The sequence below is a fragment of the Mercurialis annua genome, linkage group LG6 (genome assembly GCF_937616625.2).
Source record: "Mercurialis annua linkage group LG6, ddMerAnnu1.2, whole genome shotgun sequence".
NCBI lineage: Eukaryota > Viridiplantae > Streptophyta > Magnoliopsida > Malpighiales > Euphorbiaceae > Mercurialis > Mercurialis annua.
The window spans coordinates 47514131-47586219 of record NC_065575.1 but is presented as its reverse complement, the minus strand read 5'-3'; the positions used below and the strand labels follow the sequence as shown (position 1 = coordinate 47586219).

The following is a 72089-nucleotide window of genomic DNA, read 5'->3' as shown; positions in this document are numbered from 1 at the left end:
ATAACGTGACGAAATTACTTGTCATTATAATTAGTTAGCTGTGACAAAAATAATTTATCACAACAAGTAATTTATCATAATGTGACGAAATTAATTGTCATTATAGTTTGTCATCGGTGACAAATTTAATTTATCACAACAAATAATATATCATAACGTGACGAAATTAATTGTCATTATAAGTTGTTAACGGTGACAAATTTAATTTATCACAAGAAGTAATTTATCATTACGTAACGAAATTAATTGTCATTATTATTAGTTAGCTGTAACAAAATTAATTTGTCATAACAAATTATTATTTCCATTTTTATCGATACTAAAATAATTGAATACGGTAATTTGTTGCTAAAATCAATGAATAAAAAACAAAATCAATTCAAATATTACATAAAATTATCAATGATTAAGTCTTTAATAACACTAAAATAACCGATCGTATGCAAACATGTAAACTATTTGCTATAAAGAAAAGAAACTAAATTAAGCCTAACTTTTGATATAGGAGACGTCCATCTTCTTTCATTCAATTCCAATCTGCAAGAAAAAAAATACGTTTATTATATACACTTTTATTTTCAAACTGACATAATTAAGTGAATAATTTTCAAATTATAAAAAAAAAAATTAAAAGCGTAACGAATTAAAAAATATATTTAAGAAAGCCGTCACATACCAATCATTAGATGGTTCGTCATCAAGAGATTTTTCGCAGCCATCGATACATGTTTCGTCGCCATCAATAGATATTTCCTCATCATCTTTTGCATTCAACATTTGTTGAACAAGATGCTTGAGTTTCCTATATGATTGAGAAATGTTGTCAATTTTCACCTGTTGATTTTGAATTTGGTCATTTAGTTCTTTAACTTGCTTTTCAGTCTCAAACTTCTCAGCTTGTAAACGAGCTTCAAACTCTGATTCTTTAGCTGTTATCCGTTTGGCTCCATATCCGAGTCCACGAGCATAACCAGACTTCGGTATATCCAAAACCTTTTGTAGAATTTTCCTCCCATCAATTGCAACGCCTTCCTCGAGTGCTTTTGAGCGAATAGCTTCCATTTGTTCCTAAGAATAGAAATATGCTTTAATAACACTTTATAAAATTGTGTTTAGATAACTATATATATAAAAAATAACTTAAGTATTTATCTCCAGCTTGTGGGTCAATCCATGAGTCGTCTTTTTTACGGTGTGCTTAACTGTAGAGCCTCATTTCAGGTGGCTCTTCATCAATGACTTCAGATGTTTCCTATAACGTTCATACAATTGATTAAAAACTAAATGATAAAGAATTTAAATACAAAATCAAAAACAGATTACATATAAACTCATATTTACCATTTCATACAAACGTTGGCAATAAGACTTTGATCCCGAAGTGTGAGAAAAGGTCACTTTCTTGCGATTATTAATATTTACAGTGCTTCGACCCTATTATAATAAAGCCAACACATAAAGGTTTTAAAGGTACATATCATACTATCAATAATAAAAGTTTTATATAATTAGAAATAAACTATTTTAACCAAAATAGTAGAGATATTCGTATCTCAGAAGCATAACTCGTAAACATGCCAAATACTCGGCGAAGTTCAAGCATTTTCTCGAGTTACGTTAACTATGTAGACATTTGAACTCGAGGTAAGGCATAAAACTCGAAGAGTTTCAAGCCTTACATCGAGTTTGAGCTTCTCAGATATGAACTAACTCGAGGAAGGAAGAAATACTCTACGAGATCATTCATTCCTCGAGTTTTTCATTTCTGGAGAAGCTCATTTTCGTGGAGAGGCTTTAAACTCGAAGTGTTTCAAGGCTAACCTCGAGTTTAAGCTTCTTCAGAGTTAAAATAAATCATGAAAAGGCTAAAAATCGTTTAATATTGAAATCCTTTGAACAAACCTCGTATTTTCGTTCAGAACACAATATGTGAAGCTAATTTAGATATAATTGGAATCATACTAGCAACTAATTAGATAATAAAGTACTCATTTTTTGCAAATGATAATAGACAATTGTATATAAAATTAAAATGTTACCTTAAAGTGTGCATGTTCATCAAAAAGTTCACAAAGGTTCTTCCAATCGTTAATTTTTACATCCTTGGGTGGATGTTTTTCAGCTTCCTCACGAGTAGGGAACGTCTTATAGTGTAAGTGACACTGATACTTGATGTTTCTAAATCGTCTAGCCATCATTTCATATACTACTTCTCTTGCATGTGGATCACTTAAATCAATCTCAAATTCACCCTATCAATAAAAAAACATATGAATAGTCACATATTATAAGAATATAATTAATTGAAATAACAAGTATGCTATAAAATAGTTATTAATTTTACCTGAATAGTTGTAAGTAAAGCTTTCTTTTGTTCAGCGCTTATTTGAGACCAATAAAGTTTACCTAGCGGTGCCATTAATCGAGTGACAATACCAAATTTGAATATCTTTTCTGAAGGACCAATTGGTAATCTATTTGTTTTTGCAATCAAAATTCCACCAATTTTTGAACCATCTTTAGTCATTTTTTTAACTTCAAATCCTCTAACTTTCCCTCTACCATTCTTTTTTGGAAGAGGACCTAAGAAGTACAACAGTTTACCTCATTTTAGTTTGCTTTTTGTTTCCAAATTGATATGTACCTTTTTAAAAAAATTATTTATATGCAGTTTTTAAAAGTGATAGTGGCTGAATATAAACTACATGTCAACCTCAGAAAATAAAAAACAAACACAGTATAGAGAAATACGTAAGAAATACAAAACTTTACCTCATACTAGTTTGTTGCTCTATTAAACATTATATGTAATTGTAATACCCCAAATATTTTAGAATAATTAAATCGTGCCACGTGTCGTGAATTTTGATAAATTAAGTTAAGATGGATTTAATTTAATGATACCGGGAATTTAAAGTAATAAATATTGAGTGGATTAGAGGGAATTCAGAAAATAACTTCGGAAATTAATATAAAATAAATTATAAATCCCGAGATAAGAATTATTTCGCCAAGATCCGCGAAATATTTTATAGTAGTCGTGATAAAAGTTTCGGGTCAATTGGAGACCTTTTAAAATTTGGACGCGGATGCGTTTTGGGTTAATTTGCAACTTTTGAAAAAGTTTAAGGGCTAAAATGTAAATTAGCCAATTGAGCCTCAAGAATAGAAATTAGAGAATTATTGACGGGAAATAATAATTTTAGAATCGTATTATTTATTTGGATATAAATAATACGTACGTAATTGAGTTAAAGTAATGGTTAAGTTAAAATAGAAAGTTAATAGAGAATTGGTTTAAGTTAAAGAGTTCAAGGACCAAAAGTGACATTTAGCCAAATATATAAGAAATGAAATGAAGAGAAGAAGGAACCAGAGCCTTCTTCATCTTCATCAATTCCTTTTTCATTTCCTTCGACGATCATCGCCGTTTCCGTCGCACGATTCCGTTTCTCGTCCGTTTCCGACGTTTAATAGCTCGAATTGATCGTATTCCAGAGGCGAATCACGGTAAACTTGACGTTTTCTCGTTTAAACGGATATATTTTGAGTTATATCGATTCAAAGTTTTAGGCCACGAAACGATTATATCGTTTTAATCGATATTAGAATTGAATTAAAGTGTTTTGGAGTTAGATTATATGTTATATGTGTGTTAAGAGCGTTTTTGGATCGAAAGCACGTCGGAAAATCGTCCGGGAGGGTGTGTGCGGCACGCCCGCGAAGCGGGGCGTGCGCCCGCGTATGGCGGCGGCGCGCCCGCATAGGCGGGCGACGCGTCCGCATATGCGGGGCGTGCGCCCGCATAGGCGGGCGTGCGTCCGCAGCCCGCCTGAGTCGGCGACTCGCCCACACTGTAATTTTGCCGATTGACTCGTGTTAAGAAAAATTTATTATACACGCATATCGAGACTTGAGATCAATTAGTACTCGATTAAATTATCGACTAATTTGAGACGTTAACCTAAAAAGAGGTTAAACGGGAATTGATCTAGAGATGATATTTAATCAGTAAACGAGTTAGATACCGTTTATCGGAATATACGTGGGAAGCACGACGATTAATAAAAGTAGTGTGTCGTGTCTCGAGTCTAGAGTCAATCTTAGAATAGGATTCTGACGTGAGTCAATTATTTTAAAATAGTTTTAGATCCGGCGAGGCAAGAAGCCGCTGGACCAGGAGCTCGAGGAGCTAGATGTTTCTGAGCACCGGAGTATTTTTGGATAAGCGGTCACTGTGAGTTTATACGATTTGCTTTTAAAGTATTTATTTAAGAAAATATTTTATATTGCTTTATGTTTGTTTTGCATGATTGCGATGCGAATTCTTTTTATGAATTGCATATGCTTGATTTGAAACCAGTATTGATCCGATGGAACGTGCTAACTATTGGGCGACAATAGGACTGCGTGATCACCAGTTTTGATGTGACTCAGCTGGGAGCTGATGATGATTATGAAATTTACGATTGGGTATATGATTTGATACGAGTGAGCACTCGGCTACGGTGTAGTTTGGAGTCCCCGTATCTAGTGGCTGGGCCACCAGCGAGTTGGACTCGCAATTGATATTTATGATTGGGTTGCTTGATTGATTATTAATATGTTTGAGGATTAAGGTTTCATTCGGATCCTGTACTTGGCTGCACGAGGTTTGAACGTTATTGCATTGCTTTACGATTTATGTTTTATATGGATACTTATTAGTAAATGTATAAACTCACTCAGTATATCCCCATATACTGACCCCTCACAGTCTTTCTTTCAGGTCGAAGCGATTTAAAAGACGGACTTCCTTTCCTTCTTCCGGAAGTCTATGATAGTGAAAGAGTATGTCAAAGGATGTTTTCCTCATAGAGCTGCAGTAGTCGGTAGATGTCTGTATGTAATGTCAGGTTTAAATTCAAACGGTATATTTAAATGGGCAACTCTGATTTGATATAAAAGTATACGTATATAACTATTTATTAATGAAGATCGTATTTTAACCGTTTGATTTCCTTAACCAATTGCCATGAGTGGAATTGGTCTAGAATATAATTAGAGACAGGGCAGAGCTGGACAAGAGGTGTCGCTCGGTAAGACCCTAGTCTATAATAATGGTTCGCGATGGTTTTCGAGAAGTAATTCAAATATGTTGATACGTATAATGAAAATGTTTAAAAGGATTTTCTGAAAACGTTTTATATAGAATAATATATTTAATTCGCGAAAAATTTATAGTGGTTTTAGGCTTGCTACGGGTTCGGGAGCTACCACTCCCGTTCCCTAGCGCCGGTCTCGGCTCAATAAATTGGGTCGTGACAATTGTGGTATCAGAGCAGTTGGTCCAGTTACCTCTGCTAATATGTGATTTCAAACAGTTGGTTCAGGATACCACTGTTTTATGTGTGAGTCTACCTAGGAACTACTGCAGCACATAGGGATTCGAGTCATGTCTTGATCAGTTTTCGTTTGATCTTAAGATTTTAACTCTCCTCCCTACGATCTGAGTTTGTTAGTATGATAGATAGGATTGTTATACGATACACGTAAGCGAAAGTATTCTGCTTACGTAAGGATGATCGATATATTATATGATCGCGTACGAGGTGGACAGTCGACATTATGCAATGCGATGACGAGGCTAGCGTGCTAAGTATCATATGGTATTGTGATACCATCAAAGTTATGCGATATAAGCGCTAATAGATGATCGATAATAAAACGTGGATTCAGAGGAATGGAAGAATTTCCCAAGCTACAGAGTTTTAGGTTTAGAGAACTTACAAGGTGAAAGATTTGTGATTTACAAAGATTAATTGTTTTAATGATTTGAAAGTATAATTGTGCCTAGATTTGACATAGAAATATATTATTGCCATGACAGGAATAGAATTGCATCACTACATACACATTAAATGAAAAGAATAGAACTGAATTCATACATTAGTAGGACATGCATCATATGCATTATGTTCAGATGAAGGGTAAGTTATGGCAACTCTTTGGGGATGAGAGACGTCATCGCCCTAGTGCACAATTATACTAATGCTTAAAGAATTTGAACATGAATTTTATAAAAGAGTTAATTTCTTTGGATTTCAAAGATTTTGAAATGGTTGCAACCATAATTATTTTAATGTGAGTAGACCTGGACTAGAACTCTGTAACGAAGGGGAAATGATCGAGATCTACCTACAAGCAATTCTCGAAGGTACAAAGAACGTGTGCGAGAACACGAACAAGAAGTTATGTTTTAGGAAGATACGAAGATAGTCGTAGATCTAAGACCTATTATAACATAGAAAGACAAGATACGCTTGAATGATGAATTGAAATTCATTGACTAGTGAACTAAGATGTCATTATCTTTGAACTAATTACTAAATGATAAGAATTTTATGTTATAAGACGATAGAAGTGTGAGAAGTGATTATTAGCTTAGACCCTAAAGGTGTAAAGGTAATATCCACGAATGGAAAATGTGAGCTTTACACTATATTGGAAGATTATCAAGTCTAGTAAAACTGAGATATCTTGTGATCTAACCGTTGGATCGGTTTAATATCGGAGTATAATATTCCTAAGAAGGTTGACTAGGAGTTGACCGTTGTGATCGTCGAACGGAGAACTAAGCTACAGCTTCATAAGTCTATTTATAGGAGATTTGTATGGCTAAAAATAACCAATCTAGCCAATATACTATGAAAGTATAAAAAGTAAAGACGTAAGATATGTAACAAATGAAAATGGGGTGACATATAAGATGAATAAAGTCAAAGGATGGATTGTGATTGTGTGAACTATGTTAAGGAGTTAGAAATCCGTGTAAAGAGCTGTGCGGTTGGGCATTCTGACCAACAAATTGAAGGATAAAGACATGTACACGAAGTATAAGGTCACGAGATGAGGATAAGAAGGATGACGCGCAAAGAGTATAATACGATAGCTATGCGATGTTGATAATGACGACTTGCAAAGGAAGATATGAATGCTGCATATGGAAGAATGGCATACGTTTCATGACGAAGATTGTACCAGACATATACGAATTAAGAGTTCCATATCTTAGGACTGGTGAATAAGTCAAAGTAAGTTAATATTTAGGATACATAATGTATTACGAGCGAAGATGCTCAGATAAGGATGTTACGAAAAACGAGGAAAGCGGGACAGCGATGTATAAAAAGAAATTAAGCTATGAAAGGAGTAAAAGAGAAAGAAAGCTATATAGTCAATACAGAAAAACAGATCCTGAAGTTTGATACGAGAAATGACGACGAATGAGGAATGTTACGATGGATTAAGTACACGGTTATAGGAATACCTCCCATTGGATATAAACGAGCAAATGGATAGAAAGATATATATAATGAAAAAGTTAAAAGAAGAAGAACATGAACAGTTAAGATCAGAATGTCGAGAGTGATGTCGTAATTCAAGAACGTTGATCGAAGTTCAAGGTATACTAGTTTGAAGATAAAAGGAGAGCAACGTATCAACAGGCGAAATGATGAGTTTGACATCATGTAGTTTCAAGATTAAGCGTTACATTAACTGTATCTAGATTAGAATGGCTAATAATGATATAGATCATTTTGGAGTATAATCAAAGGATTATTAACGATTTATAAGTATTTAGAACGAAAAGAAACGATACGTGGAACGTTAATGATTGGTATTTCAACTTTCAAGAGACATCTGGGACAAATCAAGACGATTAAATAGACAAGTGACTAGTATGAGGAAAAGATACAAAAAGTGTTACGAAGGTCAAGTATAAAATTTAACATGGATTTTGCACGAAGAATCAAGAAGTCATAAAGAAATGCGATAATAGAAGATTTAAATTAGTCTCACTGACAAGACAAGCGTCAGCAATGAATGTATCCAATGAGTATGACTGAATATTGAAGCATTGGATCTTAATGTAATCTAGAGGAAGTAACGTCTAAGATTTTTATTAATAATTGGAAATGTAATAGCAAAGAGCGGAATGCGAGAACAATGATAAAGGAGTATGTGGAAGGAATTACGAAAATTACACGAGAGATAGTACTAATGGATGAAATTAAGAGATATGAAAAGAAGTAATGGGTTGCAATAAGAATGAATTGTAAGTATAAGTATTTATATAGATTGTGAGTACAAGAAAAAGTACGAGAAGGAAACGAAAGGTTATTATAAAAATTTATAAACGTCATTTTTACGATTTCAAGCATAAAGCTATCTACGGATTCATAAACCAACGTGAAGCGAATGGTTTTAACAAAAGATGTATAATAGAAACGAGGCAAAGTACCTATCAAGAGTAATAGAGAGATATATAGTCAGATTGACTAATTAAGTCTTATACCTTCTTGGGACAAAAAGGTTAATGAAGGATCGAACCGGGAATGTTCAAGAATTTACAAAATCAGTAACAACATAAGAGTATAACATGTGAAGATTAGGATCGGATTAACGTTAAGTTTCATTAGATAAGGAATGTTTAATGAAAACAATAAGTTATAAAGATAAAAAGCGGTTGAAAGAGTATGAAAGAATAACGATACCTGGAAAGATAGATCAAAGAAGCATGAAGAATATTTATAGCTATTGACAAGGATGGGCTACAGAACTAATTTACGAATTTGGAAATTTGAAATAGAACCTCAAATAAAGAGAGAGTAATACTAACCAGAGAAGTGAATGGAATCGAAAGATCGAGAAATAAGATACGTCAGAGAAGGCAGATGCTAAATATATCAAGTGATACTAAGAGTGCATTTAACTTCATGCAAGTTTAGGAAAACGTATAAGGATAATATAACAAAGACGAACGTTCTGAAGAGGTTTTCCCTAGCCCAAGTAAAACCACTTCCATAAGGACGTGGATAAGGTTGCAGGTATTTAAACGAGTTTTAATATACACACCATGAAGTAACTCGAGAGTAATTCGATTCGTGGTACAGGACCACGAAGATTAGCAAGTCAACAGAGCGGAGAATTGATAGAAATAAGGACAAAGAATCTTTTCACTCTACGATCAACTAGAGTTAAATGATACGTCATAAGAAGATAAATAACTACAAGATAATGAATACAAGAGTAAGATTAGTAGAACTAGATGTGAGATAATTACTTTGGACAAGTAATTTAAGTAATGCAAGCAAGGAATCTTGCTACATGCAAGTAGATAGTAAGCCGTTAAGAAACAACAAAACACAGAAGTTCAAAGAACATGAGAGATTATGAGGACGACAATTTGTAGTATCCATAAGAGATTAATTGCCGGAACCTGCAAGCAAAGTAATAAGAGGATAAAGAACAAGATTCTTAGTAATTCCAGTAAAAGAACGACCGCGGTATGCCAAAAAGATTAGTGATAGTCATATTCAAACGACGTCAAATATATGGAAAAGGAGGTAAGCGTGCAATGCAGCGGATGGCAATGACGTTTGAACACGACCCCGCTATCAAAAGATTTATCGAGAAAGGTCAAGCGGTGGAGATAATTCTCGAACAATTCAACTGCAAGCGGTAGAGATGACTGAAGAATTATCGTACGAAGAAAAACCCGTAAAGAGCATCAATATACAAGTATGAAAGTTGCGGATAAAGAAGGAACCTATGGTAATAGTTCCATGAACAAGTTAGTCCATAAGAAGAGTACACGTGAGCAACAGAAGGAGATATGAGGTAGAATTACTCGTATTAGTTTATCTTAGATACGTGGCAAAAGTTTTAAATTCGAGGACGAATTTATTTTAAGTGGGGGTGAATGTAATACCCCAAATATTTTAGAATAATTAAGTCGTGCCACGTGTAGTGAATTTCGATAAATTAAGTTTAGATGGATTTAATTTAATGATATCGGGAATTTAAAGTAATAAATATTGAGTGGATTAGAGGGAATTCAGAAAATAACTTCGGAAATTAATATAAAATAAATTATAAATCCCGAGATAAGAATTATTTCGCCAAGATCCGCGAAATATTTTATAGTAGTCGTGATAAAAGTTTCGGGTCAATTGGAGACCTTTTAAAATTTGGACGCGGATGCGTTTGTGGTTAATTTGCAACTTTTGAAAAAGTTTAAGGGCTAAAATGTAAATTATCCAATTGAGCCTCAAGAATAGAAATTAGAGGATTATTGACGGGAAATAATAATTTTAGAATCGTATTATTTATTTGGATATAAATAATACGTACGTAATTGAGTTAAAGTAATGGTTAAGTTAAAATAGAAAATTAATAGAGAATTGGTTTAAGTTAAAGAGTTCAAGGACCAAAAGTGACATTTAGCCAAATATATAAGAAATGAAATGAAGAGAAGAAGGAACCAGAGCCTTCTTCATCTTCATCAATTCCTTTTTCATTTCCTTCGACGATCATCGCCGTTTCCGTCGCACGATTCCGTTTCTCGTCCGTTTCCGACGTTTAATAGCTCGAATTGATCGTATTCCAGAGGCGAATCACGGTATGCTTGACGTTTTCTCGTTTAAACGGATATATTTTGAGTTATATCGATTCAAAGTTTTAGGCCACGAAACGATTATATCGTTTTAATCGATATTAGAATTGAATTAAAGTGTTTTGGAGTTAGATTATATGTTATACGTGTGTTAAGAGCGTTTTTGGATCGAAAGCATTTCGGAAAATCGTCCGGGATGGTGTGTGCGGCACGCCCGCGTATGGCGGCGGCGCGCCCGCATAGCGGGGCGTGCGCCCGCATAGGCGGGCGATGCGCCCGCATACTACGCGGGCGATGCGCCCGCATATTACGCGGGCGATGCGCCCGCATAGGCGGGCGATGCGCCCGCATAGGCGGGCGACGCGCCCGCATATGTGGGGCGTGCGTCCGCAGACCGCCCGAGTCGGCGACTCGCCCACACTGTAATTTTGCCGATTGACTCGTGTTAAGAAAAATTTATTATACACGCATATCGAGACTTGAGATCAATTAGTACTCGATTAAATTATCGACTAATTTGAGACGTTAACCTAAAAAGAGTTTAAATGGGAATTGATCTAGAGATGATATTTAATCAGTAAACGAGTTAGATACCGTTTATCGGAATATACGTGGGAAGCACGACGATTAATAAAAGTAGTGTGTCGTGTCTCGAGTCTAGAGTCAATCTTAGAATAGGATTCTGACGTGAGTCAATTATTTTAAAATAGTTTTAGATCCGGCGAGGCAAGAAGCCGCTGGACCAGGAGCTCGAGGAGCTAGATGTTTCTGAGCACCGGAGTATTTTTGGATAAGCGGTCACTGTGAGTTTATTCGATTTGCTTTTAAAGTATTTATTTAAGCAAATATTTTATATTGCTTTATGTTTGTTTTGCATGATTGCGATGCGAATTCTTTTTATGAATTGCATATGCTTGATTTCAAACCAGTATTGATCCGATGGAACGTGCTACCTATTGGGCGACAATAGGACTGCGTGATCACCAGTTTTGATGTGACTCAGCTGGGAGCTGATGATGATTATGAAATTTACGATTGGGTATATGATTTGATACGAGTGAGCACTCGGCTACGGTGTAGTTTGGAGTCCCCGTATCTAGTGGCTGGGCCACCAGCGAGTTGGACTCGCAATTGATATTTATGATTGGGTTGCTTGATTGATTATTAATATGTTTGAGGATTAAGGTTTCATTCGGATCCTGTACTTGGCTGCACGAGGTTTGAATGTTATTGCATTGCTTTACGATTTATGTTTTATATGGATACTTATTAGTAAATGTATAAACTCACTCAGTATATCCCCATATACTGACCCCTCACAGTCTTTCTTTCAGGTCGAAGCGATTTAAAAGACGGACTTCCTTTCCTTCTTCCGGAAGTCTATGATAGTGAAAGAGTATGTCAAAGGATGTTTTCCTCGTAGAGCTGCAGTAGTCGGTAGATGTCTGTATGTAATGTCAGGTTTAAATTCAAACGGTATATTTAAATGGGCAACTCTGATTTGATATAAAAGTATATGTATATAACTATTTATTAATGAAGATCGTATTTTAACCGTTTGATTTCCTTAACCAATTGCCATGAGTGGAATTGGTCTAGAATATAATTAGAGACAGGGCAGAGCTGGACAAGAGGTGTCGCTCGGTAAGACCCTAGTCTATAATAATGGTTCGCGATGGTTTTCGAAAAGTAATTCAAATATGTTGATACGTATAATGAAAATGTTTAAAAGGATTTTCTGAAAACGTTTTATATAGAATAATATATTTAATTCGCGAAAAATTTATAGTGGTTTTAGGCTTGCTACGGGTTCCGGAGCTACCACTCCCGTTCCCTAGCGCCGGTCTCGGCTCAATAAATTGGGTCATGACAGTAATTATCATACTATTTTAAAATTTCATATGTATGTCTTATACTATTTTTAAATTTAAATGCAGTTTTTAAAACGTTTTTGTGCCCAAATATGAATCTTATGTCAACCGCATGAAACACAAAATAATCACAAAATAGAGAAACAAATTGATATGTATGTCTTATACTATTCTTATGCTATTTTTAAATTAAAACACATTTCTTTTTGGGAAGAAGACCTAAGAAATACTACAGTTTATCTCATGTTAGTTTTCTTCTCTATTCAAATTAATATGTATGTCTTATACTGTTTTTAAATTTTATTTAGATGCAGTTTTATATAAGTTTTTGTAACCTAATATGAACCTTATGTCAATTGTATGTCAACTTTATGAAACACAAAATAGAGATAAAAAAATATATGGTAAAAAATAACTTGAAAACAATATTTCCATTCCAGAAAAAGCATTGAAACATAATTTCATTTGCTCATTATATCAATTCTCTAAGCAAAATAAATGAAACACAAAATAAATTCAACATAACCTTCATCAACATTTGTTGGTTCACCGGACATGGTTTCAGTTTCACCATCCCTATTAACTTCAGCAGCCACTGTACTCCAGTTGAATCATCATGGTGGTTGTGATGTTCAATACTATTTGCGTTTTGAATTGGAGGAGACGGAGATGTAGTATTCACCAAAGGAGGAATAGCTTCCGACTCAGTTTCGGTAGTCTGAGATTGCTGTGATATCTTTTTCATCGATGGTTTGTCATTCCCCTTCCTCAAATGAGCTTTCAATCTAACTAATCTTTGTAATTCGTTAAACGATATAACTCTTTTTCTAGTACTAAGTGACATTGTTCAGAAAATCGTTGAAACAAATTGAATTGAAGAACAAGTATGGTGAGAATTGTTTGTAATTCTTTTTATGATCGATATTTTGATAAGAACAAAGAAACCACTTTATTTTGTCATTCAACAACGTGATTCCTGCAATTATGGTTAATGCCAAAGAACTTTCCTTTTAGAGGGAACTTTCATTAATTAAAAAATTAAATAAGGACCAAATTATTTTTGTTTCCCTCTCTTTTTTTTCGTTTCCCTCCTATTTTAATATTGTTTCCCTCCTAATAAATTCGTTTTTCAATTTTCCTGATTTGATTTGCCTAAATCTTGGCAAATCTAATCAGTTTGAGATATATTCTGAAAATCTTGTGCTAAACCCATCTAGAGGCCCTTGTACTATATCATTTTTGTTCAAAAAGCCCTTTTACTATTTTTTTTGTTCTTCAGGTCCCTGTACTTGGCAAATTCCGATTTTTAGGTCCTTTTGAAGGACTGGAGGAACAAAAAAATTGTCAGTAAAGGGACTGGAAAAAATAAAAAAGGACCTAAAAATAAAAAATTATGTAAGTAAAGGGACCTGAAGAACAAAAAAATAGTACAGGGGCTTTTTGAACAAAAATGATATAGTACAAGAGCCTTTAGATGGGTTTAGCCAAAATCTTGTTGCAGAAATATTGTTTGTTACTCGAGGTAGTCGAGAAAGTCGGCGAGTTTTATATGTTTCATCGAATATATGCTCTACTGAACTCATAATAACTCGATAAAATGGCAAATATTCGACGAGTTTAAACAATGTCCTCGAGTTATAATCTATTTTTTTCAACTTAATCCAAATATCACCACTTTCCTTTAGATATCTAGAAGCAAAATGCAAAATAAAAAGTCTTTGTTTCCCATATTAAAAGCAAAACAAAGAGTCTAATGTTGATAAATGGTTGATTTTACGCTTATTTATGGTTAGATATCAAAAGTTTATGTGTTATTCAACGTAATAGTTGACCACGCCATTTTTATCGCTCTCCCATAAATATTTCAAAACAATATTTTGTCTTAATTTTTTTGGAGGTAATATATGCCTTTTGTAAATAAATTGCAACAATAAGAAATTTTTCCACTTTTGCCTATTCTTATAATTTATTTTAATGTTTTTAATTAGTATAATTTGAATTTTTAATAGCTAAATTTATTCGGTTGAATATGATTTTACTCGCATAACCATTATTAAAATTATATTTTAGGGTTTAGGGTTTAGGGCTTAATTAGGGTTTAGGGCTTAATTAGGGTTTAGGGTTTAGGGCTTAATTAGGATTTAGGGTTTAGGGTTTAGGGTTTAGGGCTTAGGGTTTAGGGTTTAGGGTTTTGGGTTAGATTAGTGTTAGGGTTAGCAAAAACAACATTAATTAGCAACATTCAATTTTTTTTAATGACCGCTAAAAAAATAAAATAATATTTAATTTATTTTTTTAATGACCGCTAAAAAAATAAAACAATATTTAATTTATTTTTCCAAGGACATCCATTTTTCATATCGCTGACATAAAAAACCTCATGTATACTTGAGAACTCAACACGAAAGAATCATATGTTTCAATTCCATTTTTACATTAACAAAGCAATGCGGCAAAATTTACATGAAGTTAATTTTATAACTTTCGATAAAAATTAAGAGAACTTAAAATATACGTTACATGTGCCTCAATTTACGTTGCATGTGCCTCAACTTACGTGAGATATAAAAATAAACCTACAAATTCAACCTACTCGTAAAATAAGACATGATTTCATCACAATTAAACTTACTCATTTTCAAGTACATAAATCTCAAATTCATGTACATATACTGCAACCAGGCACTTCTGCAATTTTGAAAACAGATTGGTTCAGGCAGTACACACTTTAACAATCACAAGTTATGAGTAGCACACACAGACATGCTATTATGTCGTTGCATTCTATAAAGTTTATACATTTAATAATGTACGTAATTTAAAATTTTATGAAACAAATTAGCAAAAATATATAGATCATATCCTAATATATTAACAAATTTAAATGTTTAAATATTAAAAAATCGACTCAACCGAAAAATAAAAGCTTAAAGACCGATGTGAGAAATTAATTACATATTTTTAATATTTAAATATTTAAATTTGTAAAATATTAACATTTATTCGAATTATCTAGATCATATCCTTTTTTTACGGATTTAGATATTTAAATATTAAAAATTGGTTGAACAGAAAAATAAAAGCTAAAAGACCGATGTAACAAATTAATTACATATTTGTAATTCATAAATATTTAAATTTATCACTTTTTATTCTTTGGCTTTATAGGAAAACTTAATCAATAAAAGTCATCTAACTATCCTAATTTATAACAATTTAACAAACTTAAATTTTAAATTTTTTCAAAAAAAATATTAGTGTACAATGATCTAGAATTAACAAGTGTTAATATTCAAACTTGATAATAGCATTCAGACCTGTTAATATTCAGACTTGATAATAACATTTCAGACCTACTAATAACACATGAGTTTATCACAATTAAACCTACTCGTGTTCAAATACATAAACCTCCAAATTCAAAATACCAAATCCGTAATCAACAACTATGCAATTATACATCAGCTCCACGTCTTCAAAACTGCACCTCCAAGTCTCCAAAACAGCATATCCAGAATTAGACATTTAGAAACAGCTATGCAATTATACAGCAGCCACCCACCTTATCTGCAATTTGGAAAACAGAGCATATTTCAGGAAGAAAAGTAATGCCCTGAAACCAAATGAATGACAACAGATAGATATGAAATAATCAAAATATTTTGGTTGTTACTAACCTTAACTCTCCGGTGTATGTGGAGGTGAAGGATCATGTGCTCCCAAGGTGCCGAAACAAGCCTTCCATCGGCGATGTCACCTTCGTTGTTCTCTTTTAATCTCTTCGATGGATGTTTCAATATTACTCAACCTCGAATTTGTTTCATTTAACAAAGAAAGTACTTCCTCTTCAAAAGCTCCCCTTCGCTTCGGCTTTCTTGGTCGCCTCACTTCCTCTTCTCTTGGTTGATCTATACCGACATCATCCCTCACCACCTCATCTTGACCATTCTCGGTTTCCAGTTCTCTACTTACATTTTCCTCATCTTCATCACAGTCATCTTCAATTTCTGCCTTTCTTCCCTTTCCTCTTCTCGGCTGGCCAGTTTTAATTAAATAACAATTTCGGTCCTTTACATTCATTAATTCTCCATCCATATCAAGAATGTCGGCTTTACGGAGCATAGTTTCATTAAGATACTCATCCCCCAAACATTCCATCTTCTGCAAATCATCCCCATCAATAGCACTATGAAGCAATGATATACAAGTTACTAAATGATCATTTCCAAGTGCAACTTTAGATGATGTTGCCATGGTCATCATGCTTTTAAAAATTAAGTGTATGAAATCAACACTTTTTGCCGAACGTCGCACTAAATAGTCAAGTACTAGTAAATCATCCTTCGTTACTCTATTCGACTCTTTTTTACCACATATAGAATGACAAAGGAATTTATGAAATATAAGATATGACGGTTCAATTATGAGTCCATTAGGAGCTTGTTGTAAATTGACCGAGTCTTCACCGGTCAATTGCTTCCATACTCTATTAACATCAAAATTTGAAGGACAACCTCTAATGCCACCTTTAGGCAACTTCAATTTCTGATTCATAAAATCATACCCTATGCTATAATCAACCCCTTTTATTCTAAAAGAAATTGTTTTTTCATTCATAGAGGCATAATTCAAGGTGGTATAAAATTCTCAAGTTAACTCTTTATAAACTTGATACTGACCATGTGCAAGAAAATTTAAACTCATTCTACCAACTATTTCATCCATTTTTGATTTCAAACCCAACCTAGTCAACAAAGCATAATCAAAATATCTAGGTATAACAATAGGCTTGCGTGAAATAGTTTCGTAACGAATACCTTCTTCGTCAGAGAAAATTGGAAATGGACAATCATAATTTGAGGACAAATCTTCTCTTCTAACAAATTTCGGAGGCATAGTTGAACTTGAAGATTTCCCTTTTGAACCAACTCTTTTAGCTCGTCCCTTTGTTGATACCATCATTTTGGTTGATGATTTGATAAGATTATGATAGCAATTTGATGAATTTAGAGGCTAGGTTTCGGGTTGTGGAATGGGGAAGATTAGAGAATTTTGTTTTTCACTCGTTTTGATTCTAGGTTTCTAAAGAAAAGTGGGAGGTTTATTGTTCAATTGCAGTAATTTTCAAAATAAATCAAGGTGGGTCTACATACTCGACGAAAACAAAGCCTGAAATCGAGTTTGGCATAACTGGACAAGCAGAAACTCGATGTTAGGTTTAAACTCGTCGAATATTAACCCATCATCGAGTTTATGCAGAACTGAACAACAACAATCTCGATGTTAGGCTTAAAACTCGTCGAGTATTTAGCCAGACCTCGAGTATTTACTTGTCCAGTTCTGTATATGCACATACCCTAATCAAAATAATCATTTTAATGTTTTAAATTATTAAAATTATAACAAATCAATTAAAATCTCAAAACTTTAAACTATTGATTTTATTTTTATTTTCCTTGAAAAAATGTCTCTATTGAAAACATTAATTTATTTTCAACACCCTTTAAATTTTTTATTCCTATTTTATCCTTATCTAAGGTATATGTCTCTTAGTGTGTGTCTAATGTAGCATATAATTTACCTCTTCTTTTTTCATATAGCGGGAAATACCCATTTCATATTGCAATTGATTTCATTCCTAATTAATCAAAACTCTTTCCTTCCTTCCTAATTTTCCGTGTTCTTCTTTATGACCTAAATCCATGGTGACTACACGGGGTGCCACTGATAACGACGACAACATCAAAATCGCTGATATGGGTAAGAAATCCGTTGCAAAAAAAGCTTCAAAAAAGAAAAAGGTGGTGTCAACCGGAGAAGCTTCAGTTCCTCCATCTCCTATACAGTTGAGTAAGAAGAGACATGCAGATGATTTACCTCCGAAATCGAAGAAACACAAAGGCATTTCCAGAACTGAATCCAAGAAATCTCCTCCTAAGGTATGATTTCATTATTTTATAATATGAACATTAAGAACCTACTGCTTCAGTATTGTTTGATGTCTTAGAATAATAAATTGATTCTGTTTATATGATTGTTTGAAATTATGTTTTAGTATGATTGTTTGAAATTCTGTTTATATAAAATTATGGTTAGGTTGGTTGGTAGTTAGTTTTGAAGGTACAGTTATGAAATCTATTTTTTTAGGGTTCACATAGTCAGTTTTTGAAGGTTAATTCCTCCATTCTACTGGGTTTGACAATGAAATTTCAGGTTTTGATTTGGTTATTTTTGGGCATTGTTTTGAGAGGAATGTTAGAAGTTGGATTTACAAAGTTGGCAATGTTTCTTGTATGCTATTTGATAAGAACTTAATGTGTATGGTTGTGCTTTTGAATAGCTTATTTCCTAATTAAGTTTGAACACCAAAACACAAAAAGAGTTGAATCTTGCTTGGGTGAAATTTTTGATATCTAACAGTTTTCACTCTAATTTCCGTACAGCTATGGCAGTTTAAAGTAAGCCGAGAAGATCGTGTTCACTCGAAGATTGATATGCGCATGTCATACGATGTCATTTCTGATATCAAATCGACTCTAACTCCAGGTGAATTGGAAAAGTTTAGACAATTTTGCTTTGGCTACTTTCTTGATATTCCCAAGATCAAAGTGCAAAATCAGATCATACATTGTTTATTATTGAGGGAGGTGGAGCAGCTAAACAAGTCTGAATTGTGGTTTGAGGTTGGCGGTCATAGGCTGAAATTCGGAATCGACGAATTTGCTTTGATCTCGGGTTTAAACTGTCAAGGTGACAGCAGTAAGTATGCCTATTCAAAAGTTGAAAATGGCATTTTGGATAAGTAATTCAGCGGGTTGCAATCTGTTTCTAAACAGACCCTTCAGGATTTTTTCAAAGCTAGGCGTTGGGAGTCAGAGGAGAATGGGTTTAAGATAGCATTTATGCATTTTTTGCATAACTTCTTGCTTGCTTCACCGAGGACTGCTCGTATCCCTTTGAAGGACTTTGACGTAGTTGATTCGGCTGATTTGAACGACTATCCATGGGGTATTGACGATTTCAAGTACACGTTTGATTCTTTGTCGAAAAGAGCTGTTCTTAGTCCGAGATCTCTTATTATTGAAGACAACATTTACCAGTATCGCCTTCAAGGTTTCCCATATGCACTGGTATGTTGGTTCTACGAGTGTTGCCCGGCGGTGGAAAATACCTTTGCTCAGCAAGTGAACAAAGCTGCTATCCCGCGAATTCTGAGGTGGCAAGCATTCGTTCCTGCAAAATACATTGCTGTTGACAGGGATTTATTTGTTGAGATTGCATCCGATGAGGTTCGTATGTGTTAAATTTTCAATTTTTCAAATGTAATTTATCATTGACTCTATTTTCATATATGGTGTTCATTTGTTATGTGTAGATGATTTTCCGATCAATTGTTCCAACCCCGGCAGAGATGAATGCCCTTCGTCTAGGTGACTTATTCAAAAAAATTAAGGGAAACGAGGAGGGTTATTGTCCGGCATTTAATATATTGAAGGACGGTGAATCAACGTCGAACACTTCGGATTTAAATGTTATGGAAGAGAAGCTGGAAATTTTGATGGCTGGTCAAAAGACGATGAAGGATGATATAATGGATTTGAAACGTTTATTCACTTCCAAATGTTCCAAACTTTTGACAGTTGTCAATTCATTGAATGCAAGGCTAACTCTTATTGGTGATTCTAAAACGGTAATTTGTTTTGATTTATGTATTTTGTACTTTTATAACTTAGAGTTTAGTTAAATATAATTTATGTTATTTCATATTATGTTATTGTAACTTGATTGGAACCTAATATGAACTCCATATCTGTATCAGGTTGAAATTGAGAAACAGGATGTTTCTGATGGCTTGCAGACAAGGGTTGACAAAGGAAAAAAGGTTGTTCTTCCTGCAGAGGAGATTTCAAAGAAACCAAGTAAAAATGGTACTTCTATAGTAACGGAACGAGAAGAAATGGATGGTAGGGAGTCTGCTGTTCCTGTTTCTGCTGATACTAAAGCTACTTCCAGCAAAGAAAAGGATGGTAGGGAGTCTGCTGATGAAGAAGAAGGTGCTGAAAAAATCGAATTGGAAGATTTGGTTTGCGAGAAGGCTGTATTTGAAGGCAAGGATGACCGTGGTGAACCTTGTGTTATTGTTTCTTCCGAACACGTTGATGTTATCTCTCCGACTTTTGAGGTATATTTAATAATTTGAAATTAAGCTGTTTTGATTAACTATATTAATTTGTTTATTGTCAATTTACTAGGTTTCGCGACAAAGCGAGTTGAATTTAAAATCTCCAGCAGATGACACCATCAATCATACTAAAAAAAATGCAAGTGAATCTATTGCTGAATTCAAATCAAAAGAGGTATTGTTTGCTTTAAATTATATTTATAGTTTAATTTTATATATGATGGTTCACATAAAGTACATATAGAGTTGATATCAGATTACTTACTGTATCCTCTCTTATGTTTTTGGTAGTCTGGTCCTTCTTCAAGCCGCTTCATACCGACGCAAACTGGTTGTAAAGTCTGTATTTGTCCATTTGATGCTAATCACATTTTATTTAGTGATGCCACCAAACAAGACATCATTCATAATTGGCTGGAAGAAGGACGTCCTAAAGGGACCAAGTTCGTATCTCGACTAACTTTTTTCAGTTCTGTTTTAATGCTCACTTATTTAATTTTTTTTTCTTTGTTTGTTTAGAAGGCAAAGCTGGATATACGATCCAAAGATTGATAACTTCCATCCCCGTCTTTCTCTTGGCGTGGTTGATATTCAAACGAAATCCTGGTTTTACCATCTCTACCACGTTGGAAAGCCTATTGAGTGTTCTGTAAGTATATCCATATTTCTTTTATTTGTTCTTTTTTTTATTTGGGTTAATTCCTAAAAAAAATACGAACTTTACACGAAATTTCATTTTAATCATGACCTTTAAAAGTTGCCATTTAAAGGCACGAACTTTCATTTTGTTTCAAATCTATCATTTCAGTGTATTTTTGTTGACTAAATTCTTCAATAAACCATTAATGAAAGACCCAAATTATAAATCGACATCAAATCTTATTATCTTTTAGTTAGAGTATATAGGATTAGGAATTTTTGGTTAGATAAAATACACCGGATTTTACTTTGGTGATAGATTTGAAACAAAATGAAAGTTCGTGCCTTTAAATGACAACTTTTAAAGTTCATGATTAAAATGAAACTTCATGTAAAGTTCTTAATTTTTTTAGGAATTAACCCTTTTTATTTTATGTGTTTATTATTTGAATTACTCACGATAGTTTTGTTAATAACATTGTTGTGACTGTATGGCTACTTAACCTTGATTTTTGTTTATTTGGCAGAATGTAGATGTTCTCTTTTATTATCTGAGAAAGAAAATGAAATATGGATGTGCTGCAAACAGTAGATGTACGTCTACTGATAATTTTTTTGATCGGCGTATTCAAACTCTCTACACAGCATACAAGAAAAAGCAAGATGTGTCACTTGTTTCTTCGAAACATACAGTGGCTGTCTACATTAAAGGTGGTGCTATGCGTTGCAATACGAAGTGGGCTAATGTTGACGATGTTCTTTTTCCGATCAATTGTGTTAACGATTGTCATTGGATTTTGGCTCGCCTGAATTTCAAGGAACGATGCATCTATATCTACAATTCGTTGAGGTCGGCGCAATATGACAGATCAGCAACTGAATATGTTACCTGCTATAGTGTGTTGCTTCCACTATTCCTTCAAGCTACCAATTTTTATGATTCTCGAGATGACATCGATACTACTGCCGGTGCTTACGAGGGAAAGAGAATAACTGATCCGTTCAGAATAGAGATTGTGGAAAACATGCCTATCCAAAATGATGTGTAAGTCTATAATTTGTTTTTAATTTTATTTAGTTGGGTTATATTAAAGAGTTATGGTGACATAATAGGAACTTAATGTTAACCTTATGTCTTATGTTTTTTTATTTTTTCTCACTTTTCGTAGTGATTGTGGAGTTCATATGTTTTCCGCTGCTGAGTTCTTTGTTGATGGGAAAGTTATGGGGCATGATTATGATGTCAAAGAACTCCGTGCTCGTTACGCTTCGTCATTATATTTGTATGCTCGTTGGAAGGAAAGCTCTTCTTGTGTTAGTGAAGATGAGGGTCCTCTAAAACTCAAGAGAACATCTGCCTAAGGAGTGAAGAGGAAGCTAATTTATGGAGGTTCAAGATGAAGAATGTTATTGTTTTTTGTTTGTAAAGAAAGTCTCCTTTTTGTCACACTTTTATTTTGCTTAGAGGACATAAATGTCCATTTATTTCTTATTTCAAGTCTATTTTAGAGTATGTGTAAAAATAGGTAATTACAATATGTGTAGTGTTTTAGCAAATTTCCGCAAAATAGTGAATTGTCAATAGTTATATTAAAAGGCAGGAGTTCAATTCTGTTTTTCAGTTCGGTTCCATATTAGAAGTACAAAAGTTCAATTCAGTTTTTGGTATTACACCAAAACGTAAAATCAAACTAAACCAAAGGAATCAATTGAATGTTTGGCTGATATCTCATAATTCCATACGTTCAAACTCGATTTGTGGCTAATATCTCGACGAGTTTTCATCAACACATCGAGTTTCTGCTATCCAGTTTTCCACAAACTTCATGTTGGGCTGCATAACTACTGCCATAAAACACCAAAATTCTACAATCTTATCTCTCAGTAAAATTCATACTTTCAAACAAGCTACAAGAAGCCAAAAAGAGTTCAATAAGCGGTAAATTTCAGTCACTAATCATCGTCTTCGTCTTCATTGTCACTGTCATTTGAGTCTTCAAGTACATCAGTGTCGGCATCATCATAATTGATCGTTGTATCATCCTCCTCATCGCTAGAATAAATCGGGTTTGAGTTTTGATCTTGAAACATTTGACCAACATCAACTTCATCCGGTAATACATCTATAGGATGCAAGAGTTCCAAATTTTCACCACCAACTTGATCGACTTCATGACTATTATCTGCCTCGTATTGCTGATAGGGCTCATCATTCAATATTGAATCTTCATTGCACACTTTTTCCTTTTCTGGCACATCAAATATATTCCTGTGAAATGATTTTTGCACAATTTTCCAATGACCTCCATTTTTCATATCGCTGACATAAAAAACCTGTTGTACTTGAGAACTCAACACGAAAGAATCACATGTATACCATTTACGGCTCACATAAACAGAAACTAAGTTGCCATCTGTTTTAATTCCATTTTTATCGCCAACACCCACCAATCACATTTAAACAAGAAAACATGATTCTCATTAACATATTGGAGGTCAATGATATCTGTTAGCACACCATAAAACTCGATTTCTTTCGACTTATGCTCTCCCGTAACTGAAACTCCATTATTTTGAGTCCGACGAAAATTATCACGCTCAACTGTGTGAAACCTAACTCCATTGACAATAATCCCACTATACCTAGCAATTCGTATATCAGGACCTAATCCCAATGCATATATATGATCTGTTGTTGCAACCAAACCAGTAGCACGTAAGTGTCCAACCTGAAAATTAAGTTTAATGGTGAAATTAGAGGCATAATTCAATATTTAGTACTTTTATAGCATCATACTTACACACTCCTTGAACCAACTGGCAAATCCTGACTGGTGTCTTTTTTGCACATCTATAACACTTTGCTTTTGTAATTCTTCAATGAGAATCCTGCACAACTATTATAAAATTAGATAAAAAGTGTAAAATAAAGCTATTTTGAAATTCTAAAGTCTTTGTTTTTTCAAAATAAAATAATTTACTTCAGATATTCATCAACATCCTCACAATTGTTAAGCACATACCACTGTAATTTTTCAAAATCAGAATGGGATAACGTTTTATATTTTGTAGCTCCTAAAGGTATTGCATTGTTTGAAAATATGGAAAATCCATTTTCCACTCCTATTTGCATAGGAAAATTATTTCTCTCAACGCGATTATATATTGTCTCAACCCCATGAAAATACAGTGAACAAAAGTTCAAACATTCTTTAGTGATATACGCTTCAGCAATTGAACCCTCCGGTCGAGCTAAGTTACATACATAATTTTTCAAAGTACGTAAGAACCTGCACAACAAATTTGTTGTAAATGTGAATAAACCATATAGTTATATAAAAAAATAGTTAAAACTGCATCAAGAAAACGAAAAATAAAATTTCCTTATCAACTAACCTCTCAATAAAGTACATCCACCTATAGTGAACAGGGCCTCCTAATTCTACTTCACGTGGCAGATGAATTGCCAAATGCATCATTACCACGAAAAAAGATGGAGGATATATCATCTCAAGTTTACATATTATCAAAATGATATCGCTCTGCAACTTTTTAACTGTAGATCTTTTTAAAGTCTTCGAACAAAGCTCCTTAAAGAAAGAGCTCAACTCTGATAATGCAGTGTAAACCTCACTACGCAAAGACCCACAAATTGATGCTGGAAGTAACCGTTGCAAGAATATATGATAATCATGGCTTTTCATCCCCATAAATTTGCAGTCCTGAACATTTACACATCGAGAAAGATTGGAAGCATATCTGTCTGGCAACCGGATTGACTGCAACCATTCGCAAAAACTTTCTCCTTTCAGGCTTCGGTAATGTATAACAAGCAAGTGGCATAAGAAATTTTTTTTCCCTTTTGCTGTAAATATAACTCTTTTCTTATACCCATTGCTTCTAAATCCATTCGAGCCTTAATGTTATCCTTAGATTTTCCATCAATATTCATCAACGTACCCAATATATTTTCACATATATTCTTCTCAATATGCATTACATCTAAATTATGACGTAATTTTAATGTTTTCCAGTAAGGCAATTCAAAGAATATACTTCTCTTTGTCCAATTGAGCTCTTCAGGACCACGTGCACGCTTTTTTTGGTTAGGTGTCTTCCCAAAAACAAGGCTTTTAGGAAGCAAATCTAATTGCCTTAGAACTTCATCTCCTGACAACTCTTCAGGCTTTGACCCGTGCTCTGGTTCGCCATCAAATTTTCTGCTTTTTCTCCAAGAATGTTGGGCATGTAAATATCTCCGATGACCCATGTAACATTTCTTCACTCCATTTTTTAATGTTAGCGAACACGTCCGCTTATTACAAACAGGACATGCCAATTTTCCTTTTGTGCTCCATCCAGATAACATTCCATATGCTGGAAAGTCATTTATTGTCCATAATAATGCAGCATGTAATTGAAAATTCTTACCGCTATATGCATCATATGTTGTCACACCGGTCTCCCATAACTCTTTTAACTCATCAATTAATGGCCTTAAATATACATCGATATTATTTCCGAGAGATTCCTTACCAGGAATAAGCAAAGATAACATCAAAAAATTCTCCTTCATGCATTTCCATGGTGGTAAGTTATATGGCGTCACAATCACCAGCCACATGCTATAACTCGTGCTCATATTTCCAAAAGGGTTAAATCCATCACTAGCAAGCCCAAGTCGCACGTTACGAGCATCTTTGCCAAACCAAGCATATTTCTGGTCAAAATCTTCCCATTCTGTAGCATTAGCTGGATGTCTAATCGTATCATCATCTACACGTTTCTCCTTATGCCACCTCATATTTTCACCAATATCTTTAGACATAAATAACCTCTGAAGTCTAGGTACTAAAGGGAAGTGTCTAAGAATTTTTTGAGCAACCTTCTTGCGTTTTCCGAAACCTAATTTCCATCTAGGGGCCTTACAAGTTGGACACGTGTCAAGATTTTCATTTTCCTTCCAAAATAGCACACAATCATTTACACAAGCATCAATAGTTACGTAACCGAGTCCTAAATCACGCATTAATTTTTTAACCTCATAACTTGAGCTTGGAAGGGTTTCTCCTTTCGGGAGTGCATCCTTGAACAACTCCAAATTCGAAAAAAATGACTTATTACTAGAATTTATGAGTGCTTTGATATTAATCATCTTAAGAAGAAAAGAGAGCTTTGAATATTTTTGACTTCCAGGATATAGTTCACAATGAGAATCATTCCACAATTTAGCAAATTTTGCTACTTCTCCTTCTAGCATGTTATTATCTTGATTGGCAAGTCTGTCTTCCATGTCGGTGTCCATTAAAGTTGCATTACACATATCATCTAACATTTCTGAAACATCATTTCCACTATCCTCCAATTCATTGTCCGAATTAATAGAGCCATCAAAACTATCACGAGGTTGAGAAGTCTCACCATGGTGCACCCAGTTTGTGTAGTTTTCACTAATTCCATATTGATATAGATCCATTTTGACTTCTTGCAATGGCTTCAAACAAATATTGATACAGTTCTTGCATGGACATCGAACTCTGCCATTTGAATCAGTAAAGTCTTTTGCAACATTCAGAAAATTTTTGACCCCTTGAATATAACATGAACTAAATCGGTACGACTTCATCCAACTTTTGTCTGATGGCGTCCCTTTAATTCCAAAATAATATATTAGGCAACATCAATATTTGGTACAAATCTATCAATTGAAAATATAATTAAAACTTACCCATTACAAATCAGATACCATTAGCTATTTTAAACATATCTCCAATTTCTTTCCCTGAACTACCTGCGGTTCTGAAAGAAGACTAACATTTGTTTAGGATTACTGTTAAAAAGGTTGAAGACCCTCTCTAATGAGGTATTATTAGCCAGAAATTCTATTAAAACTTGCATAGGTTATTACCTTAGAATTTTCATGCCATTTCAGTTATAAACATACTCGAGGTAAGGCTATATAATCGACGACTTTTTACACGTTACTCGAGTTTATACGTCTTTTGCAATGTTAAAACTCGATGTCATGCTTAAGACTCGACGAGTTACATCCTTAACTCGACTTTTTTTATCTCTGTCAAAGCACAAACTTGATGTAAGTCTTAATACTCGACGAAATGGAAGCATAACCTCGAGTTCTTGTTTTTACTGTCACGACCCAATCTCAGGAACGAGACCGGCGCTAGGGAATGGGAGTGGTTGCTCCGAAACCCGTAGCAAGCCTAAAATCGTAAAATAATTTTTCGCGAAACATAAACGTCATGCATGACATACATAGACACGTGTCATGCAAAAACACATGCCAGGCACACATATCTTCTGGCAATCACAAACATCACAACGCAGCAAGCGTAAAACATTTAAAACTTTAAAACATTAAAGTTATATTTACAGAAAACTATATATTACAGACTGACTTGCAAAACTCTTATCTACTGCAGCTCTAAGAGTAAATTACTGTTTCTTTACATACTCAAAAATACAGACTTCTGGAAGTAGGATAGAAGTCTGTTGCTTCAAAGCGTCTTTAACCTGAAAGAAAATCTGTGAGGGGTCAGTATATTGGGATATACTGAGTGAGTTCATACATTTACTAATAAGTATTCAAATAAAACATAAAACGATATTCAATCGTATGCAGCCAAGTACAGGATTCGATTGAAACCTTAATCCTCAAACATACTAATTATCAATCGAGCAACCCAATCATTAATATCAAATTGCGAGTCCAACTCGCTGGTGGCCAAGCCACTAGATACGGGGACTCCAGACTACACCGTAGCCGAGTGCTCACTCGTATCAAAATCATATACCCAATTGTAAATCTCATAATCATCATCAGCTCCCAGCTGAGTCACATCAAAACTGGTGATCACACAGTCCTATTGTCGCCCAATTGGTAGCACGTTCCATCGGATCAATACTGGTTTCAAATCAAGCATATGCAATTCATAAAAAGAATTCGTATCGCAATCATGCAAAACAAACATAAAGCAATATAAAATATTTGCTTAAATAAATACTTTAAAAGCAAATCGTATAAACTCACAGAAAACGCTTATCCAAAAATACGTCGGGGCTCTAGAACGTCAAGCTTCCCGAACTACTGGTCCAGCTGCTTCTTGCCTTGCCGGATCTAAAACAAATTTTAAAACATTTGACTTGTATTAAAATCCTATTTTAAGATTCACTCTAGACTCGAGACTCAACACGTTTTACTTTTATTAATTGTCGTGCTTCTCACGTATACTCCGATAACGGTATCAAACTCGTTTACGGATAGTAAATCACTTTTAACTTAATCCTCTTTTAACCTCATTAGGTTAACTATTCATATTAGTCGATTAACTACTATTCGATTTCCGATTCAATACGCGAATTCAATTAATTCAATCGAGGTACGAAGAATCGGGGTGCGAGAATCGTAGGGTGCACGTTCGTGTATGGGGGTACACGATCGTGCACCATGTATTGGTGCACGTTCGTGTACTTTGGTACACGTTCGTGCACCATTGATGGTACACGTTCGTGTACCACAAGTGCACGATCCCCCGACCTGCTATATACGTAAAAACGCTCCAAACTCAACCAAAACACGTATTCTAAGCTCAAAACGCTAAATATCAATCCTATACTCGATAAAACGATAAAATCGTTTCGTGGCCTAAAACTTTGAATCGATATAACTCAAAATATATTCGTTTAAACGAGAAAACGTCAAGCTTACCGTGATACGCCACTAAAATACGATCGTTTTGAGCTATTAAACGTCGGAAACGGACGAGAAACAAAAACCGCGCGACGAACCGTAATCGATCGCCGTTTTTGATCGAGAGAAGGAAGAAGATGATGAAGGTTCTGTAACCTTCATAAGAAAGGTTTAACTTATATATACAATCCGGATAAATTGCACTTTGGTCCTTGAAACTTTTCAAAAGTTTCAATTTAGTCCAAAACCTATTCAATTAATCTTTCTATTAATTCATATACGTATTATTTATATCCGAATAAATAATACTAACTCAAAATATATATTTCCATTGAAAATCCTCAAATTTTTATTTTCGGGGCTTAATTGGCTAATTTGCACTTTAGCCCCTAAACTTTTCAAAATTTACAATTTAGCCCCAAAATGCCTCCACATCCAAATTTTCAAAATTAACTCCTTAAATCCCGCTAATTGACTTATTAAAATTTATTCTAAATTCCCGATATAATTAAATTAAATTCTCTTTAATTTAATTTATCGGAAATCACGACACCTGACACGACTTAATTATCTTAAAATATTTTGGGGCATTACATTCACCCCCCCTTAAAATTAATTCGTCCTCGAATTTAAAATTAGCCACGTACCTTGAGTAAAAAGGTAAGGATATTTCTGTCTCATATCCTCTTCCGTCTCCCACGTACACTCTTCTACGAATTGACTTCTCCAAAGAACTTTTACCATTGGAATTCTCTGTGTTCGCAATTGTCGTATCTGCGTGTCGACAATCTGCACTGGTCGTTCTTCGTAAGTTAGTTCCTCGCTCACGTCCACCACTTGCGGTTGAATTATTCGAGAAGGGTCTGGTACATATTTCCGAAGCATGGAAATATGGAAGACAGGATGAACTTGCGACATTTCCGGTGGCAAGTCTAGCTTATAGGCAACTGAGCCTATACGTTCTATAATCTGATATGGTCCGACATATCTCGGAGCCAACTTGCCTTTCTTTCCAAAACGAATCACTCCCTTCATCGGTGATACCTTGAGAAATACGTAATCTCCGATCTGAAATTCGATGTCTTTCCTCTTGGGGTCCGCGTAATTCTTCTGTAGACTGGAAGCAGTATTCAAACGCTGCTTTATCAATGGTACTTTTTCTGGCGTAATCTGAATGATCTCTGTTCCAGTGAGCTTTCGCTCACCGACTTCGTCCCAACAGATAGGGGATCGACACTTGCGACCGTATAACGCTTCATATGGTGCCATCTCGATGCTCGAATGATAGCTGTTGTTGTAGGCGAATTCGACTAGAGGTAGGTATGTATCCCAACTACCTCCGAAGTCTAGTACGCATAGTCGAAGCATATCTTCCAACGTTTGAACCGTCCGTTCAGACTGGCCGTCCGTCTGAGGATGAAACGCAGTGCTGAAATTCAATCGCGTTCCTGACGCGTCTTGTAAACTCTTCCAGAAATGAGAGGTAAATACGGAACCTCTGTCTGAAACGATTGACACGGGAACTCCGTGTAGGCTCACGATCTTATCGATGTAAATCTCCGCCAACTTTGCTGCAGAATACGCCGTCTTGATAGATATGAAGTGCGCTGACTTCGTTAAACGGTCCACAATTACCCAAATAGAGTCAAATCCTTTTTGCGCCTTGGGTAATCCGATTACGAAATCCATCGTGATTTGCTCCCACTTCCATTCCGGGATAGGTAACGGCTGCAGAAATCCATAAGGTCGCTGATGCTCCAACTTGACTTGTTGACAAGTCGGGCATTTCGCTACGAACTCTGCGATATCTTTCTTCATTCCGCTCCACCAATATATTGATTTGATGTCGTGATACATCTTCGTGGAACCAGGATGAACGCCATACATCGACCCATGAGTCTCTTCCATGATTTTATGTCTCAAGTCTTCCACATCTGGAACGCACATTCGATTACCATACTTCAGCATTCCATTGACGATACTGAAATCTTGACTCTTTCCGTGTTGAACTTCTTCAATTAAATGCTTCAATTGAGGGTCGTCCGCTTGCAATTCTTTGATCTGATTTATCAACGTCGATCGTATCGTTAACTGAGCCTTTAGGTTTTCGAGAGATGAAATCTCGAACTCCACTCCTTGGCTAAACATCGTATGAATCTCGTTGATTAATGATCTCCGCCATGTCGTTGTAACGTGCGCGAGACTTCCTGCCGACTTTCTGCTTAACGCATCCGCCACTACGTTGGCCTTGCCTGGATGGTATTGTATCGTGCAGTCGTAATCTTTTAATAGCTCCATCCATCTCCGCTGTCTGAGGTTCAATTCTCGCTGATCAAAAATGTACTTCAAGCTTTTATGATCTGTAAAGATCTCGCACGTAGCGCCGTATAAATAATGTCTCCAAATCTTCAGCGCAAAAATCACTGCTACTAACTCTAAATCATGCGTCGGGTAGTTCGTTTCGTGCTTCTTGAGCTGTCGCGACGCATACGCTATTACTCATCCATGTTGCATAAGGACACATCCTAGTCCAACTCTTGACGCATCACAGTAAACTGTGAATCCTTCCGTTCCTTCTGGTAATGCTAGAACTGGTGCCGTCGTCAGACACTCTTTCAGTTTTAGAAAACTGAGTTCACACTGGTCCGTCCAGCTGAACTTTGCATTCTTCTGAGTTAGTTTTGTCAAAGGTACAGCGATCTTTGAGAAGTCCTGTACAAATCGTCTGTAATATCCCGCTAACCCAAGGAAACTTCTAACTTCTGTAACTGATTCAGGTCGCTTCCATTCTATTACAGCTTCGATTTTCTTTGGGTCAACCTTGATACCGCTTTGTGATACCACATGACCCAAGATAGCCACTTCCATTAGCCAAAATTCACATTTAGAGAATTTGGCGTAAAGCTGATGCTCTCTTAGCGTCTGTAGTACTATCCGTAGATGTTGAGCGTGCTCTTTTTCTGAACGTGAATAGATCAAAATATCGTCGATAAACGCGATCACGAACTGATCCAAGTACGGTTTGAATATCCTATTCATCAAGTCCATGAAGGCTGCAGGGGCATTCATCAATCCAAACGACATAACGAGAAATTCATAATGACCGTATCGAGTTCGAAAAGCAGTCTTCTGAACATCATCATTGCGAATCTTTAGCTGATGGTAGCCTGATCTCAAATCAATCTTGGAGAAATACTTCGCTCCTTGCAACTGGTCGAACAAATCGTCGGTTCTAGGTAGCGGATACTTATTCTTAATCGTTACCTTGTTCAGCTGTCGATAATCAATACATAGTCGAAGCGATCCATCCTTCTTTTTCACGAATAGCACTAGTGCACCCCACGGGGATACACTCGGTCTGATGAAACCACGATCAAACAATTCTTCTAGCTGATCTTTAAGTTCTTTGAGTTCTGCTGGCGCCATCCGATAAGGAGGTATCGATATCGGCTTCGTGCCGGGAGTCAATTCGATACAAAATTCAATCTCGCGATCTGGGGGTAATCCAGGTAATTCCTCTGGAAAAACATCTGGATACTCCGATACAACTGGCACGTCACTTAAATTTGCACTTTTCTTCTCCACGTCTCGTACTATCGCTAAGAATCCCTGACATCCCTTCTTCAACATACGACAAGCTTTAATAGCTGAAATAATACTCGTAGAAGATTCCATCTTATCACCCTGAATTGAAACTGCTTCAATTCCAGGCGTGTTAAACGTTACTGTCTTTTTTCGGCAATCCACATTGGCGTAGTGCTGAGCTAGCCAATCCATTCCTAGTATGACGTCAAAAGCTAATACCTCGAGAAAAATCAAGTCGACCAACAAATCTCGTCCTTGAATTTTCACAGGACAGGACAGATAAACGATGCTAACTTCCACACTTTCTCCAACTGGAGTAGCTACTGACAAGGGATTCCTAAGATACGATGGTTGCACTCCTAACTTACTAGCGAAACTAGGCGAAACAAACGAATGCGTAGCGCCCGGATCAAATAAAATTAGTATGTCTTGAGAAGCGATAGGAAAGGTACCTTGCACCATAGCATTGGAAGCCTGAGCCTCCTGAGGATTCAGTGCAAAGACCCTAGCCTGACTCCCGCCAACCTGCGAAGTCTGGCCAGTACCGCGTCCTCCGCCAATTTTGCCTCCTCGATTTGCGTAACCACGGCCTCTCTGTCCCGTGAAGGTACTTCCTGTCTGATCATATCCTGACGCTACCTGCTGCACTGTTCTCTGCTGCTGATAAGAAGGCTGTACTACAGTAGTCATTGAACCCTGGGGCATCTGCCTCGGACAATCTCTAGCAAAATGGCCCCGTTGACCACAGTTAAAACATGCTCCACTAGCAATGTAGCACGCGCCGTAGTGCCTTCTATTACAGTTCAAACATAAGGGCACTCCACCTCCCATGTCACTCACCGATCTGGCACTAATTCCGGTGCCTGAAGTACTGACTCTGGTTCCATACCGAGCTTTCTTATTTCTCTGCTGACGTGATGGGGGTCGAGAGTAACTCCTAACATATGATTGGGTAGGTGCGCTCTGTACGCTGCGGAACACGTCACTCCTCACAGGCGCAACATTGGAAGGATCGGGAATCTTTCCAAAACGGATCAGAGAAATTTCCATTTACCTAGCGCTATCGATCAGTGGCACTAGGGTTCTTCCGATATCAGACGTCAGACTCACAAATTCAGCTCCTAGACCCTCCACAAATCTTGAGTTCACTCTGGCTGGGTCCGTAGTCAGGTCTGGTGCAAACCTACTCACTCTGGTAAACTCCGTCACATACTCTTGCACAGACCGATTGCCTTTACTTAGGGTCAACCACTGACTACGATAACTCTCCGTCACCGCATAGGGTAAAAAGTACTCCCTAAAGTGGTTTGCAAATTCAGCCCAGGTCATAGTATCAATGGTTGGCTGAATGTGCTGCTGAAACCAATCTTTCGCGGGTCCTTTCATTGACATTTCCACCATTATGATGGTCTGTCTCTCATTAGCTTGCAGGCGTCGAGCGTTACGTTCTACTTCTTCGAGGAAATCGAGAGCATCGCCTGAGCCGTCAAACTTAGTTGACTTAAGGCGCATATAAGCCAAGACGATATCTCGGTCAGTAAAAGCAACATTGCGAAGCTGTTGCTGCTGTAGTTGTTCACGATGCATATTCTGCACCTCAGCCTGATTGGCTTGCATAGCCGCAATTCCAGTAAGAAACTGATTCAGATCAAAACCCACAACATTAGATTGTTGGGCTTGCGCTTGCACTCCAGGTGCCTGCGCCTGGGCCTCTTGGCCACCACCTCCTCCACCCTGAACAGAAGACTCATCTTGAGCTTCTGGATGGACGTCATGCGCCCCTTCTATAACGTTTCGTGCTGCAGCGGCAGCTCGCTCTACTTCTTGTCTTTGGTCAGACATCCTGACCAAGACAAACAGCGTTACTTAGCCACATAATCGCATATTTTCGCAAACGCATAACGAATTAAACGCGCATCTCATCACATGCGAACACACACGTACGACAGACTCACATCCTAGAGGGAAAGCTGAAAGTTTGAAAATCAAATGAATACGTAACAAAGACAAGACTCGAATCCTATGTGTTGCAGTAGATTCCTAGGAAAAATCAATCACTCTTCTAACATAAGCAATGGTAACTGGACCATGCTCTGATACCAACATTGTCACGACCCAATCTCAGGGCCGAGACCGGCGCTAGGGAATGGGAGTGGTTGCTCCGAAACCAGTAGCAAGCCTAAAATCGTAAAATAATTTTCGCGAAACATAAACGTCATGCATGACATACATAGACACGTGTCATGCAGAAACACATGCCAGGCACACATATCTTCTGGCAATCACAAACATCAAAACGCAGCAAGCGTAAAACATTTAAAACTTTAAAACATTAAAGTTATATTTACAGAAAACTATATATTACAGACTGACTTGCAAAACTCTTATCTACTGCAGCTCTAAGAGTAAAGTACTGTTTCTTTACATACTCAAAAATACAGACTTCTGGAAGTAGGATAGAAGTCCGTTGCTTCAAAGCGTCTTTAACCTGAAAGAAAATCTGTGAGGGGTCAGTATATTGGGATATACTGAGTGAGTTCATACATTTACTAATAAGTATTCAAATAAAACATAAAACGATATTCAATCGTATGCAGCCAAGTACAGGATCCGATTGAAACCTTAATCCTCAAACATACTAATTATCAATCGAGCAACCCAATCATTAATATCAAATTGCGAGTCCAACTCGCTGGTGGCCTAGCCACTAGATACGGGGACTCCAGACTACACCGTAGCCGAGTGCTCACTCGTATCAAAATCATATACCCAATCGTAAATCTCATAATCATCATCAGCTCCCAGCTGAGTCACATCAAAACTGGTGATCACGCAGTCCTATTGTCGCCCAATAGGTAGCACGTTCCATCGGATCAATACTGGTTTCAAATCAAGCATATGCAATTCATAAAAAGAATTCGTATCGCAATCATGCAAAACAAACATAAAGCAATATAAAATATTTGCTTAAATAAATACTTTAAAAGCAAATCGTATAAACTCACAGAAAACGCTTATCCAAAAATACGTCGGGGCTCTAGAACGTCAAGCTTCCCGAACTACTGGTCCAGCTGCTTCTTGCCTCGCCGGATCTAAAACAAATTTTAAAACATTTGACTTGTATTAAAATCCTATTCTAAGATAGACTCTAGACTCGAGACTCAACACGTTTTACTTTTATTAATTGTCGTGCTTCTCACGTATACTTCGATAACGGTATCAAACTCGTTTACGAATAGTAAATCACTTTTAACTTAATCCTCTTTTAACCTCATTACGTTAACTATTCATATTAGTCGATTAACTACTATTCGATTTCCGATTCAATACGCGAATTCAATTAATTCAATCGAGATACGAAGAATCGGGGTGCGAGAATCGTAGGGTGCACGTTCGTGTATGGGGGTACACGATCGTGCACCTTGATGGTACACGTTCGTGTACCTTGGTACACGGTCATGTACCATGTATTGGTGCACGTTCGTGTACTTTAGTACACGTTCGTGCACCATTGATGGTACACGTTCGTGTACCACAAGTGCTCGTGCACGATCCCCCGGAATCGATTTCCGGGGTTTCCGACCTGCTATATACGTAAAAACGCTCCAAACTCAACCAAAACGCGTATTCTAAGCTCAAAACGCTAAATATCAATCCTATACTCGATAAAACGATAAAATCGTTTCGTGGCCTAAAACTTTGAATCGATATAACTCAAAATATATTTGTTTAAACGAGAAAACGTCAAGCTTACCGTGATACGCCACTGAAATACGATCGTTTTGAGCTATTAAACGTCGGAAACGGACGAGAAACGAAAACCGCGCGACGAACCGTAATCGATCGCCGTTTTTGATCGAGAGAAGGAAGAAGATGATGAAGGTTCTGTAACCTTCATAAGAAAGGTTTAACTTATATATACAATCCGGCTAAATTGCACTTTGGTCCTTGAAACTTTTCAAAAGTTTCAATTTAGTCCAAAACCTATTCAATTAATCTTTCTATTAATTCATATCCGTATTATTTATATCCGAATAAATAATACTAACTCAAAATATATATTTCCATCGAAAATCCTCAAATTTCTATTTTCGGGGCTTAATTGGCTAATTTGCACTTTAGCCCCTAAACTTTTCAAAATTTACAATTTAGCCCCAAAATGCCTCCACATCCAAATTTTCAAAATTAACTCCTTAAATCCCGCTAATTGACTTATTAAAATTTATTCTAAATTCCCGATATAATTAAATTAAATTCTCTTTAATTTAATTTATTGGAAATCACGACACGTGGCACGACTTAATTATCTTAAAATATTTTGGGGTATTACATTTACTGAGATAAAAAACTCGAGAATAGGTGATAAGTCGTCGAGTTTGAAGCCCGACCTCGAGTTTGTACGAATCAGTTGAAAATTTAAATTATCAATTGAAGAAATAAGCAATTTGAATGTGAAATTCGTCCTACATTAATCAATTTAGTCTTTTTTCTTAAGTTAAAAAATACCTGGACAAATAAGCATCAACAAACACAGAATCAATGAAAGTGCGGCGGCGTGAGAAGTGTACAACGTATGGAATTGATGCGGTAGTGTGGTGTCAATATTCAGCAAAAAAAGTTTTTCCCTAATGAAGAGTGCTTCGATTAACCTAATTTGGATATTTGAATCTTAATTGTCATATACCTTTTTTTATCAAAATAAAATATAATTTCATAACCCATTTAATCCTGTTATCATTAATTTTTTTTCAATTCCATGGTGACAAAACATTTATTAATCACAATATCATTTAATTTCGCTTAATTGCTGAAAAATAAAATTATTCACAATATTTTTACATATTATAATAAAATTTATTTTATCATAATAACTGTATTTTTAATATACAGTGACAAAACGGTTTTTGTCAAAACTCATTGTCACAACAAACACAATTAATTGCTATAGTGACAAAAATATTTAACACAATATTTAATTATCACAACATTATATAAGTTTAATTAACTGCTGCAAAATAAAATTTGTTACAAAAGTCTTTAAATATTATGCTAAAATTTATTTTATCATTATAACTGTATATATTTTCTATTTTACCATTTATTTTCTGCAATTAGTTTTTCTTTCTCTATTTTGTGTGTATTTTGTGTTTCATAAGGTTGACATATGGTCGACAAACGGTTCATTTACGGTTATTATAACTATAGTTTAAAATACAGGCACAAAACATTTATTTTGGCAAAATACTTTGTCACAACAATATATTTACTTTTTTATATAGTGACAAATAAATATGACACAATAACTATTATAACTGTCTTTTTAAAATATCGGAACCAAACATTTGTTTTGGCAAAATATTTTGTCACAAAAACAAATTTACTTTTTTTATTGACAAATAAATTTGACGCAATAAACAGTAGTGGAAAGAGTGTTTTTCGAGTTATTCTTTAACATATATATTTTCTGCAATTCCTTTTTCATACTCTATTTTGTGTTTATTTTGTGTTTTATAAGGTTGACATAAGGTTGACATCAGGTTCATATACAGTCGTTATAACTGTAGTTTTAAAATACGAAAACAAAACATTTGTTTTGGCAAAATACGTTGTCACAAAAACATATTTACTTTTTTTTAGTGACGAAAAAATTTGACACAATATTAATTTATTACAATATCATTTATTGGTAAAATACTTTGTCACAATAAACGTAATTAATTTTTATAGTGACAAAATATATCTAATTGCTGTAAAATAAAATTTGTCACCACTTTTTTAAATATTATGATAAAAAAAAAAAAAATTGTCATAATAAAAATATTTTAAATTACGGCGACAAAACATGTTTTTGTCAAAATAGTTAGTCACAACAAACATAATTAATTTTTATAGTGACAAAAATGGTTGACACAATATGTATTTGTCACAATATCATTTCATTGAACTCTCATTGTGACAAAATATTTTTTTTTTGTCACAACTAACCTATTTATTATGACAAAATATAGTTTGTCACGTATTTTTTGTCACAAGAAGCCAAATTTTTTGTAGTGAGTATTAGACACCACATAGGACTAGCACAATTAATAAGTTAAGGTATAGCCGCACAGAGTAAACACAGTACTCAAATAAATTATAAGTCACAAACAAAACAAGTCTATTGAGTTCTCGCTTTAAAATCCGCTTCGAAAAATATTATTTAAATAATTATTAAATAATATATTAATTCGATTTCCAAATAGTGGGTTAGCCAAGTTACCTAAACTATCAAGCTAACTTCATATATTAAGTAATTATATGAATTTAAACTATAAATTAATTACCGTTTTAGAGTATAATTATTAAGGGGTAATGTCATAAAAATTCATAAACTTTACACGTTTTCTCATTTTAATCACGTTGTTTAAAAATCATCATTTTCATACAACAACTACCAATTTTTCCCAAATCCATACACCCTGCAAAAATCCGGCGAAAATTGCAGACGTGTCACTATTTGGTTTGTTATGGCAATGTCACTATCTGATTGCCAACTCAACAATTTTCACCGGATTTTTGAACGGTGTATGGATTTGGGAAAAATTGATAGTTTGTGTATGAAGATGACGACTTTTAAACGGCGTAATTAAAATGAAAAAACGTGTAAAGTTGGTGAATTTTTATGATATTAACCCGATTATTAATACCAAGCCAATTATAATAAAATAACGTATTTTTTCAGATTTAAAATAATATAATCAATTAGCAATTTAACAATCAAAACGATAATTGATAGTCCGGTTTTAAAATTTCTATCATATCATACCAATTTTATTAGCTTGGATTTTTTTTTGAGTAAAAGCTTGGATTTCAGAAATTAGGAAACGCACCCGAGCATCTCAACTAGGTTGACACCCTCTTAGCGTTTGCATCACGCTTCTAAAAACCAGAAAATATATTAAAGATAAAGTAAAAAGTTTTACAAAACAAACCAAAACAACTAGCAGAATCTATAAGATGTCTGCCTACTAAAATCCTGATAAATTACAGAATTACAAAAATTTGGCACAGAAGACCACCAAATATAAGATGTAGTTGTAGCTCCGTATTTTGCAAGTAAGTCGGCAACTCGGTTTCCTTCTCTATAAATATGAGAGACCTGAAAATTCATCTTAGAAATATGATGAAGATAAGATAACCAATCATGTAGATACTCCCAAGGAACGTTCTTCGATTTTGAAGTAAAAAGTTGAACCACAAAAGTAGAGTCACACTCCAACCATAAAGAATGCCATCCTCTCTTCCAAGCTATATCTACTGCCATAATGGCAGCCGCTATTTCAGCTGCGAAAGCAAATTCATTTCCCAACGGAAAAGCAAATGAGCCTTTTGTAAAACCAGCCGAATTTCTAAAAATGCCCCCTTCGCCTGCTGCTCCCGGCGCTCCCAAGGAAGATCCATCCGTATTGACTTTGGTCCAATTATTCAGAGGAGTATGCCAAGTAACCGGAATAATTTTAGGAGCAGTTGTAGGTTTACATGTGATCTGCAGAAGCCTCAATATATTCAAGTCTACCATTGAGTTGCGCATACAACCTATTCTAAAGAAATCAGATTCTTTGATAGATGTCCATATCTTTCTAAGAGCGAAATGAATATTTGGGATTGAATCCTAAAAAATTGCTGCGTTTCTTAGCTTCCAAATGACCTAAATTGTTTGCACCACCGCCAACCACCACAGCATAGCCACCTGCGAGCTAAAAGTGAAAAGTAAAACCTGCTCAATAAAGCTTTGCAGAGATCCTGCCTCAATCATCCTTCTTCCAAACAAATTAAAAACACTTTGCCAAATTGATTTTGCAAATTTACAATTGAGAAAGAGATGATCATGGTTCTCATTGTGAACTAAACACATAACCCTAAACCCTAACCGAACAAATTGAACATTCTTATAGTCTGCAACACCGTCTAAACTTTTTGTTTAAGTTCGAACTTCGTCTGGTACGCTTAAGAGTGTTAAAAATTGATGCGGTTGCGGAGACAGATTTTGAGTTCATGGAGAAAATGGAGCGCAAAGTGACGTAGTGGCATTTTTGTGATTTCGGCAGTTTTTGAGGCTTTTTAGTTTATTTCGTTTTATACCCAGTTTAGGGTTTTTATTTTGTCATAGTATTTAAACAACCTTATGAGTTGTTGAACGGCAGTTTTTGATGTTTTGAGAATTAATTTGTTATTTCCCAAATTTCGGTATTCTTTGAATCAACGATTATTTGATGCCTATTGCCTAGTATTCTTTTATTTGAATCAATAGGTTTTAGAAGTTAATTGCTGGCATAATTTGATTATCAACAGCTTTTAAAGTATCTTGTTCTTTGTTGTGACTTCCGCTACATCAGTTGGTATCAAAGCTCAGTTCGTTTCTAGATTGAATCATGCCGGCAAGGAGAAATCAACGTGTGGAGGAGGTTTACGAACGCGACCATATTCGTCAGGTCGAACAGCGACTAGATGAAATTGACCAACGAATGGAAGAACGGATGGATCGAATGGTGAAACAGATGACGGAACAGATAGGTGCGTTGTTGGCTAACCAAAATAGGGCTAACTAACCACCTAACGGAGGCCAACACTTGCCACGAGCAGAATTTCCTGTGTTTGGCGATGAGGAAGATGATGAGTATTATGAGGAGGCTCCACAACGACGGCAGAGAGGGCGCGTTGATGATGATCGACGGCGTTGGGAGAGCGGGATGCGGACTGAAATTCCTGAATTTTATGGGGGGGCTCAAATCTGAAGAATTCCTTGATTGGCTAGCCACGGTAGAGGAGATTTTGAAATTCAAGGATGTACCGGATGACAGACGTGTACCCTTAGTGGCAACCAGATTTCTTGATAGGGCAACGGCGTGGTAGCAGCAGTTGAAATTGACGCGCAGCCGACTGGGAAAACCCAAGATCGACACGTGGGAAAAGATGAAGAAGCACTTGAAAACTGCGTTTCTGCCTTATAATTTTCAGCGATTAATGTACCAGAAATTGCAAAATTTGAGGCAGGGAAGCAAATCTGTGGACGATTATACCACAGAATTTTTCCAATTGATTGCTCGGAATGAGATACAAGAGACTGAAGATCAGTTGGTTGCGAGGTATATTGGTGGGTTGCGGGTCTCAATTCAAGACACGGTCAATCTGTTTGATCTGGTGTCGCTCTCAGCCGCTCATCAAAAGGCGCTGCAGATTGAGAAGCAGAGCAAGCGCACAAGCAGTTTTAGCAATTCTGCGATAGTAGGTGCCTCTGGCAGTGGCAGTAGTGGAGTGGAGAACAAAACAGCAGGTGGTGCCGTCAGTAGAGGTACGAACAATTTTAATCAGTTTCCTAGATCTGCTGGTAGTAGAAATATTCGCTGTTTTGGTTGTGGTGAGATGGGTCATAGGCAGGCTGACTGTCGAAAGACCGCTGCTAAGAAAACATTTTTTTGCGGATACTGATGATTTTGACGATGAGGAATTCGACATGATTGGTGACCCAGTTTATGACAGTGGCGAGGGTCTCGAGGAGGAGGTGGTCTCTGGAGATACTGGGGTTGCGCTGGTTGTGCGACGGGCTTGTTTGACACCCAAGGCAGCAGATGAAAATTGGTTGCGGAGCAACATTTTTCAGTCAACCTGCACTATTTTGGGGAAGGTTTGTCGTTTTGTGATTGATGCACGCAGTTGTGAGAATATCATCTCAGCAGAGGCAGTCCAAAAATTGGGCATTCAAACAGAGAAACACCCCAAACCGTATAAACTGGCGTGGCTGAAAAAAGGTGGCGAGGTTAGTGTAACATTACGTGCTTTAGTGCTTTTTTCTGTTGGTGCACGATATAGAGATTCTGCTTGGTGTGATGTGTTTACCATGGATGCGCGTCATTTGTTGTTGGGGAGACCTTGGCAATTCGATCGAAAGGTCATGCATGATGGGCGAAATAATACTTATAGTTTTGTGTTCGAGAGTGTTAAAATTGTGTTACAGCCCAGTCGTGGTGAAGAGACAGCAAAACCAGTGGAGAGTAGCACTAACTTGCTGTCCCTGGCAAAATTTGAGGAGGAGCTGCTGACTGCAGAAATTGTGTATGTGTTGATTGGGAAAGAAACAGTCGACGAATCTGCGGTACCAGAAGAAGTCGCACCGCTTTTGGCTGAATTTGCAGATGTGTTTCCGGATGATTTACCGTCCGCTTTGCCGCCATTGCCTAACAGACCTCCCCCCTAAACCCTAAACCATAAACCCTAAACCCGAAACCCGAAACCCTAAATCCGAAACCCGAAACTCAAAACCCTAAAACCCCAAACCCCAAACCCTAAACCCTAAACCCTAAACTATAAACTAATTTAAAATATTTTTAAATTTATAACTTATAAATATGAATGATTTATTAAAACTCCTCAATGAATGCTCTTCAAATTTTAAAAACATAATATATTTTAAAAAAAAATAAGTTTAAATTTTAATTAACTTAATTTCTTTCTAAAAAATAGAATTTCATATCTCATGAACAGTATAATAATATTTCACTATAATATTTTTTAATTTCTATTATTTCTTTAAGTATATATAATGATCAATTAAGATCTTTTAAAATAAATAGAAAAACAAATTTAATTGATTGATTTGAATTCTTTCCATTTATATAACTTATATAAAATTCTATTTATTTAGAATATAAATTTGATTTTGTAGTTTATTAATGTAACATATTTTAATATATTTAGTTAAATATAAAACTCATATTTCATAACATATGAAATTTCTTCATCTTCTAGGACATACATAAAATTAAATTGTTTAGTTTATTAATATAAGTTAACTATTTTAATTTATTGATATAATATAATATGATTGTATTTATTGATTAATTTTTTTTAGAAACACTTTATATTTAATTAGTCTATAATTTTGAAATTTAAAATTTAAAATTTTATAAATGTTAATAATATAATAATTTTTTTTTGTAACTGACTAATATAATTAAATTACTGGTCGATTTTTTAAAGAGAAAATTTGGAATTTATCTAAAATAAAGAAATAATAGGACTTTATACCTCAACACGGAAAAAATGGCGAAAATACATCATTGTTTTGACTTTTTTGTGATTTTACTCTTTAAATTTGAATATTTATTATTTTACTCTGACACACACACATAACACATGCTCTCTTTCTCTCTCTCTCTTTTTCTTTTTTTCTCTTTTCTTTTTTGCGTGCGTACAGGTCTTCCACAATATTATGCAGAACCATTTTTCATTCACTTCTCTTTTATTCATTCACTTTACATTTAATTCTTTTTTATTCATTCAATTTTCTTTAGGTCTTCCATAATTATGCAGAACTATTTTTCATTCAATTTATTTTTATTCATTCAATTCTTTTTTGTTCATTCAATTTTTTTTTTTTAAATTAATTGGAGATTACAAATTTCATTTCCATTTTCTATGAATATTAAATTTTAAAGCAAGCTTATCATAAAATTAAATGAATGTCAAAAATCTATTTTATTTCCATTTTCCATCTTATTATCATGTTATTACTTACGAGTATCATATATAGCAGATTATTATATGATAATATAATCATATTGCAGGATAATATAAGATACAAGTACAGTATCACATTATCATATGATTATCATTGTATCAGCTTATCATATGATTATCACAGCTTCACCTAAAATGTAATTATCAATGTATCATATTGCATTTTAATCTTATTATTATGCCATTATCAGTATCGTATGTAGCAGATTATTATCATCTCATTATCATAATTTTTTTATAATTTTTTTCATGCAAGTATCATATTATCATATTATTATCATTTTATTATCAATAAGAACCTTATCATAATTCACATTATCATCTCGTTATCATTATTTTTATGTAATTTTTTTTCCATAGATGTATCATATTATCATACTATTATCATAACTTTATTATTTAATTATCATCTGGTTATCACTGATATCATGTTTTTTTTTTTTGTAATTATCACGTACGTTATCATATTTTTTTTTGTAATTATCACGTACGTTATCATCCAATTATCATAACCTCATCATACTTCATTATCATCTAGTTATCATAATTTTTATGTAATTTTTCTATATAGGTATCATATTATCATAACTTTATTATTTAATTATCATCTGGTTATCACTGATATCATGACTTGATTTTGTAATTATATTTTCACGTACGTTATCATCCAATTATCATAATCTTATCATACTTCATTATTGTCTAGTATCATATTATCATATGATTATCACAATATTACATTATCACATGATTATACAATTTCACCGTATCATATAATTATCAATTTATCATATTGCATTGTCATCTTATTATCATGTCATTATTAGTATCATATATAGCAGATTGTTATCATAATTTTTGTATAATTTTTTTTCAAGCAAGTATCACATTATCATACTATTATTATTTTATTATCAATAAGAATCTTATCATACTATTATCTTCACATTATCATCTCGTTATCATAATGTTTATGTATTTTTTTTCATATAGATATCATATTATCATACTATTATCATAACTGCATTATTTAATTATCATCTGATTATCTCTGATATCATGAATTTTTTTGTAATTATATTTTCAAGTACGTTATCATCCAATTATCATAACCTTATCATACTTCATTATCATCTATTTATCATACTGTTGTGTTATATAATAATGTTATGATAACAACGTGATAATCATATGATAATCAGACGTTTTTTTTATAAAAAAAATTATTTCTCTTCAGTTTTATGATAATGATATGATAATGCAGTGATAATTATATGATAATCAGATGCTGTTTTTTTTGCAAAAATCGTTTTTTATGCAGAAACTCATTATTTTCATCATAACATTGTTTCTTATGCAGATTTTTAGATCTAAAGTTGAAAAAATTCAAGATTAATTTATTTAGATCTGAAAATTAAAATAAATCGTATTTATCATCACGAATTAAGAAAAAAATCGCTAAAATCAAATATGAAAGGACGACGAAACGATGGCGGGGCGACAGAGAAACAACGAAAAAAAAGAATAAAAATAGAGAAGAAAAGAAGAAATAAATAAAAGAAGAAAAAAAAATGGTGAAGAAAAATGAACCAGAGAAGAAGAAGAAAGAGAGAAGAAAGAGAGGGGAGAGAAAAAAAAAGAAAAATGACAGGTGTTGTTTAGAGTAAAATAAATATGATTAGAGTAAAATAATAATAAGTAGTAGGTATAATTATAATATAAATATGTTTTAGAGTAAAAAAATAAATATATTAAAAGGATGAGGTATTTTCTTTATCTTTTCCTAATTGAGGTAGGAAATTATATTATTTTCAAAAAGAGAGTATTTTTTCTAATTTTCTCTTTTTTAAAAAACTCTTTTATATTCAATTACCTCTACAAATGTGATAGTTGAAAAAAAGAAAATTACCTCTGCAAACTATTATAGGCGTAAACTTTTAAAATTCTATTAAATTTTATAAAACATTAACAATGTATAAATCTATTAATTCAAACATTAATTAATAAGAAATATAGTAAATAATGAAAAGCAATTTATAATTAAAAAACACAACTGGAAATCCACAGACATACTATTTCAGTGTGCCTCTCCAAATGGTTAGTGGACATCATTTGTACGTAAACTTATCAAATCAGGGATACCACCTTTGCTGCATAAGTAACAGATCAGCTAAAAACTAAAATTATCGTAACTTGTAAACACAAACTATTTCTATTATACATTCTTGACTTGTGCCAGTTATGAGGAAAATAGAAACTCACTTACTTTGGCCCCTCAAATTGTATAGCAACCAGCCGTTAATTTATCCTTTACTGCCAAAAATCAGGGGTTTATCCCAATATTGTCCCATATTTTAAACATTAATACCTATTTGCACCCCGGAAATTGTTATTTCCGGGGTTGTGCCTTTTTTTAAGGTCGTCCGCATATCTTTTCTGCGGACGGCCCATTTTAACATGCAGTCCGCAGAAATGATCTGCGGACTGCTTTATTCCTCCACGTCTGCTCCTACGTGGAGCAGACGTGGATTAATTAGGGGTGGTCCGCATTTCTTTTATGCGGACCACTATAAAAAAAATGATTGGGAGATTAAAATTCTCCTAATCATTGAGGGAGAAATTCTCCCAGTCATTTACACAATGATTGAGAGAATTTCTCAAAATTATGTTGGTATATTAATATTGTTATAATATTTTACATCATTTTAATATAAATTTAAATTTTTTAAATTATGAATTAACATATTACTTATTATTATGAAATTTGTAAATAATAATTAATAATAAAATATTACTTATTAAAATAATATTATTAAATTTTTAAATCAAAAAAAATATTAAATTAAAACATATATGATGTGAAATAAAATAAAATCGAAACACACATTATTCTCCGTTAAAGATACAAATAAGTCTATTCATTAAAAAAAATCAATCATATCTACGATTTACAGGTAGGTTTTCACGGTCGATAAGGAACTTTATGGGATCCGGTAACTTGTCGTATGGTGTCAGACTATGAGTGCCTGTACTTCGTGAAGTCAGTCCACCGGCGTTGCCCTGTCAAAATATTTAAAAAAACATAAGTACAATGTCGTTATTAAAACATAAGTACAAAATATTTACAAAAGATTTTTATTAAAACATGTTATAACATTACATTTACAAAAATAATTAACTTGCAATTATAACATTTAATTTTAACTTTTTAATATTTCAATTATCATGCAAATTTTTCTTTGTATAGCAATAATTCTAATTATCATATTTGACATTTAATTTTTTTGAATTTTTTAACGATATTAAATTAATTTCTAACAAATAAAATAAATTCTAAATTTTAACATTTTAACGATATTAAATTAATTTATAACAAATAAATTAAATTCTAAACTTTAACATTTTAACGATATTAAATTAATTTATAACAAATAAATTAAATTCTAAATTTTAACGATATTATATTAATTTCTAACAAATAAATTAAATTCTAAATTTTAACAATATATAAATTAATTTCTACCAAATAAATTAAATTCTAAATTAACAAATAAATTAAATTCTAAATTTTAACATTTTAACGATATTAAATTAATTTCTACCAAATAAATTAAATTCTAAATTTTAACATTTTAACGATATCAAAATTAATTTCTAACAAATAAATTAAATTCTAAATTTTAACGATATTAAATTAATTTTTAACAAATAAATTAAAAAAATAACTTACCTCTTGTAGTCCACACTGGCTGTATAAAAGATAATACTCCAAATATGCAGTCGCTGAACATCTGATAGCGTCGGAATATATTAAAATTTTAGAAGAAATTATAAAAATTAAAAAAAAAAACTGAAGGCTGAGCCCCCATTTTTCCTTTGATTTATGCTCGGTCAGGGAATTTATTCCCTGTCTCGTTACAGGGAATAATTCCCTGAATACAAGACAGTGTCGTCCGCGGAAGTATTCCGCGGACGACATTGTCAGCAAACCTTTCCCTCCACGTTGGAGCAGATGTGGAGGAAAAGGCCCGTCCGCGGAAAAGATCCGCGGACGACATGCGAAAATGGGCCGTCTGCAGAAAAGATATGCGGACGACCCTAAAAAAAGGCACAACCCCGGAAATAACAATTTCCAGGGTGCAAAGAGGTATTAATGTTTTAAATATGGGACAATATTGGGATAAACCCAAAAATCAGTCTGATATATGTGAGTTAATTTGAGGAACCGATTCTATTGACACCGTTGTTTTGTGAAGTTTAAGGAGTCGAGCTTTAATGCGGGAGGGGATTGTGCAATTTGTTTTGTAGATTTCGTCGGTGATGATGAAGATGAGTTGAGGTAGGAGGTAGATGGGTTAAATAGCTTAAGAATGTAACTGTTGTATGTATAAAAATTAAACTCCTAGACATGAAATACCAAAAGGCAGAAGTTGTATGGTTCAACGTTTTTTTGGACGTTACTTTGGATTAGAATACTAATGGAAGTACACGTGGCATAATTAGAGAGATTCAATTGGCATAACCACGTTAAAAGCTGTTTAGGAGCTCAGCTCTATATAATTGTATGATGTGTTATTCAAAAGGTTAAATTTACCTTCAATAGCCAGTTAGTAACCGGCTATAACAGGTTACAACAAATAATGTATGTAAAGTGAAGTGGTACAGTATAACTAGCCTTGTTAATGAGCCCGCTACAGCATAAACCAGAGAAAGATTAACAAATCCATAAAACTCCAAATACCATTTATATTTGATTTAATACATTTGCGTGTCCCTTCACTTTTTTCTTTTTGCATATAAGATCCATGCATTAAAATATCCCATCATTAAATCCCTGCACTTTAACTTCCATCATCCCGAAATCCCTCTGTTAAGGCGAGTGTTGACGCCGCTAACGCACTTTATTTTTTTAACTTTAGATCCCTGCACTTTTAATTTTTTAATGTTACGTTCCTGCACTTTTAAATGTAGAGATTGTGTATAAATATACATTAATTTTTAGTTTAATAAAACTAAAATTAAGTATAAAATATTAAAACTCATATTTTTTTTTAATGGGTATGAATTTAACATATTTAAATAATAATAATGTCAAAATCTCTATCTTTTAACTAGTATTTTATTGAATATTTAAATTATTCTTACTAAATGTTTAATTTATTATTATTCATCTATAAATAAATAAAAAAACATAATTTATTAATTTTTTTCATTATGTTGAAAAATATAAGTGAATTTAATTTTTATTTTAAAAAGTAAACATTAACTTAGAGAAATAAAACAAATTTTAATATTTATTATTAAATAATTAAAATAATATTCTAGCCCGATAAATTTTTATTTTTTTAAATAATATAACAACATTGCAATTAGAGGTGTAAACGGACGTTCATCTTGATATATGTCAACTTTGAAGTTGAGTATGTTATATAAGCTTACAAGTTCGAGCTGTCTACTTCCATTTATAGAGGAGACATATCAAGCGGAAGGCTGAATGGATTTCTAATTTCTTAATAATTTTTTATGTCACCTTTAATTTTTTTTAAACTAATTTTGAATATTTCTTGAGTAAGGACCTCATTCACGAAACGTACTCTAATATTTAAATCATATTTATTTTGATAAAATGATCGTTAATATAATTTTATTAAATTTCTAAATTATTATTATTTAGCTTTAAATAAAAAATAAAATTAATTAAATTTTTTTATCATGTTAAAAAATAAAAGTGAACTAGATTATTCTATACCAATGTTTTTTTGTTTTTTTAAATAATATGACAACATTGCACTTACAGGTGTAAACAGACGTCGATCCTCATATATGTCAATTTTGAATTTGAGTGTGTTATATAAACTTACAAGACAAAGCTGGCGACTTCATTTTCTAGAGGAGACATATAAGACGAAAGTCTGAATGGATTTCTAATTTTTTTATTAATTTTTATCTAAGTTGCCTTCAAAAAAATTTAAAATTAATTTTAAATTTACTTCGAGTAAGGATCTCATTTACGATATATACACTAATATTTAAATCATATTTATTTTTATAAAGTGATGGTTAATATAATCTAATAAAAAATAATATTTTTATTAATTTAATTTACATTCTTATTGTTAATTTAAACAGTATAAAAAGTTAATTAAATTGCATCAACATCTTATACTATTAATTAAAAAAATTATATAATTTTTAAAACATATATATTAAAATAAATTTTTAATTTTTATTTTATGAAAACAATTATAGGGACTTCGTTTCTATAAAATCAAAGTGCAGGGACCTTATTTATATAAATTAAAAATGCAGGGACCTAAAATTAAAAGTGCATGGACCTTATTTGTATATATCAAACTGCAAAAATGAATTCTAGTCTCATTAACAACGCGTATGCTACACACGCTAACATAAAGTTAACAGAGGGACCTCAGGATGAGGGAAGTAAAAGTGCAGGTATCTAATGATGGAGTATTTTAGTGCAAGGACCTTATGGCAAAAAGAAAAAAGTGCAGGGACACGCAGATATATTAAACCTTTATATTTAGCATTTGAGCATTAGATATTTTATAAGAAGGCTACTGAATGACGTTCTAGAAGTCTTCGACACCCTTTTGCTTGGCAGCTATGCATGGAAATTTGTCAAATTCTACATTCCGGCGTTTCCTTTCCAAAAATGGAAAGGTTTCTAAAATCTCGAACTTATAACTTATCTATACTATATATAAAAACACAGATGTGGGGGAGGGGGGACAGGCAAATTTACTGAATAATCCTTTTCAGTTTACTACTAAATAAAAATTTTATAGTCATTAACTAATTAGTTATTTAATTAATCAATATTATAATTTCCTAAGCATAGATGGAGGGGGGACAGACAAATTTACTGAATAATTCTTTTCAGTCTACTACTAAATAAATGTTTTATAGTCATTAACTAATTAGTTATTTAATTAATCACTATTGTAATTAAAGTCCTAATTAGAATAGGTAGCTAAATTATCTCCAATTTAGTTTTTAGTATGTAAAAAATAATTAAATTTTCTCCAAATTAGTAGGAATATCTATCTTTTAGTTTGATTGAACTACAAAATTAAAATACTGTATTTGGTCAATATATTATTATTTAAATTTCTACTTTTATTATTTTTAAAAATATTATTAATAAAATTAAGTTAATTATTTAATTATAATTATTATAAAACCAAAAGCAGAATAAATTCAGTATGGAAAAAAATTTAATAACCGAATATATTATATTTACTTTTACAATAATTCTTAACTAATTTAATATTAATTATAAATAAAAAATTAATATAATTATAGTAAATTTACTAATATGTTCATTGACGAGTTACGTTACGAGCCACGTGCATAGCACGTAATGCGAAACTAGTTCTTATAAAAATATAATTTCTCATTTCAGTATTTTTTTTTTTGTTTAGCCAGGCAGGATGCTTTTCCCAATATTGGAAAAATAGATATTAACTATCATATTTAAGAAGAGTTGAATCACTTCATATTTGCCACTATAAATGGATAGACACTAGAATAAATCTTGTATAGGCTTTAATGTTTATGAGACCAATATCTTTTTTATAAGTCTCACCAATATTTTCACCTAATAGCTATTGCAATCTGTATTCCGGCAATTTAGGTGCTAAAGCAAATCTCACATACCTAATAAGGCCATGAGCCCTTGCCCTGATTTAGCCTCCTATCTATACCACAATCCTTGCAGAACAGAAAAATCTACAACTTCAAAAATGGAGCCAACAGATTATAAACAGGCATTAAGCTTTAGGGACATAAGCAGCGAGTTCATTTGCATGTGCAGGTGATAGGCTGCTAAGAAGTGGCTGCATTTGATGGCCATATAGTGAAACCAGATAAGAAAAGGTCCTTCCTACTTCAGCCTTAACTTCTGGAATTTCTACAGGAGAAACCACAACTTGAGCAAACACGTTGACCAACTCTGGGACAAGCGTAAGAATCTGCTTTGCACACAAAATAAAAAGAAACATTGATAAGCGATCCAACTATAAAGCAGATGATTAAACTTAATTTTCAAGCTCAAGAGTGCTCTAGCTGACAAATGCGAAAATTATTGCGAAAATTATTACTCCCTCCATCCAAAATTAATAAATTGTGCATTATCATTCAATCATCCGGTAACAACTTATTCTAAATATAGATATGGAATTTGGAACTTAGTAAAATCTAGAATTCATTTCCCATCGCAACATGGGAAATATTTGATTACTGGAATGTAACTTTCCCATTTATAAGATCATAATCTAGGCAATGATTTTTAATGATTGAGGAATGCAAAATTGTAATGTAAAATGTCTAACTAAATAGTATATTACGATAGTAACACAAACAGAGTCAACCTATAAGTTAAACTTGTCCACGGAAGTATTCTTTCTAACAGTGAACAAAATTATGCATACAAAATAATACAATTATGATAACATTTTAGATTTTAATGAGCTCCTATCTAACTAAAGAAAGTTTTATGCTAAACCAAGCAGCCCCTAAAGTTCCATAAATCGAAACCCAACAAAGAAAATTATATTAAGCAAAATTCCATAGCGTCAAAGACAGAACATTCAGTTCAACATACAGACAAATAATAAAGGAAATAATAGTAAAATCCATGGATACATATAGCCTTCAGCTTATAAATAGTAGCTTATTAGGGTTTATGGTTAATACTAATTTGGAAAACCTCCCTGTCTATATATACGTGTCGGCTTATATACATAACAGCCATATATGAAGATTGGCCAAATAAGAATTCGATCCCCAGACTTGAGCTTAAATTGATCAACTGCACAGTTGAACTTGAAACTTAACCTATCACACAGTTTTTTCCCTCACCATTTAAACACCTTTTCATCCCAATCATCTTAAGTGTGTGTTACACAAAGGCATGTACACTTACAGAAATGCCAACATGATACAGATGGTAGAAAGAAAAAAAAAGCTAACCAAGTTCTCTTTCTATTAAATAGTTTCTGCAATTTTCTCTTTCCTTTTTCTTTCTTTTTGTGCTTTCATAACCAACAACAAAATCACAACCAAAATGACATTTGTAATTTTTCAGTCATAAGGGCGAAAGGCGCTCTGAGGCGCCAAGGGATCCTATAAGCCTGGGCGCAAAGCGCCCACCTTTCTGAAAAAAGGCGACAAAAAAAAATGATATAATAATATATATAAAATGTACCATGATCATAAATCCAATATATTTTAAATTGTTTAAAATGTCAATTTAAAAAAAAAATTATTTAGATAAATTAATTGGTTAAATGTTATCAAGAAACTATATTTTATTGCTAAACTTGAAAAAATTACAGCAATTATAACAAAGGTACAAAAAAACCCTCCAAGTTTACCCAAAAGTACAAGACAGCCCCTTAACTTATTTTTGGCACAAATAAACCCTCACAGTTCTAAAATCCAACAAAAAAACCCCTCCGTCCATGACTTTGACAAACGGACGTTAAACTGGTGATGTGGCACTAGGAGAAAAGATCAAAAACATACTTTATTTTCAAAATATTTACCAAATTCATATTTCAATTTTTTTTTAATTATTTCACCCTCATGAAAGGTTCAAAAGTACCCTTAACTTAAAATTCATTCAATTAAACCCTCTTCTCCACCAATTTTCTTTTAAAAAAATAAACATATTTTCCCGGGCTTCTTTCCGGCAACCCCCGACTCACCACCCCGTATCCACCCCCGCCTCGGACCCGCCGCTACGCCGCCGCCATCTTCCGGCTGGGGAAGACAGATCTGTCTTCCCCCATGGAAGAGGGCGGCGGCGTGGCGGCGGTGCCGGAAATAGTTAATTTATTTTTTGTTAATTACCTTTAATTAATTAGGTTTTATTAATTAAAATTAAGTTAATTGAGGTTGTTATTTTTTTTAATTAAAAATACAAAAAATTATTGATTCGCGATACCCGCTGTCGTATGTTCCGGAAGTGTCGGGTTACGGTGTTTTAATTTTTATTTGATTTTAATAAAAAAATTAGCTAGGGTATTTAGAAATAAGAGGGTGAAATAATACAAAAAGATATATAATTATAAAATTGGTACGTGTTTTAAAAATTAAAGGTATTTTTGAACCTTTTACGAGGGTGAAATAATAAGAAAAAAAATTGAAATATGAATTTAGTAAGTATTTCAAAAAGTAAGGGTGTTTTTGAAATTTCTTCCTCATGCCACATCACCTATTTTACGTCCGTTTGTCAAAGTCAAACTTGGAGGGGTGCTTTTGTTCGATTTTAGAACTGTGAGGGTTTATTTGTGCAAAAAATAAGTTAAGGGGTTGTCTTGTACTTTTGAGTAAACTTGGAGGGTTTTTTGTACCTTTTGCCTAACAATTAAATAAGAATAATAAAAACCAAAAAAACTTAAATAAATTTTAAAGAAAACCCAATACAATTACAAGAAAACCCAATTAAAAGAGGAGAAAAAAATGAAAGTTTAAAATAAAAAAGAAATGAATAAGTAAAAAAGAAAAAAAATTATAAAAACATAATTTTAATTTGTTGGAAAAGCTTCCTTGGTGAAGGAAGATGAAGACAACATCTCTTCTTTTATTCAATTGATCGACTGTTTCTTGTTGCATGTCTTCTGTTTGTTTATTTATAACTATTTGCGTTTGCTGTGATTGGTTGAGGTGAGATAAAAGAGTGAAAGTGGGTATTGTCAATAGAAAGCATTAAATGAGTCAACTATCGTCTGTTATAATCCCATTACTTTAGGATATAGACTTCTGTAATTAAGGGAGAAGATTTAGCCTACCATATGTTGAAGTGGGAGTATCCCAATTCCCACATTGGTTGAGTGTGTGAATGGACATGTGTTTAGATATTAGTTGGCAGACTTGCCTATTTACTGAAAGATCTTCTCAGGGAGAAGAAACATTCAAACCATATTGTTATGGTATCAGAGCCTACACGTAAGAAATTTGAGTCTTTCAAATTTCTTTTAGTCTTCTGAATCATAGCCTTAGTAATCAGCCAATCATGGAAAAATCAAACCATGTCTATATCAAATTCTCAAGAAAGAACTACGCAGCCTGGGAATTTCAATTAGAAACCTTTCTTAAAGGAGAGGAGCTATTGCAACACAGAAGGCAGATTGGGCTGCCAAAGATCATCAAATTATGAATTGGATTCTTGTTTCTATAGAGCCAAATCCGATTCTCTCTCTATGTCCTCACAGGTCTGCAAAGGCCATGTGTGATCATCTCAAGCTTGTCTATAATCAAGACAATAATGCTAGGCGTTTTTAGCTTGAGTTGGCTATTGCTAACTACACTCAAGGAGACCTATCAATTCAAGAATAATATTGTGGTTTTCTAACATTGTGGAATGATTATTCAGATCTTATTACAGCCAAGATCTCAGCAGAAGGATTGGAGGCAGTATAACAAGTACACAAAACCAGTCAGAGAGACCAATTTCTTATGAAGTTGCGTCCTGATTTTGAAAATGTTTGCGCCTCTAGTGAATTGAGATCCTGTTCCATCTTTGGATATATGTTTCAGAGAACTCTTACGCGAGGAACGTTCGAATACTCAAAATATTATGGAGCAAGCTCGTGTCGCTTCCAACACCGTCTTCGTTGCCTACACTACCCGAAATAAGGGTAAAGGGAAGCCTCGTGACATGAGTACCACCCAATGCTATAGTTGTAGAAGGTATGGCCATAATGCACCTAATTGTCTTGAGAAATTTTGTAACTACTGCAACCAATCAGGGCACATCATTAAAGAGTGCCTTACTCGTCCTCTAAGCTAAAACAAGGCTTACCATGTTGATGTTGCCATTGAAAATTTATAGCCTACTTATCCAGCTGCGCTCCCGCTGTAAATTTACAATCTCCGACAACTTTTAACTTGTGAGGCACTACAAGAAATGATTATACATGCATTTTCACCACTTGGACTTCAAGGTATTCATTTTTCATCTTCTTCTTGGATTATAGACTCGAGTGCCTCTAATCATATAACTAACTCTTCTCATGGGTTAAGTAATCTCAAAAAGTATTGTGGCCCCTCGCACATTCTAACGGCTAATGAAAGTAATTTACCAATTACGACTGTTGGTGATGTATCTCCTTCCTTCAAAGATGTTTTTGTCTCCCCTGATTTATCTACAATCTTAGTATCTGTTGGTAAACATGTAGACCAAAATTGTGAAGTTCATTTTTCTCATGATGGTTGTGTTATGCAGGATCGGATGTTAGGGCAATTGATGGCGAAGGGGTCTAAGCATGGACTTTTGTTTTATGGCTAAACCCATCTAGAGGCCCTTGTACTATATCATTTTTGTTCAAAAAGCCCTTGTACTATTTTTTTGTTCTTCAGGTCCCTGTACTTGGCAAAATACCGATTTTCAGGTCCTTTTGAGGGACTGGAGGAACAAAAAAATCGTAAGTAGAGGGACTGAAAAAAACTAAAAAAGGACCTGAAAATCAAAAATTATGTAAGTAGAGGGACCTGAAGAATAAAAAAATAGTACAGGGGCTTTTTGAACAAAAATGATATAGTACAAGGACCTCTAAATAGGTTTAGCCTTGTTTTATTTAAACTTACCTATTTCCCACAACTTATCTTCTTCCTCCATCCCAACTTTATCTTGTAATGAGTCTAAAGTGTCAAATGAAGTTTGGCATAAGTGTCTTGGTCACCCCAACTCTAAGATTTTTTTGTCCTATTTATCGAAATCTGGTTGTTTGAATAAAAAAAGTCATTTCTCCTATTCTGTTTTCCGATTGTGCAACTTTGTAAGCTTGGCAAAAGTAAAATTTTACCTTTTCCGCCTAAAGGTAGTAGAGCGACACAGTTTTGAGATAATTCATAGTGATGCTTGGAGTGTTAGTCTTATTATCTCTCATGCCCATACAAATATTTTGAGACTTTTATTGACTATAGCAGATATACATGGGTTTATTTCTTGTACATAAATCAGAGGTGTTTTCCATGTTCAAATTTTTAGCATTGATACAAACACAATTTTCAGCCACTGTAAAAGTTCTTAGATCCGACTCAGGTGGGGAATATATGTCTCATGAATTTCAATCTTTTTTGCAGTCTAAAGGAATTATTTCTCAAAGATCATGTCCTTATACTCCGCAACAAAATGGAGTAGTTGAACGAAAGGATCGACATCGTTTAGATATCGTGAGAACTTTGTTAATAGAGTCATTTGTTCCTTCTAAGTTTTGCATAAAAGCTCTCAGCACTGCCACCTATCTCATAAATAGACTACCTTCCCAAGTTTTGGATTTTGAGTCTCCATATTTTCGGCTTCATTATGGCCATCCTACTTACACAAATCTCCACATTTTTTATTGTTTCTATTTCATGCATCTTCCTCCAACAAATAGACATAAACTTTCCGCTAAATCTACTCATCGTGCTTTCCTAGGATAAAGTCGCACGAGAAGGATATTTATGTTATGATCCAAACTCTAAGAAAATTAATGTTTCAAGGAATGTATTATTTTTTGAAAATCAGTGGTTCTTTCCCGTGTCCTTATCACCGAAATCTTCTTTTCAAATATTGCCTTCTGACACTTATTGCCCCCAGCTCTCAAGTTGAAAGATACAAGCCAGGCATGGTATATCAACGCCGACCTTCAACGTTGCCCCCTTCTACTACTGCCTTGCCATATATTCCCTTACGCCGCACAACTCGAGCAAGCCATCTTCCTAATCGATATGGGTTTACAGCAGGTAATCCACTTCTGCTCTCTCTGCCACTATCTCTTCAATTTTCATTCCCACTAGTTACTGGCAGACAGTCAAAGACAAACAATGTTGGCAGCAGGCCATGCGAGAGGAACGTTTTGCTCTTGAAGTTGATCAGACTTGGGAATTAGTTGCGTGTCCTGTTGGTGTCACTCCACTTGGATGTAAATGAGTTTATTCCATTAAAATCAAGTCTGATGAGAGCTTGGACGGGTATGAATGCCCGTTTAGTGGCTCTTGGAAATAATCAAAAAAAGTAAGAGACCTTTGCTCCGGTAGCCAAAATGACTTATGTTCGTACAATATTAGCAATTGCAGCTTCAAAATCTTGGACTTTGGACTTTGCACCAAATGGATGTGAAGAATGCATTTCTTCAAGGAGACCTAAAAGAAGATGTTTATATGCATCCTCCGGCTGGTTTCATTTCTCATTCCAAATCTGCAGTATGCAAGTTGAGACGCTCCTTGTGTGGTGTCAAACAGGCTCCTCGTGCTTTGTACGAGAAATTTACCTCTACCTTACTCAGGTTTGAATTCGAAAAACTAAGATTGTTGTTGTTTTTCACTTGTATATGTTGACGATATAATCATTACGGGTACAAATTCTGGTTTGATCTCTCAATTAAAGCAGCATTTACAAGAATATTTTCACATGAAGGACTTGGGCTCTCTCACATATTTTCTTGGTCTTGAAATTATTAGTGGATCGCATGGTATTTTTTTGTCACATCACAAATATGCCAAGGACTTGGTAGTAGCTGCTAGTCTCCAAGACACTCCACCTTTAGCTACTCCAATGGAAATTAATCTGAAGTTGAGGAAAGATGAGAGTGACCTATTACAAGACCCAACAGTCTATCGTTCTCTTGTTGGCACCCTAGTTTATCTAACAGTCACTAAACAGTTCAACAAGTTAGTCAATTCATGGCTTGTCCAAGGTATATTCATATGGTGGTGGTTCTAAGAATCATTCGCTATGTCATGGCACAATTTCTAGAGGACTTTTCTATTCTGCTTCTACTTCGCTTAATCTTGTAGCATACAGTGATGCTGATTATGCTGGATGTAGCGACACTAGACGTTCTATGACACGATGGTGTATGTTTCTTGGACCAACCCTTATTTCTTGGAAAAGCAAGAAACAAGATCGTGTTTCTAAGTCTTCTAATGAATCTGAATATAGAGCTATGTCCCAAGCTTGTGCTGAGATACATTGGCTCCACGGTTTATTGGCTAAACTCGGATTTTCTCCGTCCAGTCCTACTCTATATGTACATAATACTAGTACCATTTATACTACAGCTAATCCTATTTTCTCCATGAACACACTAAACATATTGAGGTTGCCACTTCATTCGTGAAGCTTTTGAGACTAAAACGATTTCTCTTCCCCATGTGTCAAGTAATCTTCAAGTGGCAAATATCTTCACTAAAGCTCTCACACATAATCGACATAACTTTCTAAGCAACAAATTGATGTTGGTAGGTCACCCGCATCAATTTGAGGGGTGTGTCAATAGAAAGCATTAAATGAGTCAACTATCATCTACTATAATCTCATTAATTTAGGCTGTAGACTTTTGTAAGGGAGAAGATGGCTCCTAGAATAATTCCATATTAGTGTACAGTTATTAGTGTTTCCTTGTATAGTTGGCAAACTTGCTTGTTTAATGAAAGATCTTCTCAAAGAGAAGAAGACATTCAAACCATATTGTTAGGTATCATTAGGAAAAAAATTAGGGTTTCATTTGAATTTGAAGAAATGACAAAGATACCCCAACGGCAAAAAGACAAAATTAAGGTTTCATCTGAAGGCGCCCGCGCGCCCGCGCGCCTGGCCAGCCCCTCACCTCATGGCAGAGGCGCCGGAGGCATGCGACTCTTGGAAGTCGCCTGCCTCTCGGTGGGTGAGGCCCCATGGCCAACGCCTTAGGCATGCCTCTCACAACTATGCTTTTTCTTATATGCTTTAATTCCCTATGAATAGAATTCATCTATTAGAAAAAGTTTCTCTATACATCCATCATAGTTGTTATAATTCCAATCCATTTTGAAGTGCCCACAAACAATTTTTTTTATTAAAAAAAAGTCTCCACAAACGGCAAGCATGAAATGAAATTGATGTGCCAAGAGAACACTAAAAGGTTGGTTGCAAAAAGTTAGAGAACAAAAGTTGATGAGCCAGAGAAACACTAGACTTAACAACAACAAACATCAGAGAAAAAATATGAATTCCATTATGCTGGAATGGGTGAGCTATGAATTCTGCCAGTGCCCCTCTTCCGTGGATACTTCATTGGCTTTCAAATAATTTTAGAAAAACAATGACACTAACTAATAAAAAAAGGCTTAATTCCTTAAAAAAAAACCACCCCTTGCACTTTTTCTTATTTCATACCCTGACCTTATAAAAACACCATTTGTACCCAATTTTTGGTTTTTATGTTTCACCCCTACCCAAAAGTATTAAATTGTACTCTTTTCATTTAGAAAAGAGTTTAAAACATACTTTTTCTATTTTTAAAAATACAAATAAATCCTTAAACTTAAAAAATAATCAAATACATCCAAATAATTAATTTTTTAATTTTATAAAATAATAAAAAAATTAAAAAAAAATTATTACTCCCTCCGTCCCAAAACAATAGTCCACTTTCCCCTTTTCACACAATTTAAGAAATACAATTAATACTCTAACTTTTCACAAATTTATGTTCATTTTTTCTATCATGCCCTTATTAAATATTATGACTATAGGCAAATAGCAATAAATAATACACTTTAAATAAGGACAATATGGAAAATAAACACTCTAGATGGTGATTTATAAGGAAAGTGGACTATTGTCTTGGGACAAAAAAATAAGGAAAGTGGACTATTGACGGAGGGAGTATTATTTTTAATTTTTTTGTTGGTAATATTTTTTAAAAAAAATTTAAAAAAATCAAAAAAATTCGGAAATACTTTTTAAAAAAATTATTATTATTTTTAATTTATTGAAGAAGATGGTATTTTTGTACTATTAATAACATTAATATCTAATTAGTATATAAGTTAAAAATGAAGGATTGTTTTAAACTCTTTTTCAAATGAAAAAAGTACAATTTAATGCTTTTGGGTAGAGATGAAACATAAAAACTCAAAATTGGGTACAAATGGTGTTTTTACAAGGCCAGGGTATAAACGAAAAAAAATTGCAAGGTGGTGGTTTTTTAAGGAATTAAGCCAATAAAAAAATTCAGTAGTTTCTGTTTATTTGAGAAAAATAAACAAAAAACAGATAAAGGAACAGAAATTAAATGGGAGAGACAGCAAATTAATGGTGTACAAGTTCGTAGGGGTATGCAAAAACCGATCGAACAGAAAAATCGAACCGAACCGACCAAAAATATAGGTTCCGTTCAGTTATTAGGATTTTTGGTTCAGTTCGGTTTTTATTATGAGAAGGCCGAGAAACCGAACTGCCCAAAGTAATTGTATATAATAAATAGTTTGAGATTTGTACTAAAGTATTAAACAAGTGCAGTGGTAGAGGTGCATTTGACTTTCTCTTAGGTCCCATGGCTTGACTCCTACACTTCCCAATTTTACTTTTCATAAAAATACAACATAATGGCCTTGGTGGGTTTCGAACCTGGGACCTATTACAAATTGAGGCTGGAGTCTTCCACCACGATTTTCTGTACACATGATTTTCTATCATTTACATTACTTATTCGGTTTCCAACCGAACCGAACCAAATATTTCTCCTTATTTTGGTTCAGTTTTCTGAAAGCGAAAAAACCGTGCACAACCTTACGTACAAGATCAAAGTAGCATGCTTCCACAAAACGTTTCCGTACATAAAATAGTTGTCTAAGCGTATCATGGGTTACAGTTTAAGTGTCCAACTCATATATTAACATAAGTTGAGGGGCATATATATGCTTTTGGCAGTAAACATTCATGTAATGTGGATAGAACTGGGAAAAATTACCTGTGGGTTGGATGACATGACAAGATTAGAAATACAGCTGTAGACAGCCATGGATTCTTCATGATCTTCCTTTAATGGAAGAGCTTTCAAGAAAGCAGGAAGGACCTGAAATATTTAACCCATGGTTATACATATCATCAACATATTAATTAGCTGACATAACTTAAGAAATAAGAAGCAATCTAAAAATTAACCTGATTTAATGGGATAGCCTGGGGATTCACCATAATCACCCTTGCCACAGCACCAGCTGCATTATCCCTGACAGCATCATCTGGCTCAGATTCCCCAAATAATAGGTAAAGTCCACGTAAAATATCACCATAGAATCTAGTATCCATGAAAGGAAAAATCGTCAAGAATATAGGTGCTTGGTTTTAGAGAGATGAAATTCAGAATCCAGATACTTGCCAACATCAGTTCAATTCTTTAGCATCATTAAATATTTAAAATACACCCTAGAATCCCAATAGAACTGAAGCAAACTATTAGAAAAGCCGATTTCCAAACGTTAAAGAGAGAGAAAAGAAAGGACGCAGAGCAACATGATAGAATACTGATGGAGATCAGTTCATAGATTCTGTATGAAAAGGATACTTGAAAGTTGATTCCCCTCCATTTTTACACAACTCTCCCACACAGAATGCAGCATTTCTTCTGTTGGTTGCCTCTGATGATGCTAGTTCTTTTAGCACTAAGGGCATCACTCTCTGAAACATGATAAGAGTTTTCAGGAATCAAAAAACATTCTAGACATTGTCGAGGATCTAAGACTAAATACAAGAAAACCATATTTAGATAAATTACATCAACATAGCCTGATATAGGAGGACCCATATGCTGAGCAACTTCAGCAAGGCAAGCAACCACCATAGTTCGATCTTGAGGAGGGTGTGAAGCTTTCTACAGTTTTCAAAAATAAAGACAATAAATTCCATATGAAGCCTTAGAGCAATAGATAACTTGTAAGCTCATCCGCTGACCGTACCGCAAATTTCATCAAAGGTCCAAATAGCTTTCCAAAGATTGATGCAAAATGAACACCCATGGATTTTGCAAATGCAGGAAGAAGGTCAGAAACTGCATCCATAAGAACTTCATCGTGTTTAGCATCGGCATCATCAATATCACTATCATCATCTGATTGCTGACAAGCTGATTCCTCTTTGAGCAATACCAAAGTCATATCAACAAGCTGAGATAAATCTGAATGTAGAGAAATTTATAATACAGAATCAGCAGAAATGAAATTCCTATTAATCAAAATGAATAATTCCCCCAAGAAAGTGACAGCTGTACTTACAAGGTTCAATGGCCATGAAACCATAATCCTTAACAATGTCTGCTACACTCATACAAGCTTGAGCAACCACTTCCTTATCATCATCTTCAGCCATGGTTTTGATATAAATATGCATGACATTATCTGCAAATTAAAGAAGATTCATTTGAACTTGTTAATAAACTCAAAAGCAGGCAATGCCCAACAGCAGACAGATATATGCTACAATTAAGTTCATACTCTTACCAAGAACTTCTCGTGCCTTTGCCGGTCCCTCCTGCACAAATGAGAAGCAATACTGTCATCACATTAATGTCACATACATCCAACACTCAGCAACCTTTAAAAAGGCATATATATGGCCATTAAACTGGACTTTACATCTTCTCACAAAAAGACAAATGAATTGCACAATGTGAAGGCTTGTACAAGCATTGCAAGGAAAAAAATCATGCCAGGAAAAATGGTTGCACTAATTCACTAACGTTAAGAAAACTAAATTAAGATTAGCTGACAATTTAAAGTCAAAATTTATGCAAGATTCAGCCATCCATTGGACATTAAAGCCGTAGGTAACATTCAGAATTTATCTGCCTATTCATGACATGCAAATGGGAGACTGGCAGTCTAGAAACAGATAAAATAGGTTTCTATAACAACTGAAAAGGAAAACTGTTAAAATTTATTCATACTTACATTATGATTCTGAAAGATAGCATATCCTGCTGTCAAAATATCTGCAATAGGAAATTAATTTTAGATACCAGAACCAGTGTAGTTACGAGAAAGCCAAAAGTTATTTGGTATTTCTCATTCTTCTATGAGTGATTAAGGATTACTAGGTTAAAAAATAAAAGGCAGGCCAACAGAGCTTGAACTGCGCAAAATTCAGCATAAGCTCAAGAACAACGAGATGGCTTAAGCAACGCATAAATTTTACAATTTACGATCAACACATATTACATCTGTATGTTATTGTCACTTGAAAATGAAACGGGAAGAGTTCTCCAAAACAGTTCTCAACATTTACTTTTTGCAGAGTTCATATGAGAAAAAAATAAAGGGTGAAAAGTTTTGGAGAAGTGTGAAAAGAGAAATTTGATCATTTAGAAGGAAAGGCAAATTAAAATAGAGTCCATTAAAAGAAAACATGATCAAAAGCTATGAAGAGATTAAACTTTTCGATTTTTAACATATAAATATAGTAAAAAGGTATTAGTAGGAGGGAGATGTTATTGTCGCTTGTTAAAGCATTCAAGAGAGACGATTAGATAGGCATGGGATAATAGAATAGTGAAATTAATTGACAGGAACAAGGAAGGTGACAGCTGTCTCAGTTGGTGTAGAGGAAATTAGATATCCTGATGGCAATGCTGTTAAAGAGGATACTTTCGAAACAAGTTGGTGATTAACTGAGAGAACAGTAAAGAATACGAACAAGAAAGTTCTAGCTCCAATTCTCAGATGATTGGTTATTCGTAAGGCTAGAGGACACCAGCAGGACCGCTGATCATAATACCACGTGGTTTAGTTCAAGCATTTGGTGATTTACATTCCAAATACTCATTTTACATGGTTTTGACTTACGTTGTAAACCAATAATTGCCTGAAGACGGACATCTTCATGAAAATATCCTGAATGTCTTACCAAAATCTTCAATGACTCCTCAAAATAGCTAAAGGGTAGTTGAGGAATCCAAGAGCAATTAAACAAAAAATAATCATTTTGATTTAATTTTTCAAACACTGATCAATCAAAAAATACAAAAATAAATTAACAGAAATAGGATACGGTGCAAAGGAACTCTTTGTGTGCAGCGCAAATAAGCCAAGTGCCTGAGTAGCAGCTGCCTTTTCATCCAATACTCCTGTTCTTACACTGATATTTCGAACTCTTGGCTCATCCTGGGCTTCGTCGTCAGATGAGACACCGCCAAAACCAATAATATTTTCATCATCAGATTCATCAATATCTACCGCGGAGCCATCATCAAGATTGCAGGATGAGAATGCCAGGGGTACAACATGAGAAAGATACTGTACACAAAATAAGGGTGAATATAAATGATGCTACTGAGAAAGGAATCACATAAAGCTGCTTCATTCAATTTTAAACAAACCTGTGTAAAGCTATCATCCAAAATTTCCGCTACATTGCTAAAGAATCCATGTGTGTACTCCCGAAGCTCACTGAACTCCAATACAAAACCCTGAGAGAGATGCAGACATAAATCAATTAGTAAATGGATGTTTAGAGTCTGAAAAGGGAGATCGGAAATGGAATTACAGAAATTGCGGCTTCCATGAAAGGGGGTAAAATTGGTTCCATCTTCATTTTTCCAACAGACATAGCAACTATTCCAACAAGCTCAGTGGCCCTTGCTCGTGACCTTAGATCCTCATCATTAGTAAGCACCATGAATGATTTCATCAACTCCAGAACCCTTTCAGCATATGGAATAAAAGCTTGCTCAGCAGCAGATGCAACTGAACCAATTGCAGACTGCAAAAACATTTGTAAAATGAAAATGAATTGTAGCTCATAGATAACTATAAAAAATTTATTATTGATAAAAGAACTAATGAAATTAGATTAGTATAATTCAAACAATATTGGGGCTCAATTTATTCAGACTTGATACCATGCATGTTTCCTGCAAATTACGGGCACTATTTTGAAGAGCAGCAAGAAGCTTCCCCATCAAAGGATCAAGGAAAGGAAGAATTTCTTCACCCATGTTCTCACAAAATGCTGCTAAAGCATAGTAGGACTTCTCCTACAGACAACCATGGAAAAATAATCATTGATTAATATTTAATAGAGAAGTCATGTTCATTATACAAAAAAAGTGCAAAACTTGACCAAAAAATTATACAGTCTTGATGCACTTCTCTGTTTACCTTTACTTCATCAGATGCATCCTCAAGGGCATTCAGCATGCAGGGAAGAACACTTTCATGGTGAGATACTATTTCAGGCTGCAAATGCTCAGCAAACTGACCCAGAGCAAATGAGGCAGCACCTCTAATCATTTGTTCTGGGTCCCGCAAAGCTCCTAAGACAATATGAAGAACAGGTTCCAGTTTATCTTTCATCAAGTCTATACAACCCTCTGAAACAACACCTAGAGCTGTTACAGAAGCTTCTCGATACTTTGGATTTGCATGCTGAATATTTAATGAAGCGAACTCAAAAACAGGGGGAAAGACATGCTTCGCAAGGTTCAATGCCATAGTGTCAATGACTTCTGCAGCAGCTCGGTCTGGAGCAAGATCATCATCTTCATCAGCATTTATTGATTCCGCAAGCAAGGGGCACATCACTTGCAAGATGGGGATGACTAGCTTATACTTTTTCAGGGAACTGGATTTGTATTTTGCCATCCATGATATTATCTGAATGGCCTAATGTTTAGAGGGGGAAAAAAGGACACGAAGTCAGAAAATATACAGTGATGTAAGAGCAGTAAAGAACCAACTATTTGTATGTAAAGCCCACATGTTCATGCACAAGTGTTCTCAAGTACCTGTTCAAGCAAGATTTAGAAAAACAAAGGACAAGTATTAGGTGGCCATACCTGATGACGCGTGTTGGATTCCAAATTTTGACTTGAGCAAACCTCAAGAGAGAATTGCACAATGGATTTAACTGAATCTCCAAGAAGAGGTGCTGGAGACTCTATCAGCTCATCAAAAATTTCAAAAGCAATTACAGCAACATCCTCCTCACCAGAGTCGAGGCATTGCCTTGCTACATTCAAAATGCTGGGAATGAACTGCCGAAACTTTATCTGCATGGATATAAATGAACTGAATACCAACAGTTCCTTCAATATGCAAACATGTATATATATATAGGCTCTTACAATAGGAACAACTGCCTAGAAATAAGAATTTCATCAATAAATAAATGGAGTAGGCATCAAAAAACATCAAGAACTTAATTATGTAGGAACTAATCATCTTCGCCACCTCAAAGAAAGTGTTGTGAACACTCTTTAAAATCTATTTCAGGGTTTTCTTTCCTTTTCCAGTAAAGTGAACTACTTTTTCAGCACTGATTGATAGTCCAATAGCTAAAAAATATAAATAAAATAAAAGGATGCAACCTTACCACTTCATCCCCATCATTAGTAAATTCTAGAAAGGAACCTACAGCCCTGTTAAAATACAAGGATAATAAGATTTCAGTTAGAAAGCATCAAAGCAATTTTCTGAATAAAACAATAATAAGCTGAAATAAGCATCAAAACTGAATTACTGCATACTTGAGAGCAGCAATCCTAACACGATTGCTAGTCTCATCTTGTAAACACTTGAGCAAAAGAGCTTGCAAATCATTGAAATGAGGTTGAAATGCACTCCCCACTGTTTCAGTTAATGAGCTAAAAAGGATCAATGCCACCTTCAGAACCAGAAAAACGAACCAGTTAAAAAACAAAATCATCATGGCGCAGTGGGGGAAAAAGTAATAAACAGATAATGAGCTAAAAAGGATCAATGCCAACTTCTCTGTGATCTTCTTGGGCACTTTGACTACATTGAAACAGAAAAGGAAGCAAATCAGGCCACTCTCCAGCTGGAACTGCGTATTTTGCTATTATACTCACTACATTAGCACTTGCCCTTCTTACAAGAGGACTGCAGTTAAATTATATAAACAGATAAAATAAGAAGATAAAAAGAAATGATAAACTGGAATTGAAATCAAAATAGGTATCGAATTCCACCTATGTTCCATGGTAATGCTCTCAATTAGTGACTGCTTGACGAGGTTCTTGAGCTGAGGAGGAAGCTTAGCCCAGTGGCCGGTGATCTTCTTGCGGAGGAGAACGGCGGCCAGTTGGCGGACATTAGGGGTCTTGGCGGTGCGGAGGTGCTGAACTAGAGCGGGGACCACTTGAGGATCTTTGGCTAATCGTTTAATCTGTTCTTCTGCTTGCCTTCTGGCATCGTTATCTGGCATCAAGAACTGAATCAATAATAGTTCAAGTGATTGCGCCATTTGTTTTTGAGTAGAGAGAGGTGGCTAATGCTGGAGTAGCAACAAGTAATGAAACAAAAGGGTTTTTGCTCTAAGAGGTTTTGGGGATATTAAATTTTCTGGGTCACTGAGTTATTCCAATATTACAAAAAGAATACTAAATTTCAAATCGTTTAAAATTAGTCACTAAGTTATCAAATTATTTCTCAAGGAAGTCACCGTCTTAAAAGAATGTCATTAAATTTATCGCAAATTACAAAACGGGTACTGAATTATATCATTTTGTTAAAAAATGATACTAAATTATACATCTTTTTGTAATTGTGTCATGCCACGTAGGATAAAACGCAAAAAGTTTGGTGTGTTTTGCCTCGAGTGATATCCCGTGAAATAATTTGATAATTTAGTGACCATTTTTTAACGATTTGAAACTTAGTACCATTTCTGTAATATTAGAATAACTCAGTGACCTAAGGAGTTTAATATCCAGGTTTTGGTGTTTTGCTTCTTTTTCAAGGCAATTTGCCTTTTATATCCTCCCACGCTATTCTTCTTCTTTCTTTTTAAGGCTAAATTTCATATATGAAATGTGAGAAATGAGAAGTACAAGATTTAATGGCATTTTAATAATTTTGAGTGAGCCATTTAAAACGAAATAATGAATATATAGACACTTATTTTCCAGACAAGTAAAAATGATAAAGGAATGAAGCGTTCAATAATAATTTGCAGAGAAATTTGTTCGGATGACGAGCTTGTGGTCCGATAATTTGGATTCAAGCTGGTCAGATCTGTGCACAACTGCGAACTTGAAAGATTGAAATGTAATTAGTCATATATAGCCTATAAAAATCTAAAAAAATTGGCTTAAGGTCTGAAAAACTACCGACCTTATAAATTTTTTTCAATTGCACCCTCACCTGATAATTTCTTCAATAGCACCCTATTTCGTATTTTTGGCTTTCAATAGCACCCCGACCTTGTAAAACAGTCAATTTTACCCTATTTTATATTTTTGACTTTCAATAGCACCATAAATCAACAAATTAAACTTATTTATCGAGGACTTATTTGAATTTTTTTTAAGTTAAAAGTTTTGTTTAAAAGTGTTCAAGTAGAAATAAGTATGATTTCACCTTGAAATTTAGTTTTTTTGAAAATTTTCATCCTTATGGTAATCAAATCATCTAATTTTTTTTAATTCAGAGTGCTATTGGAAGCCAAAAATACAAAATAAGGTGCTATTGAAAAAATTACAAGGTCAGGGTGCTATTGAAAATAATTTGAAAGGTCGGTAGTTTTTCAGACCTTAAGCCAAAAAAATTGTAGTGTAAGTCTAAAAAATTGGACTAATTGTAATATTTTAGAAGTTTATGGGCCAATTTGTAAATTTGGCGGACTAAATTGACCATATAAAAACCCATAGATTCCAAAAGTCATTTTAAACACTTTTGGACACCAAATAATATTTTTAAACGTAGTTATCACCTAATTTATTATTTAATATGAATTTAATGTTGTAATTATCAATTTAAGAGTTTTAACCTCGCCCATCTTATTACTTCACACTCCTAATCTCTCCACTTCATTCAATTGCACGTACCTGACACAACTCTAACACTTGGAAACCCTAGGCCACCCACGATCACTATAAATAGACCCATTAACACAACCCAGCAAAAGGTCGGACCAAAAGCACAAAAACGAAACACATAAACCCTAGTTGGCCGAACCTACCACATCATCACACACACTTCAGAATCGAATTTAATCAATCAACAATCTAAGTACACTTTAATCATTCAAGAACGCACTGTTGCATGTCGTTCCGAAGCTGGATTCTACGTCCGGGTCACCAGAAAACGAGCCAAAGACTCAAAACGGTACTTCTGAGGACCCAGTACATCCTTTAATCACTTTTTTTCTCATATAATTAGAACTGCTAGTTTGATATATTAGAACGCATGCTAGGTTGTTTTGCTGTGAAATTGCCTAAAATTGTGTTCTTGACATAAACTGACATAACTGCTTTTTTTAATTATATTGTCATGTTTGCCATGAAACAAAAATTAGAAATATGTTTAGGGTTGTTTTAATGCAGGATAAAAATTCAATTCCAGATTTCATTCGATTCTGATATGTAGAAAACATGTTATGATTATTTTACGCGCTTATTTGCCATGTCTTCGAAAATAATCGCCAAAAAAATTTATAACTGCTCCGGAAATAAAACAACTCCAAATAATATTACTGCTAGAATATAATGTTAAATACTCTCAAAAACACTAGAAATATAGGGGGTTTTTGTGTGGTGTGCAAAATGGGGAAAACGAATCCCCCTATTTCTACACAACAATCCGCGATCTAGCAATCTGCGATCCTAGATCGCGGATTGCTGTCAAAAACCTGTAAGAATAAGTGATCTAAATTGGTAAAAGTCTATAACATTAATTATCTAAACTTAAACTGTGTAAAATAGTGAAAGTGGACAACTCTATTGAAATACAGAGATTATTAATTTAAATTAAAAAATAATCAAAATTATCTTTATAGGAAATATTTATAATCCAAATTTATTTCATATTAAAAAAGTTAATTAATTTTTTACTTAATTTAAAAATAAATTAATTATAAATTTGTAATATAAATAACGTAAATTCATATAATTTATGAATAACTAAATTCAAATAATTTAAATAATTTATATATTTTATATTTTAATAAAGATAAAATTATCAAAAAACAAGTTAATTATCCATTAGTAATTGATGATTTTTTATAAATTCTATAACTTGTTATATCAACAACTACTTGAGGTTTTAAAATCTAACAATAATTATTATAAACCTTTCTATGATGAAACATCATAAAAACTAATAATCTCACATCGTTGAAAAGAGGAAAGTCACGTGGAAAAGCCTATAAAAAGATAACGGTTTCATTCCTTTACGTACACGCAAATATTTATTACTTTTAACCAATACCACATTGATTTAAGCATCAGAGTGAATTTGGTTCCCAAGGCCCAAAGTTCACCCTTTGTTGTTTTCCTTATTTGTCTTATATAGGAGATCCGGCTTGACCATAAAACCTCGAAAGGATATGATCAAATTATATCCTACCGCATCTATAGATCCATCATTTGGCGTCGTCTGTAGGAACGTTGTTTCCAATAAAAATTTAGTGATTGGATCCTAGGATGATGGAAATCAAGAAAAATCCACCGAATCCCACAACCAAAGAAAAAGGCATGCTGAATCAGGACGTCCGGGAGACACATAGCGACAGTCCATTCACCCCGGCAGCCCCGCCACCTACGGGGAATTCATCACCCATCCACTTCTAAGAATTTGGAACACCCGAGCCTAGCCAAGGAGGGAGCTCTGACCCAACCTTACAGGAGGTTATTATTTAAAGTATCGATGGCGCGTTGAGGTAGTTCTGCTCGGACATAGCTATGTTAATTGAGGAAGCCACCAACACGCTGAAATCCTGGACACTAGTAAGGGGAATAGAAGAAAACCAAGAAGAGGAAAGGAGAGAAGGAGGAACTGCTGGTGATGAAGGTATAAGATCAACTGGACAAGACAAAGATGCAAACTGACAAAGAACGGGTGACGAAACGACCAACAATATGAATAGAGAAAGGGAACTAACAGAATCCCCATTAGTGGATAAAATCAAAGATAGAAATAGAAGGGGTTGCCTAGATATAAGTGCATAGGATAATAGCCGAAGCCATGTAGTTAGCAACGGAAAGCAAAGCGAGAAAACACATCAACACCAGAAGCTTGACACGAGGGAAATCGCCACTGGCCGCGAACATTTTATCATAGAAGCTACATGAAAGGTTCAAAATACCAATCTTTGACAACTATTATAATACCACGTAACCAAGTGTCATAAGATTTTGGATGAGTGATGTAGGTTTCGTCGAGTTCCGACGTGAAACGAGCAATATATAGCGTGTTGTCGTATCAGATATTTGTCGAATTGTGTTTGATATGAATGAAATATGATATGTATATTTTTAAGATATGATTTGATATTTAGATTTGGTTTGAGAACCTATCTCATGATTTAGGGCATGAAAATGT

General features: G+C 34.2%; 2 protein-coding genes across 2 annotated transcripts; one reads left to right on the top strand and one right to left on the bottom strand.

Annotated features, from left to right (window-relative positions):
* The first annotated feature begins 21670 nt into the window (after positions 1-21670).
* Positions 21671-22513, top strand: LOC130015731 (uncharacterized). Its single transcript, XM_056106440.1, has 2 exons — positions 21671-22175; positions 22300-22513. The coding sequence occupies exons 1-2, from the start codon at positions 21694-21696 to the stop codon at positions 22490-22492; spliced, it is 675 nt and encodes a 224-aa protein (XP_055962415.1). The 5' UTR covers positions 21671-21693; the 3' UTR covers positions 22493-22513.
* A 28959-nt stretch (positions 22514-51472) lies between these two features.
* Positions 51473-68013, bottom strand: LOC126686841 (uncharacterized). The gene is made up of 20 exons (XM_050381103.1): positions 67739-68013; positions 67517-67649; positions 67277-67413; positions 67123-67168; positions 66587-66799; positions 65910-66413; positions 65651-65785; positions 65296-65511; positions 65129-65218; positions 64801-65045; positions 64596-64684; positions 63705-63745; positions 63255-63285; positions 63030-63152; positions 62715-62932; positions 62534-62629; positions 62324-62436; positions 61921-62056; positions 61727-61831; positions 51473-51970 (listed from the first exon to the last, which is right to left on the bottom strand). Exons 1-20 carry the CDS (start codon positions 68011-68013, stop codon positions 51770-51772), a joined length of 3147 nt encoding a protein of 1048 aa, XP_050237060.1. The 3' UTR covers positions 51473-51769.
* Positions 68014-72089: the final 4076 nt, after the last annotated feature.

What these genes read in the sequence shown, in the direction of transcription:
- LOC130015731 (XM_056106440.1), top strand. Translation starts at nt 21,694, where the DNA reads ATGAAATATGGATGTGCTGCAAACAGTAGATGTACGTCTACTGATAAT. An exon ending in ATGCCTATCCAAAATGATGT is followed by an intron (nt 22,176 to 22,299) that starts GTAAGTCTATAA and finishes CACTTTTCGTAG; the next exon opens with TGATTGTGGAGTTCATATGT.
- LOC126686841 (XM_050381103.1), bottom strand. Translation starts at nt 68,013, where the DNA reads ATGGCGCAATCACTTGAACTATTATTGATTCAGTTCTTGATGCCAGAT. An exon ending in GTTAGGATTGCTGCTCTCAA is followed by an intron (nt 67,169 to 67,276) that starts GTATGCAGTAAT and finishes GTATTTTAACAG; the next exon opens with GGCTGTAGGTTCCTTTCTAG. An exon ending in AGGCTATCCCATTAAATCAG is followed by an intron (nt 61,832 to 61,920) that starts GTTAATTTTTAG and finishes TAAATATTTCAG; the next exon opens with GTCCTTCCTGCTTTCTTGAA.